General features: G+C 42.2%; 1 protein-coding gene across 1 annotated transcript; it reads right to left on the bottom strand.

The window, feature by feature from the left end:
- Window positions 1-16,808: 16,808 nt before the first annotated feature.
- Window positions 16,809-70,633, bottom strand: MGA (MGA, MAX dimerization protein). The gene is made up of 24 exons (XM_014950296.1): window positions 69,369-70,633; window positions 62,842-63,775; window positions 62,409-62,496; window positions 62,170-62,265; window positions 58,336-58,464; window positions 55,647-55,745; window positions 54,167-54,804; window positions 53,188-53,545; window positions 52,017-52,240; window positions 50,994-51,125; window positions 50,494-50,566; window positions 48,577-49,097; window positions 46,802-47,099; window positions 44,462-45,097; window positions 43,560-43,862; window positions 40,467-42,169; window positions 32,601-32,725; window positions 31,225-31,276; window positions 29,345-29,527; window positions 28,519-28,630; window positions 26,732-26,965; window positions 25,060-25,236; window positions 24,599-24,751; window positions 16,809-21,376 (listed from the first exon to the last, which is right to left on the bottom strand). Exons 1-24 carry the CDS (start codon window positions 70,430-70,432, stop codon window positions 20,076-20,078), a joined length of 9,633 nt encoding a protein of 3,210 aa, XP_014805782.1. The 5' UTR covers window positions 70,433-70,633; the 3' UTR covers window positions 16,809-20,075.
- Window positions 70,634-71,876: the final 1,243 nt, after the last annotated feature.

Raw genomic sequence — 71,876 nt, 5'->3', positions numbered from 1 at the left:
CTGCGCGGGTCAAACCGCAGCGCGGAGCTGGGCGGGGGGCGGAGGGAGACGGGGCGGCGAAGGGGGCAAGGGGCTGCGGAAGGATCGTGGGGCGGAGGAGGCGTTATGCGTATAGGCGGTCAGTGGCCGTTAACGGGCGGCCGTTACCGGGCGTTGGGGCAGGGGCTGTCGGTTGTGTCCCCCACGCCGCGGGGGAGGGGGGGGTTTGCTGTGGCCGGGAGTGTCGCGCTGGCCGGTCTGCCCCACACGGCCGTCCGCCCGGCCATTTCTGGCTCGGCGCCACAGCCTGCCTGTGGTGTCAGCAGCCCTGAGGGGAAGCGGCGGGTCCCGGGGGGGCTGTGGGACTGTCCTGCCGCCCTGGGGTGGGAGAGGGGGCGGAGATGTGCCCACAGGCTGTGGGATAGCCCCCTCGCCTCGCCACACAGTGCTGCTGTGGCACCCACCGGGGCTTCAGGCCTCCTTGAGGGCAGCAGTGCTCAGGGTGCTTCTGAAGGGACACGCTACGGAGGTGAAGGAGTTGTTGAGTGATCAACTTACCTCAGGGTGAACAGACTTGGATGATACACATCGTCCAACACTGTACATACAGTGTTTGGATCCTTTAATGGGGCTACAGTGGTCACAGAGACAGCTGGCAAAGCCAAACCATAGCAGCTGAGCTGGGCATGACTGGGTGACCACGGGACTCCACAGCCCCACGATGGTATGGTAGGACTCCACAGCAACTGGTTGGTTCCCAGCTATGAAGAGGTCCTGGAGCTCCTTCTCCCCCCAGCTCTCCAAAGATTTTTGCTGGGAGTCTGGCAGCCCACTGCCACATCGAGATGGCGCAGATGGAGCCCATGGAGTCAGAAATTTGGGTGCTTGTGTCCTGGCTTATAGCAGGTGAGCGCCCAGAAGCAAACATAGAATCATTTAGGTTGGAAAAGACCTTGAAGATCATTGAGTCCAATTGTAAACCTAACACTGCCGAGTCCACCTCATGGTTTAGCTTGGCACAGAGAAAACTGAACAGTCGCAGAGTGTAGATGAAATCATACACTTACACTTTTTTCCCCTTTTTGTGCTTCCCAGACGGGGACAGGCAGCAGCCCTGCTGTGCTGTGGCAGGTACTAACCACATGAGAGGAGGTTATTTTCACAGGCCACTGAGCCTGAATTGCTATCAAAGAGTGTACTTTTAGGATGTAGTGCTCTCTCTAAGTTCAAAGAGACTGAATGGGTCCACGCTGGCCCAACATCTCCACAACGAAGCCCTAGAGGGGAGAAGGGAAACTAGCATTTCTTAGGGTGGAAAAGTCCTGTTAGCACCCCCTTCCTTAGCACGCTCTGCCATTTATTGCAATCTGTCCTCTGTCCTTGGACCATCTTTCTGGCTCCCTGTTTCCTGTTGTGGGTGCTCCCCTTTCCCATCTTTGGCGATTGTCCCATCTTCAAGTGACTAATGCAAACCCAAAGTATTCGTAGCAAATGCAGATGATCATTCCAAAAGTACATACAGTCCATGAAAATTTGCTGAAATTCAGGTACAGATTTACCATGACAGACGATCCACGTGGGCTACAGTTTTCCCTTTAGTGGAGCTCATTGTGGCCAGCACACTGCCATCGTCACAGCCTGTGAGTCTGAACCTGCACCACCTGAATTTCCAGAACAGATTGTTTGCATTCAAAGTGGGATTCTGAACAGGTACAAGTGCTTGCAGGATCAGGATCTTAAGGCTTGACTGGTTAGAAACCTGCATGTATTGATGAAAACAGCCAGAGGCATAACAGGACACCTTTCTGCTGTCAGTTCCAGTCACGCCGTAATAACCTGCAGGAAGTGAGTTTAAAATGTCAGTTTCTAACCTTTGTTAGGCTTTAGTTTTGATACACAGGTGCCATAGGGAAATCCACACTTGTTGTTATGTCAAAAAGTCACAAGGTTCCATGCATTGGGGTTTTCAGAAAGATACAAAAATCTGTGAGATTTACAGTAAAGTTGCTAGACTTGGTAATGTTCCATTATTTTTAAAAGAAAAGTAGTTGAAGTCCATGGGAGCTAGGAATATAAGTATCATACCTCTCAGCCCCAGACATGGCCTGTAACCCAAGAGGTGGCACATAGTGAAAGGATCCTTCTAGAAAATGTGAATGTTGTTCATTCCTACTGACTCTAGTGTCCTACTGCTGAATAACATTGCCCTCTTGCTAAGGGTGAGAAGAAACCCATGAAGGAAGCCAGAGCTGCTGCTGCAAAAATAAAATCCCTACTCTATGAGATTTACACGTGTGCTTAGTTTTATCCAGGCTAGGATCAATTCTAGTGAGTGGAACGACTCACACTGGACGTGGAGTAAAACCATGTACCAGCCTGTACAGGACTGGGACCTGGCATTGCACAGGAAGAAAAAAAAAAAAGGAGTTGATAGTTCTTAAATTTCTGCTGTTCAACAGCAAAACATCAGAGTCATCACATTTGGGAGAAACATGCATACATTTGAGAGAGAACTGAGGGATGTCTTTGAAAACAAGGGACAGCTGAGATGTTTGCTTGGGAGACGCTGTTTAAATGCAACTAGCATTGTTCCTCTTTTGTGGAAAGCTGAGCACAGCATAATGTGATTTGTGATTACAATTCTTTGTGTCTGTGAAGCGGCTGAAGAGACAGGGTAACTCTGAAACATCACTGGACTTCTAAATTCAGTGAAAAGGAACTGGGACAGGGAACAGATGTTTCTGATTTTCTGACTAAAGCATACTACCTTTCTAGGTCTGCTTATTTTTTAAGCAGGATGAAAGAAAGGAAGAACAGAATTTCTTCAATTGGTCCTAAAGAGAAGGATCTTGCCAGTGATTTTATTATTAACACAAACATTTGCTCTTTTTTTCTTTGATCCTATTAATACAAAAGGAAAACAAGCAGGAATCACCAGCTTCCTCTAGGTATTGCAGTACAAGTCTTACCATAAACCTCTTTCATCATAAGCAGGGCCCGATTTTCCAATTGTAATAACAAACTTCTGAAAGCTTAGTGGAAAACCCTTGAACTGACTTTACAACTACTAGAGCTTTAGCTTGTGTGAAACTGGAGTAGATGAGGTTAACCTGCGTGGCTTCTGTTCTCCAAGTCCTATCCTCCAATAAATGCCAAATAACTTGAAATGAATAACTTGAAACTTTTACTTTTCATCCAGCAGCATGTCATGGGGCAACTGGTAAACCCCTTGCTTCTAGACATGCCTCCTGGTGTTGCTCTTGCTCACATATCCAAAAAAAAGCTCTGTCCCATGGCAGCAGTCAAGCTGGTAATCTGGCCGGTCATTTAATGAACTTCCTCTGTTGAAGTTCATTAAAGGTACACACGTGGCTTGTGATGGTGTGTTTGCTTCTCACTGTGCTCACCCACCCCACCAATTACTGCTGTTCCTTTTGTTGTGCCATTATTGTCTTTTTGCTATTGCTCACCTTTCTGTAGATTGCCTTGGCTGCGGAGCAAGGCTTCTCTTTTACGGCGTGTTCCTGTATCCCCCATCTCCATAGGGCAGCACCTTGTCTGAGATCAGTTAATGATAACTGAAGGCAACAAGATTTTCAGCTTCACTCTAGAGCTCACGAGTTCTTCCTTGCCAGAAAGGACAATGTAAATGAATAAATTATATCCTTTTGCTTCGGCATTTATGGCAGTTGCTCTTGACTGATGTGTTCTTAAAGTAGTTTTCTGAGGGATGCTATAAATAATGAGAGAGAACAGATGCCTCAATAAATTAAATGCTGTATTTTTAAGCATTAGGTAATGAAGCATCTGAAAATGTTTTTCTCTGTCACAGAAATCCTCTGTACTTTTCTAAGAAATAACATCTTGCAAATAATCCTGGAATCCTCCTATAGGGCTCCAAGCAAAGGAATGCTTTAGACATTATTTTAAACAAAATTATTTTCCTAGACAAAAATGTAATAAAAGAGAGCATGTAAAAGAAGACACAAAGCAACAGAGCAAAGTGCTACATGAGTGCTCTCGGTGTGATATTAAAACACACAAAGCTCTTCTCATCACATCAGGGTTTCAGATGTTTTGATACCACGCCATAGCCATGACCTAGGACAGTTGCTTGATCAGCTCTTTTTTTGCCATTTTTTAATTGATTTCTTATTCAGATAAACAGATCTGAGAAAGGATTTCATTTTTTTCAGACACGGATGTGCCAGAGCTGACCTGTGCTCCCGGTACTAGAAGGAGCTCCAAAGTGGAGTTGTGGCAGCCAGCATGAGCAATTGAGGCCAGCTCAGAGACCAGGTGAGTTCGTCAGGCAGCAGCATCACATTGATGCAGATCCATGGCTTCCAGACAGCTTAGAGCACAGGTTGAACCTGCTCACGTGTACCTGCAAAAATAGTGAGGACAGACATTTCAGTCCACACCCTCATTGCCACTTTCCTGAGCAGCTTTCAGGCCAAGTCAAGAGCAGAGAACGCATTTTTCCCACAAACTTTTATCACAGAATCACCACGGTTGGAAGGGACCTCTGAGATCATCGAGTCCAACCTTAAACAAAAAAAACCCAAACAAAAACCAACAAAACAAAACAAACAAAACAAAAACCACAACACCCCACCACATCACACCCACCCACACACCAATAATCTTGGGCACTAGAGCATGCCCTGAAGAGCCATGTCTATACGTTTCTTAAATACCTCCAGGGATGGTGACTCCACCACCTCCCTGGGTAGGCTGTTCCAGTGCCTGACCACCCTCTCAGTAAAGTAATTCTTCCTAAAACCCTTCTAAACCCTTCTAAAATTCTTCTTTTGAAACCCTACAAAAGGTGAGCATTCAGTCTTCTTCTGTAAGAGTTGTCTACTCTTCTACCGCCAAAGGACCCCGGTGCTACCTTCCAGTTAAGCTAATGACTATCATTTTAGCTTCACAGGATGTTGATTGACCAGGGTCATAATGCCTTTTTCCACCTGTTGGCTTGTTAGCTCAGTGAACAGCAGGCACTCAGACAGGGAGAGAGGGTGGAGGAGGAAAGATAAATAGCTTTGGTGTAGTCCAGAATAAAACTATGTTAGAAAATAGAAGGGTAGAGGGCAAGAGGAGAAAAGCAGTTAGCATGCAGTGTATAGAGGACATTTTACATTTAATTTTTCTCCAGCTGTGAAAATGACTGCAAGATTAATAATAATTTCATTATTAACCTCTTGTTGGATACGAGTTTGCTCTGGCAAAATGCAGCAAGGATCTCACAGGATACACAAAGGTCTCCAAGCACAACGTACAGCATGTCAGGTGATGAAACCCAAACAGATTTTGTTGTTTTAGTTGACGTGTTTTCCCCCAGTGAGCTTTGTCCCTTCCTCTCTCTCCTTTATTGCTGCAACTACAAGGGATAAGCAGAATCAGTGTCTGGAGATTGTTTCCAACTGCAGCCTGGGTCTGTTTATCAGGCTCCTGGTACCTGACTTGAAATGTTTCGATTCCAGCCAGTAGTTACACAGAATCTTTCCTTCACACGTTCCCATGGAAAAGTCATGTAGACATCTATGGTTCATAATGCATCCAGGGAGAATATACTTATATCACAGATCCCAACTGAGCTTTAAAAAAAGAAAAATATATATGCATGAATACCATTCAGCTGGCTGCCAGGAAACTGTGCTGATAAAGAGAAGCCATGGGGAATATGAACAAAATGTGCAGTATAGAAATCCCAACTGAGGATAGGAAGATGCTGCTTAGAAAAGGCTTTTATCCACCAAGGATGGATAATTTCTGTAATAAGACAAAAGGTGCACAGATGTACTTGGAAATTGCAAGCACAGCTTTTTTTTTTTTTTCTGAATTAGAAGAGTGTGCCCTAAACCGAAAGAAAAAATGCCTTTTTTTTTTTTTTTCCTGAATTAGAAGAGTGTGCCCTAAACTGAAGGAAAAAATTACAAATCCATTAAAATGTTGGCTTCGCTATTGTAAGAGGTGAAATAGTCCACTTATGTCTCACTCCCGTATTTCAAGGGATCAACAAAATCCATGCCCTCATTTAAAACTATTTTTAACGTAATTAGCGACGTGCGTACATGTGTCCATTCATCTGTCAAACCGAGGCCACATTCTGACTCACCTGGTGCCCGAGGCACGTGCGCATCCGGATTGCAGCCAGCTGTGCTTCCAAGCTTGCGGTGAGGCACTAGATGTGATTGATTAAAAAAAATCCTGGCCGGCTGATTTAAGCCTGGAGGAATGGCTGCAGGACTTCCCGCAGCCACCTCGGGCAGCACGTGCTTTGAGCCATCCTCACGAGAGCCTCGTCAGCTCTTGGATGCCACGGGGGTGGACCAGCCTGCCAGGGCACTGTGGGGGCCTGTGGCTCCCCAAGGGCAGTGCCACAGCCCCAGCTACTTCTGTTCCAGCTTCTCAGCTAGCACAGCAGTACGTGTGAGCAGTTATCCTCACTAGCTGTGGCCTGGAAGCCACTTGTGAAGGGTGGTAAATTGTGTTACGACTCTATTATTACGATTGTGCCAGAAGCAGGACCTGCCTGTGTTCATTTTTTGTTGGTAGGGGATCAGAATACCGTGCTGTAGCAGCTGAATATAAATGTATTGTGCTTCCTGCTGCCTACACGGAGGCTATTAGAGAGGACATACAGCAAGTAGGGAGGCAAAACTCAGCCCAGACACTGGCTGAGTGCTGCAAAGTCCCCACCATCACAGCTTTGGCTGGTCAGATAAGCCATGACGTTACCCAGGCTAATCCACAGGGGTTTCTTTAAGCTTAGATCCCAGTCTAGTCCGATTTACATGCAGGACTAAATGGTTTGACAGTCTCAAAAGCTCCCAGTGGAACTGCAGTCTTGCGTGAACTCTGTCTGTTTTAGAGAGTAGTTAGCTGGGACCTGAGACGTGTGTAGAACAAGAACAGCAGCGTGCAGATAGGAGAGGGCTGTCTCTCATGGACTGGCCATGCGCCAGGGCTGGCAGGCACACAGAGATTCGATGTTGGATACAGAGGTCCCTACTTGCAAGGGGAGTCCAGAGCTGAAAACCACATGATAGGAAAACATTTGACTGAGCTGGCACTTAAATAAGGGATGCCAAATCCTTGTTCCCTTTTGTAGGAGTTATTTGTGTTCCATTGTTCTCCTTAATTACTGCTCTCTGGAAATGCGAAGCACAGGATGAACTTACCATTGAACTCTGTGAGCAATGATAAAGGTTTCCCTTACAGCAATCGTTTTATACCTTTCCCAGTTTGGGGCCTAAAAACATTTTGCAGTGAGTGGAGGTGTGGACCTACACACGTCAGCCTGTTGGCAGTGGGTTTACGGGGGTTGTAAAAGGTAGTTGAGAACAGCCACATTCACAAACGCCTTAAAAGCGCTCGTAAGGGGTCACCGGGTGGAGGTTGAAAGCTGCTGCCTTATTGCTCTAAGATCACCCAAGGTCCTGTTTCCTGTAGAAAGGTTGGGTTAAGTTGGGTTAGGTTAAGTTGGGTTAGGTTAGAGAGAGCTCCTTACTATTACAGAAAGGGATCACGAGATATGTTCTGCAGTATGTGTCTCAGCAACTTGCTGTCCTTCAGTTGTCCTCCCTCTGGCAGCATAAGCAAGAGTGTACAAATTATACCATTTTCACTCCAGAGCTGTTCTACATGGAAAGCAGGGGGCTGTCCTGAGGTCTGCCCTGAGGCTCGGGGAGAAGGTGTTGCAGCTTCCTGGGGGACTACACGTCACATGGGAACGATGCCACATCGGCATCACTTGGCTGATGTCTCCCTAGATGTTCTTAGGCGTTCGGGCCAGCTCAGTGCAGGCTGCAGGATGGCACTCAGCACGCAGGCTGGCCCCGGCCCAGGGACCTGAAAGGAGAGAAGCATCAAACCCCTCTGGTGCTGAGCTGTGCTTTCCCCCAGCCTGCTGTCTAACCACCCCCTCCCTCCCCAGAGTATGTAGGTCACTGTTGGCATTGTTTTCCTCTGAGCCCCTTCTGCTCCTGTTTCACCACTTTGTTCGCAATTAGCCCGTACTTTTGTAATTGACCTAAATAAGCCTGTTTGTTTCATTCTCCTCCGTCCCATGCCTTATGTTTGCAGAGAGCAGTAATTAAGGAGAACAATGTAGCACGAATATCTTCTGCAAGCCCAAAGCAGACAGTGCTCTGGCTGGAGTTAGTCTTGCTCTTGGTGATCCTCAGCAAACCGACAAGTGCGAACCAGAACTCAGCCAGCTTTGGGTTTTGCTCTGAGAAGACAACAGCATGGCAGACCTTAAGCTCAAATGTGCTGTATGGCTGCCTGGCATCCACAGATGCCTTTTGTTATTACTACTGTTAGCAAAATTAGAGAAATACAGCAAAACTGTACGTGAGCAAGCAAAAATGAAAGTCCCTCTGCTGACAAGTGATGTCAAAGTGTTATGTTGCAAGCCATGAAATTCCCTGGTTATATCAGTTTTGGCAGCTGCTCACTATGTCTTCTGCAATCACACTGAGCACGTTGATGAAGTTCTAAATTTCCTCTCATGTCACAGCCCTGCCCTTTCCATCAGGGCTCAAGTATGAATGTTGGAAAATCAAATGCAATGGAGCATGCAAGTTATCTCTCTCTCTCTCTTTCTCTCATGTTGTTGAACAACATTCAGCTGGCCAAGTTTCAAGCACTGCTTTTTGCCTCAGTTTACCCATCTGTTCTCATGAAGTCCTGCTTGGAGGGTGACGTCTCATGAATGTGCCCTTTACATGCTCTGCTTTTTGCCTTTCATGTCCTTAAAAACAAAAAGCAAACATCAAAACAAAACCTTGCAAGAGGCTTTTTTCCTTCCGAAACTTCCTGCTGTGTCCCAGACCCTCCCACAGAGATGTTCTGCTGCTTCCCACTGGGGTGCCCACATCTGTGTCCCCCTCCTGCAGGCAGGGCTGTGTTGGGGTCCGTATGTCAGGTCAGTATGGAGGTCAGTATGAAGGCCTCCTGGGGTTGTTATGGAACCTGTAGGGAAGGACTTCACACAAAAAAAAGAGCTGTAGCACTTAGCTGTGGAGCCAGAGTTTTCCAATAAACCTAAATTTGGTACCCAACTCCTACTGCATTTCCTTGGGAAGTAGGGCAACAAATTACCATAAATGCATTTCAAAATCCCCATCAGTTCAACCCCTGGCTCCTTGACGCAGAATTTGAGAGCCAGGTTTCCCCCTTCCTCTGTAACATACCTTGGCTTGCAGAATTCACCATGCAAAATGAAATTTGACCTTTCCACTATCCACGGCAACCATAACTCAATTAAACAGGACAAACCTGGGACAGCCGTTGCCCTCAGGACATGGTATATTAAATATGATACAAGCAGAAGAGTGAAACACAAAACTCACGAAACAGTCCTGTCAAAAGAGAGTTGGCAAGTGGGTGCCCTTCAGGACAAGGACACACACAAACACACGCTTCTCTCTTTAGGACAGCACACTTTACACAGGTGACAACAAATAGGAAGGACTGGGATTAATGGCAACATTTCCATGCTCGGAAGTCTCTCCGAAGAGCAGTCAAGCGCCCATTTAACTTGTATGGGTGGATGCATTTGTTCCCCTTGCTAGTGTGCAAATATTGTTCAGACTAGGGATGCTTTCCTAAAGCAGTGCCAACGTGGGCAGACAATAAATGTCAAATACAAGAAAACACAGCCAGTTAGTCATCTGGCAAGATGACTGACTGAAAGAGAGGGAAATGTAAAAGTGTAGCCCGATCTTAAGCTCATGGGAGATGCTCTTCAGATGTCACGGTGATGAGTATGGCATCAAAAACCTCAGCAGATAGAAGAATGCGAGGCAGCGCTGTGGCCTGCACTTGTGTGTTCATGAGCAATGAAGCAAGGTGTAACAACCCTGCAGACAGAAAAAGAAAAGAGTGGAAGGGAAATTCCTCTTCTGGAGAGATTGATGAAAAAGAGAGAGCACAGTGAATAAATGTCAAATACAAAGCAAACCCAAAATATTATTCCCAGAATGACTGGAATTAGGAAGGCTAGAAGGCTGGTAGCAACAGCCTAGAAACGTTGCCCAGGGAAACAGTGCCATCCCCATCCCTTGAGGTTTTTCAATCCTGGCTGGAGAAAGCCCTGAGCAACCAGGTTTGATCTCACATCTGACCCTGCCCTGAGCAGGAGGCTGGACTACAGATCTCCAGAGGTCCCTTCCCCTCTAAATTTTCCTGATCCTACAAGTGCCTACAATTTAGCATATAGATAAGGCAACTACTGACATTGCCATGACAACAAACTGGCTTTATGCTGGTATTGTAGCTTCATGCAAAGAGGAGAGCACTCGCTTCCTTGAGAGAAATGTTCACAAAAAAACCAGCGAGATTTATAGCACTACACTCATTCGAGCTTAGCTTTCAATCTGATGAAAGAATTAATAGGTTATCAGCTTGTTACACAGTTCATTTCTGCTTCTGTTTCAGTTTTAAGATAAAGGGGAGACAATTACATGCAATCTTGCAAAAAGAAGATAATTACATCCTCCCCCTTGGGGAGACAACCAAAATGGCATCAGCTAATGCTCCCAGCGCCACGGGGAAGGCAGCCATCAGCAGCCCGGGCCGGCTGCTCGTGGCTCATGGCAGCCAACCCAGCTCTGTACAACACGCTCCTCCAATATTCGCCCTGTCGTCCTCCTAAATAAAAACATGTGAAGCAAAACACTGCCAGCGCTGAGCTCAAACACTGCGAATGAAATCACAACTGTGGTGACTGGGAGTTGGAAAACAGGCACATTCTAGGCAGCGGCACGATGTCACCCACCCGGAGAGTGGCATCAGGGAGCCCACCACCCGCACGGCTTCGCCATGGCCGGAGGAGCACTGAGGGTTCCTGGGCCAGCGGGCAGAGGATGGGGACACACCACCCACAGCTTCTGCCCTGGCAAATGCCCATCGGGGAGCTCGGAGACAGGAGGGTGTTGGGGTGCCAGCACGAAGCAGCAGTAGCAATGGCTCTGTCCCACCGCAGAGAGGGCTCTGGTCTCTGTCCTGCCCAACTCCCACCCTGGATCTAGCTGTGCAGCTCCAGAGGTGGAGGAGCGCTTGGTTTCCCACATGCCTGCCTCCCAGCCACAGCCAAGGATCCGGCCCCCAGGGACCCACCTTCAGCCAGGAATAACTTCTGGCTTGAGGGAATTTTAGTAGGTCACTGAAGCCACTGGCTTTTCCCTTTGGCAGTTAAGCCTCTCTTCCTCACCCTATGAAAATGAAGTTTTCTTTCAAACATGAATGTGCCCCTTGTAAGCCGATCTGCAATATAATTATTTTCTCCCTTGCTCAGCAAAGTTTGCGAAACTGGACATTTTCCCCGTCAAAGCCAGACAATGAGGCCTTGTCTGCGCCGGAGCACGGTAGTAAACAATTCCCACCGTGGCTGCCATCAGTTCAGCTCGCCTGATGGGAGCCCTTTAGTACAATTCCTTCCTGGAGACTAAGCCTCCCAGTTCAAGTTGATTGCCCCATGTGTCAGAGCCACAAAACATTTGTGGGGTGACATTCTGCAGGAAGACTTTTGTCTTTTTTTTTTTTTTTTGCCATGGACACCCAAAAGCTGAGAAAGCAAATTTAAACCTTCTCAAAGCTGGAATTCTGCTTGAGCCATTTTTTAAAACCAAAGAGTCATTGAGAGCACTGGTCGAGGAGCAGGAGTTAATCATTACTGTTGCAAAAGCTCTGCAGGCACCTCCTTTTTCTGTCACGCTTTTGCAGCCAGTCACCTTAACGCAAGTTATAACATGATCGCATCAGATCTATATCATTTTAAAAAAAAGTACCAAGATAAACAGAGCAGGAAGATCCTATCTGCTGTGTGACCCATCTCGTACGTGGAAACATTCACATATGTTGGAACTTCACTGAAGCTTGGCCCATCCAAATTTACCCAGCCCCATAAGCTGTCCCAGGCCCTCAGAGAGGGGCTTCCAGCCGTCAGGTGGGCACCACCACCATCTCCCACACGCCCCAAACCCAGTGAAGCCCAGCCAAGCCAGCAGCTGTCCCTCACCCTGCATCTGAGGGACACCTTCTGTGGTGGCTCCCCACCAGCCTCCCACCCGTCCCAGCATCTCGCTCCTGCACGGGGCTGCCCAGGTGGGAAGGACCTTGTCCAGGCCCTGCTGTCTTCACAAGGCTGAGCACACAAAATGTGGCTCTAGCCAGGCCCCAAAGGGACACTAATGGTTTATCGAATCATGTTTTAATCCAGCTGCACAATGTTGTTTTATAGTAAAGTCCAGGTCCAGCGTGTCTCAGAAATAAGGCATGATGTGAGCTAATGTATTTTCAAAGCTCAGTGCTACCAGTGCCTGAGGCTGAGGCAGGGACAGACAGAGCTGTGCCCCCCTGCGGGAAGGGCCGAGGGCTCGTGGCTGGGATGGCTCAGCTTCAGCCACGCTGAGAAACAAGCAACTCCTGCAGGAAGAGGCATTTTTAGCTGCTGTTTACCCAAACAGCTCTGGGCTTCATTCGATACCAAAAGAAACCAGACACCTGGTCACCATTGGGGTTTTTTTCCTTCAGGAGAAAAGCAACTCAGCAAGGAATTCCAAGATCCCTTCAATAATTTTATCATTGTTCTGGGACATTGAGTGCCTATAAATACTTAAAGGGTGGGCGTCAAGAGGATGGGGTCAGTCCTTTTTCAGTGGTGCCCAATGACAGGACAAGAGGTAACGAGCACAAACTTGAACACAGGAAGTTCCATCTAAAAATAAACTTCTTCACTTTGAGGATGGTGGAGCACTGGAACAGGCTGCCCAAGGAGGTGGTGGAGTCTCTGTCTCTGGAGACATTCAAAACTCACCTGGATATGTTCCTATCCACCTGCTCTGGGTAGACCTGCTTTGGCAGGGGGGTTGGACTAGATGATCTCCAGAGGTCCCTTCCAACCCCATATCATTCTGTGACACCTCAGGGTGGAAGATGTCGTGTGAAGATGTCGTGGAAGATGTCAAGTCCTCAGTCATGCGGAGGATTGGGGCTCGGAGGTCCAGGCCCAAGCAGGCAGAAGGACTGGTGGAGGAAGGGGAGGATGAGGAGCACCTGCCCCTCAGGCCAGGAGCAGATTGTGCAGCTCATAGGAAGGAGCCTGGCACACAGAGCACCACGGAGGCGGCGAGGGATGGCTGGTGCAAGAGCTGGCATCGACTTCCCCACTTTCTTCTGCCAAACTACCCCGTCACCTCCAGCACAGACCCACCCTTCTCCTCTTACCGTGGTAGGAAACCCCAGCCAGGTCTTCAGCAGGAGGCTACAGCTGCACGTGCTGCCCCAACAGCCGTTCTCGGTCCATCAGAGCACCAGCAGTGTGCTGTCCTACAAACACCTGTAAAGCTGTTACTGCCCCGCCAGTGGGCCTCTTGTTAATGAGAACAATCACGTAGCTACAAACCAAACAAATCTTGATCACATTTTCACGCTGCAGAAGGTCCAGGGGAAGGGCGGGGGTCACCAAAGTTGGCCAGTCCCTGTGGGCTGAAAGCACTGTGCTAATCCACAAACCAGCAAGCTTTTGTCATACATTCCCCCTCCCCTTTAGTTTTTCTATGTAGATTGGATCCAGCACAATTTAAAATACAAACTCTGGCACCTCTTTTTTAAGTTGATTGGTGATAACACTGAGGTTATTTTACTTTGTTGTTTTTTTTTTTCCCCCAAATAACAATCACAGATGACTGGATCCCAGAGTCCAGGGATCCAAAGTCTGTTTTCCAGGTCCTTTGGCACCTCAGCAGCCTGCAGTATTGTATCTCCTCGCAGGGCTGGGGAGCCTCAGCTGCAACCGGAGCCCGTCGCTAACGTGAGCCGTGTAGACCTTGTGCCAGAGCTTTGTGCCCATACAGTCCTGGGCACGGGAGAAACGGGGACAGAGCCACATGCCCCACGGGTGTCCCTGCACGGCCACAGACCCACCCCTGCCCCAGCAGGCCCTGGGTTTGGCCAGAGGAGCAGCTCGGGAAGCGCCGAGGGGCCAGGCAAGTTGTTTCATACAGCTGTTGTCCAAGGAGTTAATCAAAACATAAGCCACTAAAAATGGCATGCGGTTTATGGTTGTGTATCTTTTTTTAGCCGCTGTTTAATTGCATGGTTTGAGCCCAGGGGTGCGGCGCTGGCCAGGGGCACCCCTGCGTGTCAGATGGGGGAACTACAGGTCCCCAGCCCCACCGCCCACCAGGGAGAGGACAGGAAGTCAAAAACCACCCAGAAAAGCCCTTCTTCTGCTGGGAGCTGGTCCAGCAGGCTGGCACAGCGGAGAGAGAGCCCGGCTCTTGCAGCACTGCAACCCTCCCGCTTACACCCACGCCACCTGTAGCTAAACAGGCCTGGCTGCCCCCATGACCTCCCCTTCTCCAGGGGGTGTCACACCCCACCTTCACCTCCACGTGAAGGATGCTCAGGCTGCCACCCTCATGCTGAGAGCCAAGGAGCTTGTTAGAAACTCACCTTCGGGTTCGAGTTCCTCGGCTTTGGTTTGATCAGGAAGACAATCAGAGGGCTGGGACACCTTTCCTATGAGGACAGGCTGAGAGACTTGGGGTTGTCCAGCCTGCAGAAGAGAAGGGAGACCTTATAGCAGCCTTCCAGTGTCTGAGGGAGCCTACCAGAAAGCTGGAGAGGGAGTTTTGCAAGGGCATGTAGTGACAGTACGAGGGGTAACGGCTTCAAACTGGAAGAGGGGAGATTTAGATTAGATATTAGGAATCTGAGGGTGGTGAGACATTAGAACAGGTTGCCCAGAGAAGCTGTGGATGCCCCATCTCTGGAGGTGTTCAAGACCAGGCTGGATGGGGCTTTGAGCAATCTGGCCTAGTGGGAGGTGTCCCTGCCCATGTAAGGTCCCTTCCAACTCTAACCATTCAATGATTCTGTGATTTCCAGCATCTGCCTTTCACAGGAGAAGAGCCAGGGCCAACAGCTGTAACCTGGAGGAACCCCAGTCCCGTACACAAGCAGTCCTACAAGAACCAGGGAACCCTGATAAGAGCAAGACGAAGCAGGTCAGTGAAGGCTGTTAAAGTAGAGAGAGGTTTCTCCTTCACTTGTGCTTGGTACCACAGGAACCCAGCTGCCAGCAAGGGGCTGTCAGAGACCAGGGGAAGGGTAGGGGCGTCACGTACCCACCGATGCAGGTCGGATGCTCCAGGCTGGTGATGTGGATCCATAAGTAGATCACTGACAGAAGTAACCACGGGTCCTGGCGGCCTCGCTGGAGCAGGGATGTGCTTGCTCTGATGACCACGATGGAGGTTGTGCCACTGCAGACCTCACACAAAGGGCTTTCCACTTGATGAAATGCTGCACAGGCTGTTTGTGCTGGCAGCCTGCAAGGCCCAGGTGGGTGGCTGATGAGAAGGACAGGCTATGGCTTTCCTCTTTGTCAGGAAAGACTCTCAGACAAGCCAAGACTCCAAATCTTTCTAGGGGTAGAATTGTGTTAAGAGAAGGGACCTCCAAAAGAGCTGTCACCTGTCATGAGCCTCCAACTCCCAAGAGACCCAAGACAGGCAACAGAAGTGCCAGCTGAGGCAACACCAAACGCACAGGAACAACCAAGTACACGGTGGTGTAACAACACCTTCTGGGTCTGCAGCAGCAGTTAAAAGGGCAAACAGATGATGCAGAGAGCTTCAGTGCTCACAGGACAATGCCACAGCTCCCCCACTACCATGATCCTACGTGACAGCAATTAATTTAATTCCCTTCTTTGCTAATTATGGACAAACTACTCCTCTGCACGTTTTTAGGTTGCCTTTATGGACTCAAATCTGGCCTTAAATCAGTTACTGCAAAAGCTTTCTATAGCCAGCTGGTCACCTGAGCTTATTGGTACCATCATCCGTGTTTCCAAGATCACAATGAATATGCTGGAAAACACAGGTCCCCAGCACAGGTCACCACGGGACTGTTGGCAAGTTCTTTCCGTTGCAATCCTGACTGGATACACCTTACGCTTATGTTTCCATTCTATTCCAAGAAGTAACCTTACCCCTTAACATAAGGAGCCATGGGATGAGGCCTTGCAGAAGGGTTTCATCAGAAGTTTTCAAAAATACATTACCTGACTGTAATGCCCATTTTTATTCATTCTCTCCTGTGAGAGCTGATCTTCCTCTTTAAAAAAAAGAAAAAATAAATCTGCAACATCTCTTCACCAGTCCATCACTTACCCTCATGCATAACTGTTCTCTTAATTTTCCTTTCTCAGCTCTGCTCATTTGTCAAACTCACTCATTTGTAGACATTTACTACTTTTTAAAAACCAAAAAACCCCACCATTTAGTAAGTGTGTTACCTTCCATTTAATGCATATGGAAGCGACAGACGGTGACTTGTTACAGGCTTTTTATCTACTTCTTCTAAAAAAAGCATCTCCTCTGACACTTGGAGACAGATCTTCCAGGTTGCTCCCATGAAGACAGTTGTGTTGTACAACTTCTCTAAAGGAAGCAGATATAAAGGATTAACCTGTTTGGGGCTGGGGGAGGGAGCCTGGAGAGTGATTTTATGTGGACTTAATCTTCAACTGTTGGGTTTTCCAGCACCTTTTCTGCATTTACAAAGTCAAAATCCCTTTTTACAACCACTAACATTTCCTGCAAACTGCTCAAGACTGAAGAGAGAAACCTCAGCACATTGTCTGATTACTTGAACCAAAAACCAGATGTTTTCGTTGCCAAAACTTCTGCCTCAGAGCATTTGTGTGTGTCATTTGCTCAGGCCCAGTGCCACGTGTCACCACCAGCACACCACCACGCCATTTCTGCTCCCGCTCCCTCCCCGTAATAAACTTCCAAAGCCAGTTTCTAGTCGACCTCGATTGGTTTATTTTAGTTTTACACTTTGTCCCTCACATACAGTTATTTAAGAGTCCTGTACTGTTAGATTTCTACAAAAATATCAATTTTTCAAAAGCAGAAAAGAGGGAAAGATATATTTTAATATATAAAAGGAAAAAAGCTAAATCTGACATTTCATTATATTCTTAAAAACATTCCAGTCTATTTACAGATGTGTAAAAAAACAAAGAAAATTTCCAGGTCTCTTGGTCTAGTGAGAACGTGCGCCTTGCAGGGGTTTCCTTTGTTCTCCTGATTCTAAAATCTTTTCATTATGTGTCAGATTCTTGCATTATTGCCTCAAAAGACAGCATATACAATTTTTAAAAGGTTTGTTCCAAACCAGTGGGAGCTTGAGGGAAGGAGCGAAAAAAAAAGAGAGTCAGCATTTAAATTCACAGCAAAATATGAAGCTGCAGCCATGAGATGGTGGAACAAGGAGAGCAAAACCGTAGAGCATTTCCAACGTGCTTTGTTGCCCGGTAGAACCCATCATAGATCCTTCCTGGAACTGCACCAATGACCACTTTCTGCAGACAGATTTGGGGGTCTGTTATTAGTTAATTTAGTAATCGTGTCCAGGAGCCAAAAATTTTTTGCTGTCATCTTTACACAGTATATTTTTATTGCAATAAAATTCCTTCCTGCCCAGTGCCAACCAGTAAATACATCCAGGCATTTTCCATTACCTAGATAATGGACAAAACATCTTCAAAAGTACAGCCTTTATTTTGGATAATATTTGAATGGTTTTCATGTTACAGCTTTCTCTGTCTCACAGAAGTGTGCAAAGCACACATACTTTTAAAAAGCATTGAGAGATGATTAGCACACAGTTCTCTCATTAAAATTAGCCACTCGGAACCACAAGAGGATGGGGTGCAGAAAGGTAGGTCAGATTAGGAATCTGAAAGGAATCACAGCACCGCTCCGGTTGCTGTTTCGCACACAGGAAGAATGAAATCTACTGGCAAAACAAACTGCCACAGGTAAAAAAATAAGCAACTTCAGCCTATTAGAAATGCTCAGAACCAGATTCCCAGGTAAATAAATTTTAAACTGATGTAGTGCTACTAATTTAGTTACTCCGGATTTTCACTGGTTTAAAATAAGATTAAAATCATTTAATAATTAGCAATGGATGTCTAAATACTCATTCATACTGTAAATTCCCTTTTCTAAGGCATTCAGTGACAACTGTACGACCTTGCATGAATCTCATGCTGACCTTTATTCTCTTTTCCAAATCACTAACACAGGACTTGTATCAAATATTAAAATAGCAAATATGCAAAAGGCAATAGTTACATCTAACTGCTTTAAAACCCACCATTCAGAATGGCCAGGTGAAGAACCATTTTTACGTAGGCTCTGGAGTAACTTTACACATACCGAGCTTGAAGGGCTTCTCTCCTCTGCAGCAGAATAGAAAATCATTAAAAAAAGAGAAGGGACCACCCGAGGTACGTGTATCCCCTGGTGGATCTAACCTGGACACAGACCCGGGAGATGCAGGGAGGGAACAGGGCTGTGGTTCACTGTCCAAACTGCGGAGAACATCGCTCTCAGCACCTGCACGGCCTCAGCGCTGCAAAGATGGAACTCCTGCATTCCTGCATCACCAAAGATGGGGAGTTTCAGGGGGAGAAATCCCAGCTGCTGTTGCTGGAACAGTAAGACGGGGGATTACATTCCTAAACAGAAAGCAAAATGCACCACCAAGTTCTCGATCATTTTTTTTCACCTTTTCGGAGCAGTTAAGAAGCCCCTCAAGCGCACCGTAACTCTCATTTACAAACTTGATAGGAAAAGATTGTGTATACACTCATTAACAAATCATCTCTCCTAGGCTGAAAATTTAATTTGTCAAGAAAACTATGAAAACAAAAGTTGTGTACAAAAATATAAATATCTTTACAGTCTGTAGACCCTTCACATCCAACAGCTGAACAGCGAAGAGTATCTACAGGTTATTGAGTAAGCAGTGGCAGAGAAGAATAAAAAATACATCTTGTGATTCAATACTGCCCTATTTCCCTGGTAATGAGCATTTTTGTTGACTTTTTTTTTTTTTTTTGCTATACACAGCTTGTGCAAATGCAGTGAGAAACCTCTGAGTACCTTTCCTGAATTTATAAAGAAATGGAAGGTTTGGAAAGATATACACATATTTTCATATATACATTCACATATACAGCTTGCTCGCTTCCGCTAGGCTACAACAGTCCTGAAAGCATTCTGTGGTTTTATGAAGCCACACTTCTATCCACGTTCCTACCCACCAAATACATCCTGAAGGACGACAGGAGGAAAGAAAATAAGAGCTGGGAAAACACTCAAGCTACTTCAGCAATGAATTTAAAGACACGGAAATAGGGTGCCCAAATTTCTTTGTACTCTCTATTTTTTCCTTCCAGATGCCCTAAGCATCGAAGGAGGGAGTATTTGTATAGGGGCAGGAAGTGAAAGTGAGGAGTATTTTTAGTAGTTTTATTAAAGTTAACATACTGTCCTACTTTTAATTACACTGGGAAATAGAATTTTCTTCCCCATGTAGTGAGAATTATAGATGTTCATTAAAATCTTCTGTGTATAAGCTCCTAAAAATGAATCTCTGCCAGAGAACTATCTAGCACCAAAGAACAAAACCTTTTTACTTCAGCCCTCTGCACAGTCTCACATTTCCCTTCCACTGCTCTAGGGAACCAGTTTGACAGTAACTGCCATCTAATTTCTGCACATTCATCATATCCTGCAAACATTAAAAACAGCGAATGTGAACGATTCCATTTCTGCATAGATAATTTGCCTGGTACAAAAAACAAGTAATGAGATTTTTCCCCAACAAGACAGCTGCCTTCCTACTGGGGGGGTGGGGGAGGTGGGGAATTCTCTCTCAATAGCCGAGGTTTCTCAGTCCTTTGACGAACTATTTCTGTGAAGGACCCGATTTTGGAAGGATACCATGTGCCCAGCAATGGTTAGAGATCATCTTCCTTGTTTTTTGAAGGGGAAGGAGAACACCCAGAATACAACAGTGAGGTAAAAATATGTCAACATGCTTAAAGTTTCATAGCACTTATTTCTTAATTTAGGGCCTGCCCTCAGATGAAGCGAGTGCTGATGCCTCACAGACAATGAGTGTTGCAGACAAGGGAGGTCACCAAACTCCGACACCGGTTCACGCTGCTCCACATCTCCATTCCAGTCTCTGATAAAAAATATACGCATTTATTTGCCTGCTGAACTTGAAGGCAAGGTCCCAGTAGTATTCAGTTTCGTAACCACAGGTGCCAACGTGGGCATCACTTTGTTATCCTGTCCTTCTTGAGCAGTTGCAGGTAATGAAGTTTTGACCCCACTGGGTGCCAGTTTTGCAACTATAGGTGCCAATAAGGGCATCACTTTGTTACTCTGCCCTTCCGAGTCCACTGGCAGACTGGCCACTTTTAAGCCAAGTGGTGCCAGCTTGGGCATGGGCCTCCACAAAGTGTCAGCATTACTGGCTTCTGGATTAGTTTTCATCTGCAAAACCGGTGGAGTCACATTAGTGGTCTCTGCCAAGGTTGTTACGGTTTTGCCATTCCCACCACTGGTTACCGACAGACCGGGAAGGGGATCCTTCATTTCAGCACCTATTACTATCTTTAAAACATCTGCTTCAGACGAAGGCTCCCCAGAATTCTTGTCCCCGTCAGTAAGGTCATCATCTTCCAGGTGCAGCAGAAGAGGGCTTATAGACCCACCACCCTCTGGAACTTCAGAAAGGTCTTTAAAACTGCTTCCCAGATGGCCAAACTGGAAGGAAGCCCCATCGGCAGCGGTGAGATCACCGGCTGTTCCCCGACGGGCTTCTGCATGCTCACGAGAGAAATCCGGGGTGAGCGTGGCGGGCAGCTCCGACATGGTGGAGGCGTCGTCGTTGAGCTGCTGGTTGAGGAAGGCGATCTCGTTGAGCAGCGACGTGAGGGTTTCATCGGTGTCGTCGCTCTCCTCGATGCTGCTCAGCAACTCGCTCGCATCCAGCTCCGCTTCCTCCATCGCAGAAGCTACTTTCCTCAATTCCATTTCTATCCTGGAATCTTTGATCTGCAGCTTGCGGAAGGACAATTCCTTTGATTTTAATCTTTCCCCTCCAGGATCACCATCTTTCCTCCTGGCTTGGCTTCCTACAAACTCACCAACGCAAAGCTTTTTGCTAAAGGACTCTGGAGGTTCCTTTGCACTCGAGACATTCCGGAGCTGTGGAAATCCATCTTTATTTTCAAAGAAAACTTTTGCGGGACCTGTGGTATTTCTTCCTTCTCCGCCACTGTCTCCAGGACACGGTTTGGCTTTTTCTTCTGAAGGGACACTATCACTCTTCCTGCTTTCAATGGGTGCTACAGCTGAGGATTTCTCAGAAGCTGGAGCACCTGCAGCTGCTGTTGTATTAGAACTTTTGTTTCTATTTACATTTAGACTCATGCTTCCCTCAGCAGCCAGTGATGTTACATTAACAATCTTTGGCATCATGAATGAATCTTCGCTTTCTGCAAAACCAAACAAAGCAGCACCCGTCAGGATCCATCTAACTGCAAGGTAATTCCCAATTAAATATAATTTGCTCGCTTTCAGGTATTCCTCAAGTAAGCTACATTCGCAATTTAAACCGCTCACAGAGTTTTGGTCAAGTTGAAGCCTAAAATCATTCATAGCTTAACCTTCCACTTGCAGAAAAAGAGCAGGCTCCACACCTACTATCCCAGAACCACTTGCCCAGTCCCCCCCTTCAGCAGGCTGCCACAAACACGAGTAACTGTAATTCTTACAATTCTAATGGTGGTGCACAAGGGAAAAACAATAACCATCTTCCCTCTTAGTGTTTTTTCATACTTTATTTTTACACTCATATTTTGCCGTACTGGTTTTGTGTGCAACACTACAGAGGTATTTCAGGGACTATGTCGTTACTTATTTTTTGCCTCCAAGCAGTTTCCTATTTATAGCTCTCAGACTTTTCCCAGCCCTTTTTCATGATGACCAACTGACTACAACGCAGCAGAACCGCATGTCTTGCTTTAAAAACAACAGACAGACAGCAGTACGCTACCAGGAACCACCCCACACCTAAACTCAAGGCATGTACCCAGTCTTGAAAAGCATCTCTCCAAGGGGCAGCAGAGCTGGCAGGGCCTGGGAAGGGGCTGGATGTCACAGACAGATTTTCCACAGCCCCCACCACCACTTGGCACTGCAGCTTCCCCAGCAGGATGCATTACACCACAGGGACATGCCAATCCCCACTGATCCTGATTCTGCCGAGGGCAGGGAGGCTGGGTGAGGTGAAGGCAAGTTAAAAAGCTCTTATCTATAATCCCCTAGAGGCCCCTCTAAACTGTTCAAAACATCTAATAGTAGTTTTCTCCACGCTGCTCCACATCTCCATTCCAGTCTCTGATAAAAAATATACGCATTTATTTGCCTGCTGAACTTGAAGGCAAGGTCCCAGTAGTATTCAGTTTCGTAACCACAGGTGCCAACGTGGGCATCACTTTGTTATCCTGTCCTTCTTGAGCAGTTGCAGGTAATGAAGTTTTGACCCCACTGGGTGCCAGTTTTGCAACTATAGGTGCCAATAAGGGCATCACTTTGTTACTCTGCCCTTCCGAGTCCACTGGCAGACTGGCCACTTTTAAGCCAAGTGGTGCCAGCTTGGGCATGGGCCTCCACAAAGTGTCAGCATTACTGGCTTCTGGATTAGTTTTCATCTGCAAAACCGGTGGAGTCACATTAGTGGTCTCTGCCAAGGTTGTTACGGTTTTGCCATTCCCACCACTGGTTACCGACAGACCGGGAAGGGGATCCTTCATTTCAGCACCTATTACTATCTTTAAAACATCTGCTTCAGACGAAGGCTCCCCAGAATTCTTGTCCCCGTCAGTAAGGTCATCATCTTCCAGGTGCAGCAGAAGAGGGCTTATAGACCCACCACCCTCTGGAACTTCAGAAAGGTCTTTAAAACTGCTTCCCAGATGGCCAAACTGGAAGGAAGCCCCATCGGCAGCGGTGAGATCACCGGCTGTTCCCCGACGGGCTTCTGCATGCTCACGAGAGAAATCCGGGGTGAGCGTGGTGGGCAGCTCCGACATGGTGGAGGCGTCGTCGTTGAGCTGCTGGTTGAGGAAGGCGATCTCGTTGAGCAGCGACGTGAGGGTTTCATCGGTGTCGTCGCTCTCCTCGATGCTGCTCAGCAACTCGCTCGCATCCAGCTCCGCTTCCTCCATCGCAGAAGCTACTTTCCTCAATTCCATTTCTATCCTGGAATCTTTGATCTGCAGCTTGCGGAAGGACAATTCCTTTGATTTTAATCTTTCCCCTCCAGGATCACCATCTTTCCTCCTGGCTTGGCTTCCTACAAACTCACCAACGCAAAGCTTTTTGCTAAAGGACTCTGGAGGTTCCTTTGCACTCGAGACATTCCGGAGCTGTGGAAATCCATCTTTATTTTCAAAGAAAACTTTTGCGGGACCTGTGGTATTTCTTCCTTCTCCGCCACTGTCTCCAGGACACGGTTTGGCTTTTTCTTCTGAAGGGACACTATCACTCTTCCTGCTTTCAATGGGTGCTACAGCTGAGGATTTCTCAGAAGCCGGAGCACCTGCAGCTGCTGTTGTATTAGAACTTTTGTTTCTATTTACATTTAGACTCATGCTTCCCTCAGCAGCCAGTGATGTTACATTAACAATCTTTGGCATCATGAATGAATCTTCGCTTTCTGCAAAACCAAACAAAGCAGCACCCGTCAGGATCCATCTAACTGCAAGGTAATTCCCAATTAAATATAATTTGCTCGCTTTCAGGTATTCCTCAAGTAAGCTGCATTCGCAATTTAAACCGCTCACAGAGTTTTGGTCAAGTTGAAGCCTAAAATCATTCATAGCTTAACCTTCCACTTGCAGAAAAAGAGCAGGCTCCACACCTACTATCCCAGAACCACTTGCCCAGTCCCCCCCTTCAGCAGGCTGCCACAAACACGAGTAACTGTAATTCTTACAATTCTAATGGTGGTGCACAAGGGAAAAACAATAACCATCTTCCCTCTTAGTGTTTTTTCATACTTTATTTTTACACTCATATTTTGCCGTACTGGTTTTGTGTGCAACACTACAGAGGTATTTCAGGGACTATGTCGTTACTTATTTTTTGCCTCCAAGCAGTTTCCTATTTATAGCTCTCAGACTTTTCCCAGCCCTTTTTCATGATGACCAACTGACTACAACGCAGCAGAACCGCATGTCTTGCTTTAAAAACAACAGACAGACAGCAGTACGCTACCAGGAACCACCCCACACCTAAACTCAAGGCATGTACCCAGTCTTGAAAAGCATCTCTCCAAGGGGCAGCAGAGCTGGCAGGGCCTGGGAAGGGGCTGGATGTCACAGACAGATTTTCCACAGCCCCCACCACCGCTTGGCACTGCAGCTTCCCCAGCAGGATGCATTACACCACAGGGACATGCCAATCCCCACTGATCCTGATTCTGCTGAGGGCAGGGAGGCTGGGCGAGGTGAAGGCAAGTTAAAAAGCTCTTATCTATAATCCCCTACAGGCCCCTCTAAACTGTTCAAAACGTCTAATAGTATTTTTCTTTGAATACTCAGACAGTAATACCCATCATTACTCCCTAGTGAGAAAATAATATACCTTTATTTTTTCAAGGATAACATTCCCTGCATAAAAGCAAAAAGATCCATAAAAACCATAGATCCTACCTGAACGGGGCTCTGTAGCTGATACTACTGTTGAGGGCACTGGGTTTCCAGCAACAGTTGACAGGGTAATGGGAATGGTGGAGTTCGTAAGGATTCCTTTTACTTGGACAGGAACTGTTGATCCTGGCAGCTGAATCATCACAGAAGCAATACCTTATCCAAGAAAAGGGGAAGGGGGGGATGAGAAGGAAACAAGAGCCTTTCAGATACTCAGTGAAGCCTGGAAAAGTAAGAGCCTTGCACTTCTAGGCAAGACTTTACACTGTAATACTGTATCAAGTGGTAAAAAATACAAATATCGATTGGTTAGATGATTAAGAAATCTTCCCTTTATTTCCCTAATTTGGTAATTGCAAAAATTTAAAGCAAAAATTCAATAACATGTTACTTTGTAAACAGCTGTGCACATCTGCGAACAGCATTACGCCGCCTGTCATTACCCCGCTGTCGCAGCGCGGTACCTGGCTGTGCTGACACGGCAGTGCTGACAGCACGAGGCTTTAGTTCAGCCTGCAGGAGCGTGGAGGGAACAGCTGCCACCTGCCCGGGCACCAGCGGGCTCTTCAGTGTCAGCACCTGCCCCTGGGGAGTCATCACCAGGCTGGCAGCGGTCAGCGTCACAGGGGACGAGGTGTCCTCTGTAGAAAAGAAATACATCAATCAGTGATTTATTCTGGATAGCACCTTTGATGGCAAACAACATCCTGCGATCCAGCCGTAAGGAGAGCAGTGGGAGGAAGCCCAGCTAGAAGGTTGATGAGCACTGGATCAGAAAGCTGTTAGAAAAGCAATGCAAGCTGCAGGAACCTCACCTACACGGCTACAGCCAGTCTGCGCTACCTCTTCATGCAGCGTAACATAACCCTCAGTCTCTGGAGGGGCATCCCCAGGCACCAGCGGGCTCTTCAGTGTCAGCACCTGCCCCTGGGGAGTCATCACCAGGCTGGCAGCGGTCAGCGTCACAGGGGACGAGGTGTCCTCTGTAGAAAAGAAATACATCAATCAGTGATTTATTCTGGATAGCACCTTTGATGGCAAACAACATCCTGCAATCCAGCGGTAAGGAGAGTCGTGGGAGGAAGCCCAGCTGGAAGGTTGATGAGCTCTAGATCAGAAAGCTGTTAGAAAAGCAATGCAAGCTGCAGGAACCTCACCTACATGGCTAGAGCCAGTCTGTGCTACCTCTTCATGCAGCGAAACATAACCCTCACTCTCTGGAGGGGCATCCCCACCAAATATCAGAGCAGTCTTGCTGCAATCTAAACCTACCCTGTTGGAGCTTGAAGCCATTCCCTCTCGTTCTGTCACTAATTACCTGCGAGAAGAGACCAGCACCAACCTCTCTACAGTGTCCTTTCACAAAGTTGTAGAGAGTGATGAGGTCTCCCCTAAGCCTCCTCTTCCTCATACTATCAGAGCAGTCTTGCTCAAGTTACAAAGGGGAGTCGTTCAGTCCAAAGAAAGAAATGAAGTAAGCTTTCTCACCACATCCAACTTCTGAGGTTAAACTTTCCCAGCACTGGACAAATGAGTCTTGAGAAACCAGAATGATTGGTTGTTTATAAAAGCCCAAGACCACTTCAAGTAAGGTCTATTATTACCAAAACAAGAGGCATCACCAGAACCTTACAGAGCACCACAGAGGTATTACTATGAAAGTGGGACTTCTGCCATTCTTTTGTTCCCTCCTATGTTTATGATGCAAAAGTCCCCATTAATGCCAAATACTTCTCCAAAAGTTCTCGGCTCCAAAAAAAACTTCTCAAGCGTCTGACAATTCTCTCATTTAATTCAAGAGCAAGTCTTCCACCACCTGGAGAGCGAGCTTGTTTGGGGAGCCATGTTTTAAAAACAATCTATTCTAACAACTCAGTATTCTGGGGCTTGAACTTCAGTTTTTGAAGCAGCAGAAACTCGAAAGTCACGTTCATTCGAAGACTTCAGCAGCGCTGGTCTCATCCTTACTGCAAACAAATGGTTTCCATGCCTCTTAGGTGGACACTGCCTGCTCCTGTACTCAATTCTGCTTCAAGAAAGAAGTTCCCCACAGAAGCAGGCTGGCATTTTGCCCTCCCACGGGGTCTGCTTCATCTGTCCCACCTTTATGGGACACGCGCGTCACTTTTAGCTCACCTGTGGGGCGGCTCCCTTTTCTGGCCAGTATCAATGGCTTCCCCCTTCTGTTTGTCATAGTAATCTGGGGCAGCTCTCTGGAGGGAGCAGAAGATGCTTCTTGCTGCGTGCTGGGAGTGGAGGTTACAACAGGTTCCTCTGGCTCAGGTTGTTTCTTCTTTTTTTGTGCTTCTACTGCTTTTTGTTTGGCGTATATATATTCCAGCTTCTTCAAGACAACCTCTTCTGTCTTCCCTACAGAAAAGTTATCAGAGAGTCAACCTGTCTTCAAACTCTCTTTCCAGAACTAAAGAGCTGAAGACAGAACTAAAAACCTATTAAGCTGACACCATTCAACTACTATACAATAAATAACCACCACCTCCACCAAGTAAATAGAAAAATTAATAACAGAGGGAGTAATTACGTATTTATTCCAAGATATTTTTTTTTCCTTCAGAAACATCCATACCTTTCAGAATTTATCACAACTTCAATGAGCAGAAAACAGCTTGGACAAGCACTAGCTCGTGGTAAACATACCATCTGAAAATACCCACGGGTATGAAAAACCTCAAGTCTCTCCTAATGATAAATATATGACTTCCAGACAAAACGTTACCTTGACGTGGAAGAAAATTTCTTGGACTAATGGACCCTGTTACTCAAATGACATTTAGAGGTAAACCCACATACACCTTACTATTGACGTGAAAACTGTAACCTTAAACAAACCCAAAGATTTGATAAAGAATTTGTTTTCTACAAATGCACACAACGTAATATGATGAAAGTTGAAATAACTATACTGGCTTGTTTCCTGCTTAGTATTTATGTTCTAACATCATGGTCTACCTTGGATCCTGCAGGAGGATTTTTCCTCATCAGTTTTGAGGTACTTCACTAGGGATGCAAAAGATCAGAAAACTATTTTGTTACTTGCCCAAAGTTATTTGCTCAAAAGACATATCATACGTTTCTGGATTAAGTATGAGAATTCACTAAAACACTTTTTGTATCCTTTTTTTTTTTTTTAAACCAAATACCTCAAATATACAAGAACTGATTCACATAAATATACAAGATAAGTATCTTTAATTTTTACTTTACAGGTAGCGTCCTGTTTTTATTCCCAGACAATAAGAGGATTACAAGAATAATGTAAATGTTTTGTTTGTTCACACACGTTTTGGCACGGGCTGAACTTGTGTCACAGCTTTCCTACACCTCCAAATGAGACAGAAAGACACAATAAATATGACATGGTCTTGTCCTGAAATGCCTTGACGAGTAGCAGCTCAGAATATACTGCTATTTTGTTACATGGACAGAGCTGCCTTCTTCTAGACACTACTGGCACTGGTTCTCAGAAAAGCAGTACAAGGCCAGTTATTTGCAAAGCTGCCCAAAGGAGCCAGAGGGTTTGGTACTCATCAAAGACAGCTGTGTGTTCTTGGGAAGCACTGAGCAGAAAAAACATTTCAGGAAGTGACCAGTAACAGAATGAAGTTACTCCCCCCCCCCAACTAAAGCATACCCAAGGCACAGGAACCCAAGCCTGTGGGTTGCAGCAGGTGATCATTCTATACTTCCTTTAGGCATAAAGAGAAGTAATAGCTGCTCTTATCAGCGCGATGAGTGTATCACTGAGTCAGAGCTTAGCAGGTCTTCGTTTGGCGTCAAGAGTCTACATTTTATGTGAACAAATGACTCACCCGGATCCACAGAGGATTACTCTGCTCACTACCACACTTAAAACCCTTTCTTTCATTATTCCAGCTAGTTTGTATCCAAAGAACCAGTCTCACCTGAAAGCGTGGATACTTTACGAATTAAAGAATCCTGTTTGCGTGTCAGTAAGTTCTTCTGTCCGATAAGTTTATCTGCCTGATCGGTCAATCCTTGGATTTCTTCAAAGGCCTAGAGAAGTATCAGGGAACTGATTTATAAACCAACGATACATAAAATAATAAAGTAATTTTCCTTCCCAGAAACCTTTACAAAATTTATTCAGACATTTTCATCATCTTGACAAACTAGGACTCGGAGAAAGCACGTGAAATTTCACATAATGCCAGCTCTCCCTAAACACAAGGTGAAAAGTAAAAAACATCTGGCTTGTCCTTCCTCCAAAGTTCAGCTATTTTAAAGAAAAAAAAAACAACAGCTTTTATCCCACAATTTCAAGGTAGAGCTGACAGGCATAATTATGTATCTACAGCTTATGTTTTGTTTTCTGTCATTTACATCTTTACCACTAAATTTTTAATGTCAGTATAATACTTAATGAAGTGCTATCTTCCCCTGCAATAAAAAATTCTTCAATGTATTTCAAAATTGCCTGATGTCCACAGTAAACCACTAAGGAATTAAGGCATAGCCTTCCATGTTTAAATTCACAAAGCATACAAGAAGGAGACGGCTAATCTGAAAACATGTATCTGCACCATCAAAATTAAGCTTCTAGGAACACAGATTCTTTCAGATATTGTTCTATTCTAGAGAGTTCTGTAAAGGCAACAGAAGCTCTCTGTTCACAGTATCACTGGGACTCGCTCAAGGAGTTCATACTGGCTTCATTACTCTGTCCAGGTGAAATGATTCTCCTCCTCGCTTAAGCTTCGAAATACTTACTTGTTTGAGAATGTAGCATTTGGAGACCTTGGGAAGGTTGTGCAACCCCAGAGCTCTCTTCAACTTTTCAAAGAGATCTCTCATTTCATTCCGTCGCCGGCGTTCGTTCGCTGTGTGTGTCTGGCGGTAATGAGCAAAGGCTTCTGCCTCAGTCTTCAGCCTTCTCTTCCAGAATTGAGGTTTCTGCTGGAGAAGTAACCGTATTGACCAGTTTAAATACAAAAGGTAATGTAGCAACAAACAACCTTCAAAGGCATGCCTGATTTACAGGGCTTCTACAGACACCTCAAGATTACATGTCATGTTACTTGGCTATTATGTCCTTCATGAAAGTTCAGTGTCAGAAGCACAGGCAATAAGCATGAAGTGCCGACCAACAAGAAATGACTAACAATCACATCAACCCTGAAGGAAAAGATCATGAGTGGTCCTTTCTGTTCATGAGCTTTCATATTTTTTGTAATACAAGGCCACTTAGATAAACCACAGGATTATAGCAAAATCACGCGTGTCTGAGCCAAATTTTTTGTTGGTATTTGCTTCTCAAAAAAGTCTACTAATGGATGAAACAATCACATCAAACATAGGACGCTGGAATTTTTCTCTGGAGTTAAACTAGTTTGATTTCTACTTTGTTTCATGATTACATATGGGTTGGGGCCAAGAGACACTGCAGGTAAGAATGTGAAAGACGGCATTGAAATGTATCCCCTCAAACATCTACCAAGAAACAGGAAGTGTCAAAGACAGGCTGATTTGGAATTTACTTTCCAAAAAGGTTGACAGGCAATAAGCATGATTGCTGATCTCTACAGATTTGAAGGTTTATTTCATTACTCTTACAGGTTTTGTACCATTATACTATTTATTTCATGATGAAGTAATACTTAAAAAGTAGTATTAACACAGTTTTATATCATTTTAGGTCTGCTCCAAACCCCAGGGAATCAGTGGAAAGGCTCCTTATTTCTGAGCCTGCTGGCCTGAGGAGGAACCTGACGACTGTCTCCTGAAACCTGGCTCTTGCATCCCCTTTGCTCTCACGTGCAGAGTGAGCACAGGAACCTAAAACTGTATCTGCTCTTGTGTTAGGCACGAGGTTCCTTTCAAGGACAGGCCTCGTGCCTAAACTTCAAGGGCAGGGAGAAGAACGTGTGGAGAAGGGGAGGCAGGCAGAGCACCCTGGAACTCATCTCCATCTCAGGCAAAAGCATACACACCAGTCTGACAGACACCAGGCTCCCACTCCCCCTCAAATCCCCACCCACCTGGTAGCCGTAGACCCGACATCAAGTACATCACAGGTAGTTATCATGGACAGGGAGTGAAACTGGCCTCAAAGTCACCCGAAAATACAGCATAAGCTTCAGAAGGATTGCAGTGAGGTTTGTTTTGAAAGGATTCTGTGTTATCTTTAACTTGCCGAAGTATATATTATTTAAACTATGGTTTTCAAAAATCCTTCGCCCAGTGCTGTGCCTATATAATCCCACATACACTTGAATAATGTATAATCTTTAATCTGTGTCATCTTCAACACATTAAAATATTTTTCGGTTGCTCATTATTTTACGTGTGCTGTAAAAATTATTTATGCCAAGAACATATAAAACCTAAGCAAACATACTAATAAATACAAGGCAGATATTCCTCCCATACATAAAGCTAAATCTGAAACCCAGTGATGCCAGTAACAGTCCTTTTTCCTTTAATGGGATTTGGACTGGGCCCCTTCCCCCCATACACACGTTTAGTTTCTCGCGTTTAATCATAAATGTATGGAAGGCAGATAAACCGCATTAAGAGCTGCACTTGAGATGAAAGTTTATCTTTAAAATGGAGTTGTGATACCAAAAGGAAAGAGGAGAGCAAACATATACCTTCGTAGGTTTTTCTGATAATTTTTCATCCGAAGAATTACGAGCATGGTATCTGGAAGAAAGGTAAAAAGTTTTTCCCAACACTACTCATCTCATGCACTCGATCCTTATTAACTACATTCCAACAGCCTAGATTAGTTCATTTTTATCCCTTGAAATTAACTCTTCTGTGTATAACTCCGTGAAAGCAGGTCACTGTTGAGCTTTCTCAAGAAAGTGAACTCTTATCTCCAATGCCATCATCCTGGAAAAAGCTCAGCTATTCTGAAAGCTGTAAAATTATCCCGTAGTGCAAAAGACAAACTATTTCACTATATGCCAACGAGAGTAAATTCAGCCTGTGACTGATAGCTGCAGAAAGTATTGTTTTTAGTTATGTTTTGGTTCTTTTTTAAAAAAACATAGATTCAATACAGCTGGCAGAACAATCCCTCCCCGAGAACAAGCATCCAAAATCCTCACACCTATTACTATCCTAATATACAATAACAGCTTCCTCGTATCTCAGGAGCTTCAAGAAAACAAAGAACAATAGACATTTGAAATAATTATTTTTTACAAAACATGACAGCTGTTTTTCTCTCTCACTGAAAGAGCTTCACAATTTATAGCAAAGTCACTATCTATGGGTAACAGTTGAGCTGTATCTTTGAAGAAAAAAAGGGAGGGATATTATATCACCAAATAGATTTTTCAAAGTTTCTACAAAAAAAAATCTTCAAATGAAAAGAACTAAGGATGCAACATTACCCATTTTCTTATTTGGTGCAACTGAGTAACAGCCATGACCATCTTTACATATCTCAACTAAGCCATGTTTCAACTTTGCATTTTGTCATTATAAATGCAAATAATAACAGCAACAATAACAAAAACAAACAAACAACCCCCCCCCAACAGAACAACAACAACAAAAAAGCCAAGCTACCCAACCATGGCAGATATGTAAATTAGAAAATACTTTCTTTGCTGGGGCAATGGTCCCAAAGCCAAAGCCTTCATTTACAGGCGCAGGGATTAAGTCAATGACTGCTCCTGCCTAAAAATAGCAAGTCTACCAGCAAGAATAAACAAAGCTTGCAAAAATCACATTTAAAACCAAGATGACCCTGCTCGTATTCAGTTTGCAGGAAGGGAGGCGATTCACTCATGATTTTACATTACAAGATACACATCGCCATGAACAAAAACAAAAGGCTGAGACAACTCAAATCTACTCTTAATTCTGACAGCCCCGTCCTCAACCAGTGCTGAGGAAGATCTCACCCAAGCCTTGCTTTATCTTACCATCACATTAAACCTGTTGTTTAAGGGGTTGGTTCAACGCCAGCTCATCAATAAAATACAAAACTGTAGCGCTCTCCAAGGATGCTTACTTCTGTTTGGAAGGTCGGATATTAGCAGCTGTGGCCTTCAGACGGGCAATGTTAATCTTCTCTGAAAGCTCCTCCACGGTCTCAATGTCCACCTGCTCGTCATCCTCACTGTATTCACCCGCATCCTGGAACAGTTTTTGTTTTGTTTTTTAAAATGAGTATCTACTCAGCAATAGAGCTCAGGCCAAAACAGTTTCACTTCAGTCTCAAAAGAGATTACACAGTAACATTAAGACCCATTACAGACCCAGCACCTCCAGCTACACTGGCCAATACACAGTGCTAAGCAGGTGGTTATTTTATCTGTCACCTCATGGAATTCCTCCCACTAGCAACTCCACAAAATGCCTTCTGGGAAGGGCAAAACCCATCTCTGTCATTTATGCTTTTACTATGGGTGAGATAAAAAGCTTTCACAGGGCACAACCTTCCTGCCTCTGTTTTCAAATAAGATTAAAATCCCTTTACAACCTTTACTGTAGGCTCTCGCTAACTAACGCTATTTTGGCACGAGTTGAGACAGTTATCACCTCCCTAATGGTCTCTCACACCTAAGATAGCAACAGTCACAACATCAAACAACCAGGCTTCTTTGGGTCATACAGTAAACTGCTTACATGATGAAGAGTAGGATTCTAGCTCTTTCCAAAACACTGCCCAATAATTATCTTAAATATTGAGGATATTCTGAAGAGTACTTTTTCTCCGTGCTTGCCTGACCAAGAAAACTTGCTACCATCTGAGAAGACAGCTGCAATGTTGCAGCACCTACAAGAGTTAAATATTAATCTTGTGGCATTTGTACTACCAGGTGATTACCCCCAACAAAAAAAAAAAGCCTTAATTAAGCCAATTTTTGTACTAGATTTTTATTGAAGCTTTTTATATTATATTTGGTCCGCTTACAGATCACAAAACTCTTTCTCCTCCTTAAGTAAGAAAAAGTAATTATACTTCCATTCTGTACTCTGACCCTGTTCCCTGAACTAACCCAATCTTTTCCTCCTCCTATTCTTCTGTCTTTCCTTCCTTCTCTTTGTCCTCCTTTTCTTTCTTTTTGAGGAGGTGCAATCTCCTCCTTCTCTGAACTGAACACTTACCTGAAATTGATGCAAACAGTTAATCACAAAAAAACACTAACTGCAGAACAGGGAAAAAAGAGCAATGTGCAATATTGCATCAGTAAGTGGCCTCTAATAAATGCTGTTCATGGTACTGATTATTTAAAGGTATCTGCAACTTATGCTGCTGTTTTAAGAAGCTCTGATTAGAAATGAGAAAGTATTGCACTTACTTAGCTGACCACAGATTAGGCTAGATACAACACTGTAACAAAAACAAAAAAAAAAGCAGCCTCAATTACCATGTGGGCATAACTAACCAGTGGTTAAGGATGCACATTTCCAATCACCAGTCATGAAATTTACACCTGTGAAATTTGCAGCTGTATCAGTTTAAAGGGACTCAATTTATAACCTGACTGTAAATCTTAGCTGATTACTTCATTTTGACAGAGAAGCAGGATCTCTAATAACCTGATGTTTGATACAGTATTTGGCTTCTTCATACGGAATAAACACAAACTTTTCTTAAGCCAAAAAAGAAGAAAAACACAACCCCAAACCCCACAGCTCACAGGAGGGCTATCTAAAATCCGAAGAACATCATAAAAATTGCCCCCTTAGTTACTGGCACCACAGAGTGACCACTTTCATCATGGTTCCAGAGAATCATCTCCCATGGCTGTATGATTGAGGCTGCAGAAAACTGAGAACAGAATCAGTATGAAAAATTAAGCAAGTCTGCCCTGCTTTATTAAAGGCTACACTGGGGATATAACCTTTGTAAAATACAGCAATGTGTACTTTGTAGCAATGTAGCCTTTAGTAAAGTATATAGTGAGCATATGTGCATATATATACACACAAAAGGGCATGTATTTAAAAGTGTGTGTATATAGAACATATATTTTAGTGCCCTCACACACAATACTGCCTGTACAATCTTCCAGTCTTTTAAGAAGAAAGAAACCATGCAGCATCCTGCCCTGTAAAACCACTCTCAAATATTCCCAAGTCTTCCATCACCTTCCATTCAGGAGGGGTCCTACAAAGCGTTGGCAGTACAGATTCTGTGTGGAAAGAGGTACAAACTTCTAAACTACTCACTTGCAGGGAGGCTGACACCTCTTCCTGTACTATGAAGTATCGAGATATTACTGCTGAAACAAAGAAAAGTGATGCTCAGGTTATCAGCTATCACTGCTAGATCCCAATAGAAAATTATCCTTCCTTCTGCAAGTTTTGCTACACACGCTCCCATCTGATCTACTGTGCACGCTCCCGTGTTACCTACTATGTCTATGCTTGGAAAAAGTCATGTCTCTTGAAAAAGAAAGAGAAGAGTAAGGAGAGTGACCTTAGAAGAGAAATTACTACCTTTAGAGAACAATCTCACTCTTTCTTTCAAAGATATTTTTAACACGTGCTGACTTTAAAGACACCACTCCTCTCTGCCCAGGAAAGCAGCTCTGATCTCTGGTGAGTTCTGTACTTGGAAAGGAGATAAATAAATTATTCTGCTACTACTAACTGCTGGGGTTTCTTGCAGCTTTCCTTCAGAGCGGGGATGAATCTGTATCATGCCATGACAGTTCTTGTTATGAGTATGAAGAGCAGCATGGAGGTAAAACAAATTCTCAGTCTTACTTTGAAAGTACGGTACTGGCACCGGCAGAAACTTCAGGAAGTACTGGTTCTCTGGGTGCATGAAAGCCCATAAAATCCTTATTTGTTCCATCTTGCTAATACACTCCCACAAAGCAAGACTGTTAGCACTGGGACCAGGTAGAGCAGAGAGAAATGAACTGTCTTTACCAAGGAAGCTCTCCACCATGTTGAACTTGAGAGGTTGCCAGCAGCTACATGTCACCACAGCTCCCCAAGAGAGCAGGAGAATCAAAGTCAGGAGACACCATGTCCCTGGGGCTTTGGTGAGGTCTAACCAAATGCTGCTTGCAGCCTACATCCAGAACACACGTGCAGGGGCTACTGAAACTGTGACTGAGTTAAGACTACGTTGCATTTCAGCACAGGTATTTCAACAACTTTCAAACACTGCTTGTGAACGGTACATAGGTTAATTTCACGTCTCTCGAGTGGCTCTATATGCTTACAGAAACTTAAGAGATCTTTAAGTTCTACTATATAAAATCTCTCTTGAAGAGTATCACTTAAACAGATAGACAGCATGTTTTCAGCAACTCCTCCTCACCATTACAGACTTTGTCAAGATGAACGGGAACAACTTTTTGGATCTGCTTTTTTTACCAAGTCATTTTGTTTTTAAGACAACAGATTAATCCAAGTTGCTTTTAAGTCAATTCTGTAGCTTGCCCATTGAAAAGCTGAGACTGACTCATTTGCACAGTACTGTCACAGAAAGGCAGGAAAATCAAAAACACAACTGAAGATTTCCAAATTCTCTAGAAGTCCTTAATTGCCATGCCAGGTTCACAGAGTGAGCTAGAGGATATAATACAGGACCCAGAGAGCTGAAATTCCAAGAATTTCTCAGCCAAGAAGAACATAAGCTTCTGGTAAGAGTAGAGGGATGGGAAAGCAAAAGAAAAGAAGCCAGAAGATATCAAAATTACACCATCTCCCCAGACACAGACCTTCTGTTGAGCTACAACAGGTGATGTGAACATGTAGCGTAGCTGCCTCCAGGAAAAGCATCACAAAGCCAGAGGAAAAATACACCAGCTGGACAAAAACTATTCAAACAGCAGTATTATTTATATTACAGAATTACCGACTAGATACATGCCATTATGTTGAAAATATTACATATGCGAGAGGTACAGGTCAAATTTTGATAACTATGATAACATAGTTATATTCCATTATACAAAGAGCAGTTCTCATTCTTGCCTGCTCTCCTGGGTCATCCTTGAAACCTTGATGCTGGAAGCCTCCTGGTATTTTCTCTAGCTTTTCCATTTTATACAGTACCACTGCTGTGATTCTACATGCAAGAGATGCATAACTGGTTTCCTTCAGTGGGCAGGACTACCCTGTCTGAGCTGCATTTGGACACCATTACACCACTGCAGGGAAGGGGGACATGCAGGGTAGTTCAAAAGATGCTACAATCGACAGAGAGAGGGGGGAAAAAACAACCAGGACACTAGTTTACTGTAGAAACACTATCATGGCAAAGCTTTCGAGTGCTGACAAGTTACACTAGGCTAACCAAAGGGTTGATAGCATGATCCAGCTAGAGCTGTTCTCATGGTGGAACTTTCTACATGCTATCATACTAGAAAATCGATATTCAAAGCCCAAGATGTGGCATGTTTTTAAAAAAAAAACACCAGGGAAAAAATTAGAAGTATGAACTCTCCACTGCCCACTACGAACTTCATATCTTCAAGTTTAAAAATCCTGAATGTGGACATATATAAAACAAAAAATACTACTTCTTTCATTCTTGTATCTAACAAAGGGAAAAATGCCTCAGGATGGTAAATCTTCCTTTCTACCTCTGATTTTCTAACAACAGGAAAAAAAAAATCACAAAATATCACAATTGTGAAAATGGTCAGACATCAGTCCACTGAAGCACTGCCATAAGAACAGCTACTCCTATGGGAGTGGTGCCAACTTGTGATAGGCTGAACCCTATCCATAGCCCATCATGACTTCTTGGTCAAAGTGTAAAAATTTTCAAATGCTTGTGGGAGTCCTACCTTTCTAGCATCCATCTTTCCACAGGTCCTGTAGCTACAAAACTTCTAAATGCCTTTGAGCTTATAAAATACCTTAAGGAATGGAAACACAAGAAGAGCCATCCCACACTACAAGTGAAGTTCCAAAGTTGCTACAGAGATGTCAGCACTTTTTCCCCTCTGCATGTCAATGCCTATTTCTGAGTTCTCTCTTCTTACTTTTATCTGTCTGTTCCTGGCAGCCTACACCCCTACGCCTGGTTCCTGAAGAGCAAACTGCCTGAAGGCAAAGGGTCCTCAGTGACAGTGCTGAGAAAGAAAGAGGGTAGATGGCATTTCCCAAGCAAATGCCTCATTTCTGGATCTGCCTTCTATGCTCCTACGTCTGCAGATTTACACATGGTCTGTACCAAAAGCTAGGAACATGTGAGAGACTGTTAGAACTTCATTCATCCACAAAATTATGGCACTTGCACTTTTTATTAAACTTACAATGTTATAATAATTCGTAATAGTTCCATATCATTTTAATGTCTGCTCAAAAAAGAATGATTGAGAAACACTTTTTAACAACATTTAAAATAAAATATCTCACCAGACACAGAAGCTACGTTTAGGCTAGTTAAGTTAAAAGGGACCACAGGACTCCATCTGTAGCATTAGAATACTAGAAACACCCTGGTATGCTTTTGGCTTAAGCCAACAAGCACTTCTGTGAACAATTCATTCACAGACACAGTCTGTGATTAGCCCAGGCCAAGCAGTGATTCTCAACAGGAATTTTGTGTGCAATCACCATGTCTTGGAGATCCAGAGTTTAACATCATGGCCCAGACCACCACACTTGAATTTATTCAGACAACAGGTCCTGATAATGGTTAGTTTGCTTATATAGATATTCTCAGAAGGTTTTAGTCATATCACCAAACCCAAGATGATCAACCCTCCTAAGCTTCTCTTGATGTAATTCAGGGTAGGAAATGCAAAAGGGCAAGGATACCATTCCAGGAATCTTCTCTCTTTATGTTGGGTCTGCAAGAACCTCTTAAGTCAAATACACAAAGTTTGCACAAGCTAAGAAGGCCATCTGAAGAGCATCAATATGCAAAATTAAGAACAATGAAGTCATTACTGCAACCAGAATCAGTGTGGGGAAATGTGCTAAAAAGAAACCGTAAGAGCCACTCCAGGCAAGCAGCAATCATCCTGACTCTCACGGGAGTTTTCTGGGGTTTTTAATGGCTATTTCCTGAATAACTAGACCCAGTCCATATTCCAAATTAGTAGTGAAAGAGCTGTCATTAGTACTTCCACTAAACAAAAGTATTAGTGGATATGAGAGTACACTTTGCTTCTGTTTCCACTAGCTTAATGAAACAGATAAATGTCCTCTAGTAGTTTGGTTCTATGATCTGACTTCATCCAATGTGACAGACCTGTGCAGTGCAGCCTCTCCTGTAAGCACTACTAAAGCTAAATTCTCTATTGTGCTAACTTAACTTGCAGGCAGAAGACTAACAAACCAAGAGCTCACCCAAATTCCAGAGATCTCAGTTCCTCAGCTTTACTCTCTAGAACTAAAGCTTGCTTATCCTCAGGTCTGTGTGACTTACGGTGAAGACATACACCCTTATAGAGCTTACCAAACCCCATTATTCAAAACCTGCATAGTAAGTTTTTTCCAAAACAAACATTTCTTGTAATCCCTGATAATTATTTTTTCATTTCATCATCCTTTTTGCAGGACAAAGAAAATACATCTTTAAAACATCAACCCAGATAACAGCCTGCTCTGCGACCTAGACACCTGTAGGCTTACCAACAGATTGCCTCACACTACCTTGTCTGGAAAGTTTAACCAGGCATCAGTCACTAATTAAGCCTAGTTCTCAGAATTTGATAACTCTGCTGAAGTTATTGCAGGATACAGGAGTTCAACTGTCACCGTCTGACAAGACAGCAACAGCTCAGTTCTCAGCTTGGAAGAACTTCTAAAAATTACATCTGCTTTCGGTTTCCTCACCATCATGCAAGCTGAGAAGCTATCACCTTGCCCAAGAATAGCAAGCTGGCATGCAAACTGATTAGTCAATTTTTCTGGAAGTTAAACTAATTCTAAAAATCTAAAGTTACTCTGGATACAGTCCAGAAAAAGAAGTCTAATTTGGTTTTCAAGTGTGAGGGGACCACATTTACACAGAAAGGCTAAAAGAACTATATACTTTCTAATTCCTGAAGACACTAACGTAATCTCTCTTGTTGTTCATTTGTTTGTTCTTCAGTTCTTCTCCCAGTTTAACCTCTCTTTTTCCACTTTTATCTCACCCCAAGAAATGGCTACCTTATTTCTTACGTCCATTTGAATGACTCACAAAACCACAACTTCATAAATTTTAAGTAACAATGCACTGTTTCTTAAGTCATACATGATATAAAAAGTACATGAAGAAGTTACATGTGGGATCATTTTCGGGAAAAAGTTGATGGAAATTTTATGTGCATTAAAATCTAAATATATTTTAACTACACTAACCACAAAGTTTAACTACACTAACCATGACTTCTGGAGCAATTAGTTTTTTTATCAAATATGGGATGACAATTTTCACACACTACTTAGATATATTACTATATTTGAAGAGGAATTTAAGGAGAGACCGAAACATTCCTTCCAGAAATAAATCTTAACTAAAGGCTACAAAAATTAAGTAAAAGGAAACAGCTTAAAATAACAGAAATTCTAGATTGGCTACTATATTTTAGGATCATAAGTCATATTACAAGGAACCAATTGCTTGAGTTCCAATAATAAGGAATTTTACTTGAGAACTAATACTGGAGGAAGACAGCATGCAATGGTTCTACTCCAGCTCACTCAATATAAGTCTTGTTATGTGGAAAATGGACAATTTCTAAAAGGCCACTACAATGCTACCTATAAAAAAGCATGCAACTAAGAAGAAATGAAAAATGTTTTCACTTGGAACCCCGATCTAGACTTTCTAAAGAAGCTGAAGTCCAGAACACAAATATCATACTGTGTCTCTCAAATCCATGGGTTGTGACATGTTAGTTGGTCAATTTTAAAACACGTAATAAATTAAAAAAAATCCCCTCATAAATAGCTAAATGCTTACCACTTTTTCAACATCTACTTCCTCTTCACTTGGGAAGTCAGAAGCACCATCCAGCATCTCATCGGCAGAATCATCAGTTTTTTCATCATCTTCATCTTCATCATCATCTTCCTCTTCTTCATCTTCCATATCATCAGCAGTTATATCAATAGTGGGCACGTAGTCTTTTTTGGGATGCGTGGCTTCCTGTGCCTTCTGTTCTGGTGTCAGGAAGTCACTTTTCTCAGATGCATCAGCTTTGCTATCCGCATCGGTTTTGCTTTCTAAAGCGGGTACAATGCTAGATATTTTGCTCCAAGAACTGTTGACGTGCGTTACGATATCGTGACCTGTTTTCATTTCTTCCTGAGAATCAAAAGGATCCTGTTCTTTGCTGGTGCTGCCATCCTGCCTGGCTATGTTTGCTTTGCCTTCCTCGGTACTGACTGTGTGCTCTTCTCCTGAAGCATTATCCTGCTCTTTTGCAGAACTGATTTCAGATTTACTTCCTTTTTCCTCTCTTACACTTTCTGCTTCTGTAGAGCCCTTGCACTCATTCCTTTCCATATCTGGCTGCACAGCATCCCCCTGGCATTCTTGTTTGTTCTGAGACAGTTCAGTCCCTCTCTGTTCCTTTGTGTTCTCCAGCTGCACATCTTGCTCTTGTTGACTCTGCGACTGCCCAGAACTTGCCTTATTGTCCTCCTTCATCTGTGTCTGTACCTCTCCTTCCTGCTCTTTTACTGCTTTCTCTTCCTCTTCAGCAGGTGTTTGTCCCTTCTCATGATTCTTCAACTGTGCAGTCTCCTGATTCTCGAGACTCTGTGGATGTGCATTATCCAGAGGAGCAACTACAGACTGGTCTGATGACCCACAAACAGTTTCAGAGTTAGCTGAAACAGCCTCCACTGCAGTTTCAGAACTGAGAGAATCCTGCTTCTCCTCAGAAGCCCCTTTTTCCTCCTCATCGTTTGGCTTCTCACTGATGTACGAATGGTCAGATGATACGACATCTACAGAAACATCATGCTGGGAAGAGCTATCATCACAAGAACTCTCTAGCACCTGTGAGTCCTTCTCCACCACCTCCAATGTAGTGGAATTTCCATCAGGTGTGATTGTGCCAGATGCTGACTCTTCCACATTACTTGACTGGTTAACTGACAACTCATTTTCTTCTTGTTTCCTATCTGACACTGTGACCTCGGACTCCGTAACTTCAACGTCATCTGACTGTGAAGCCTTCCCATTCTCCTTCTGCTGAGCAGCATCTGAGTCCTCTTTCTTGCATATTTTCCTGTAATCCTTCTTCATCTGAAGAGATGCAAAATGATGAAGAATGGAGTTTGGCACAGTCTTTTGTCCCGGGAGCTGAAGTAAAGCAAAACTACCAGATTGTAAAGGTATGAGATTAGCAGTGGTAGCTGGCAAACCACCTGAGCTGCAGGTTATTTTAGACTCGGAGGCTGTTTGATTTGTCCCACTGCTGGCAGCAGGAGGAGAGATCCTCAGAGTCAAAGTGCCCGCCTGTGACACAAAACTTGTTACTGAAGGAAGAAGAGAAGATGCCTGAGTGCCCAGGTTAGATGTAGGGGATAACTTGGGTGCTGCTGTCTGTACAGCTGAATTTGTGGCAGGAGAAGTGGAAGACACGGAGGACGTGGGAGACACGGGTGACTCAGCAGGCTTGGAAGGTGCAGGCAACCGGATTCCTACAACAGAACCTGTGAGGAAAATAAAACATCAACCAATACTTCCTCAAAGTAGATCTTTCTTCCTTTTAGTTTTACTATTTGATGCTGTACCAGAAATAGCCAGCATTCTCAAGGATGACACTGTAATCAGGTATTTGAACACAAGTTCTCAGTGAAAGAGTTGCTACTGCATAAAGACATATAAACTGGATGGAACGCCTCAAGAAAATACATGAGGTGGCTACTCTAAAACTAACATTTAATTTAAGTTCTAGCATTAATCAAAAACCACATTGCCTTTAGTTGAAGTCCTTTGCATTTTATTCTCCCATTTATTGGAAAACAGGAAAGCAGACATTTTCTCCAAAAAGAAAGTAAGGAACAAATACTTAATTTAAAAATCCCTCCCCGATCAGAAAAAGACTTCTACAAAAAAAAATTATGACAAGATTAAATTATTATATGACTATACCATAATCTTTTTCAACTTAATTAATTCCTCTGTGGTGTTTCAGAACTCTGTGAAACAAGGAGTAAAACCACAACCACTGGCAAGTAGTTTCTCTTGTAGAGCTAAAGTCCCAAACCAGAAAAGAATTCAATGAACTTTTTGACTGACTCTTTCCTACACTTTATGCTATCTTCTCCCCACAGTTTTGTCATCTACTGTGCTTGCTCTCGTCTCTCTCTTTTCAACGCCACTCTGCTTCCCTCTCCTCAAGATGCTTCTTTATAAAGGGAGAACAGAAGAAAAATCCTTCTGGAAAATAAAAATGCATTTAAAACATATTTTGTTTACAAATATGTAGAATAGTATGCTCAACAAGCACCTTATTTTCTGTCAGATATCTGCAATACCTCGCTCTTCCAACCCTGTACTCAACTAGGCTGAAACAGCTGAAAATAGCATTTTTTTCTTTTCACACTCTAAAGAGGAAAAAAGCCATCAATTTGGTACTGTAACATAATGTTTGATATGAGTATGTACTCTAAAAGCATTAACAAACCTGCAAATCAAACAAAACCAGAGCAGCACATCCAATGAGATGCAGGTAATGGCTCATTCTTTTTAAGAGAATCTCCAACAAGAATTATTTTGAATCACCAGATCAACACAATTTAAGTTGTGACAGTAAAATGGACGTGGCTCCATTGCCATGCACACAGAGGTCCTTTTACTTGCTGCACAAAAGTCTCAAATTTGGGTGACTTAGCTATTAACTGCACTTTCTGCATTTTAGACACACGGTAAGTAAGTTGCATTACATCTGAAGAATTACACTGTGTTCTCCAACTACTCACGCAGGACCAAATTAGACTATTCAATTACTTGCAGCAGGGAAAAGGAGCATCACTTATTCCATTGTCCATTTCTGGGTAACCCATCGGTCGGTCAAGAAAGAAAGACTGGACTCTGTACCTGGATTGCGGAACATCACTGGCTGCACACTGGGCTGGGCACCTGCAGCTCGAAACTGATGCAGAGGGACAAGCTGAATGATCTGCCCGTTGGGATGTCTGAACAGGTTCACAGCACCAGGGCTCCTGAGAGGCTGAAGGACCATCCTCTGCCTCTGCGCAAGCTGCGTGTTGTTGTTTAGCGGTCTCAAAGCAGGAGATGTCTGATGCACCGGGATCAGCAACAACCGAGGTCCTACACGTTTCTCTGTTCCAGGAGACATCTTCTGGGGAGTCGTACTTGTAGCTTGTGGAGCAGCATCTTCTGAAACATTTTAAAAGTTAAATAAAAATCACTTTGAGAACAGCTTACAAATCAGGCACTATTCTCAATGAAAACAAGCACAAATATTTTGGAAAAACTGGATCTCTTTAAATTTGTTAGAAAGCTTTTTTTTTCTTTTTATTCACAGAACACATCTAGAACCAACCAGGCCAGAACAGTCTTTTTCATGCAGTGCCATCGATGTTTCTTAACCATGACTCAGAAGACTTCCATGTTAACAAGAAGAGAGTAATTTCATACCTACTTCTTGGACTCTATGCCAACCGTGAAATTCTAGCAGTCCTAATTGAGCTAAACATTTCTATGGGCCAAGAAATGATGTGAGACTTCCAGCTCAATTCACACCACTCACTGACCACATAGCTACATTTTTTTCCTCTTCTACCAGCTCAGGCTGGAATAAAGCAACTTAAGAGATTACATTTCTTACCCTATTTTGGAAAGAAGGGCGAGAGAAGTGAATCTGTATTAAATTGGGTTCTACAGATGCAGACTGCATTCCAGCTATGAAGGAGGCAGAATGAAAAAAAAAAAAAAAGAAGCATTTGCAATAATCTCCCAAAGCACCTAAGCCTTACCTCTTTTTGGAGTCAGTGAAGGACTTGAATTAACTCCTGATATTATAATCGGAACAGTGGCAGCAGAGGAAGTTGGTGTGGTCACCACAGATGTAGCTGTTGTCGTTGTTGTTAGCACAACTGTAGAAGTGGATGTTGTGACAACAGGACAAGTAACAGTTGGTGGTGTTATTACAGTTTTAGGGAATGATGCGGTTGCTACTGGTGCAACAATCCCTGTTGGTTTTGTTACGCTCACAGTGGCAGTAGGAGTGGTGGCTGAGGGAGTAGTACAGGTGTTGGTTCCAGGTGTTGCAGGAGCAGCTGTGACTGTAACTGCAGGAGAAGAGCAGACAGATTCACTAGCTCTTGTTTGGCTAGCAGTGGTCACGGTAGATGCTGCCACACTGGTACTTTCCACAGTAACCGGAGAAGTCGTGGTGGCTGTAGTGACCCCAGGAGACACCGTGCATTGAGCTGGAGATGGCCTTGAGGGAACCACAGGAGCAACAACCATTATCGGCATAGGCTTGAGACTGAACTTCTGTGGCCCTGACACAGGCTGGCGTGCGCTCACTCCAGGAATCTTCTGCTGTAGAGCTCCATCTTTGCTCATCACAAACTGTGTGAACACACCACCAGGTGAGGGTCGGGCAGCTGCAAATAAAAACTTGCAGGTCAAAATTTTAATAGATTTCCTCTTTGCCTTTCATGATGTGCTACAATTGTAATTTCAGCATGAATTTAAGCCTCCATTTTCTTTAAACCTTGTAATTAAACTGACACCTTTATGGCAGTCCTGAACACGCCTTACATATTAGAAACGTCTGCTTTATTCCACTTCTATGGGTTTTTGGTTGCATTTCTTCCTGGCCACACAAAAGAATCAGGTCTTGAGGGATTGTTCTTTATCGTGAAACTATGAACTGACAATTCTAATTACAGTACAGGAAAACAAACACCTAAATGAAATAATGGGCTCAAACTATTTTCTAAACCTCAAATTCTTCCTGTAGCAACTTGTGTGATCTTCCTCTCTTCACTGCTTCTTGGTTTTCATCCCCCTCCTACTGTATCCACATCTTACACAGCCATGGGGGAATGAGGGAGAGTTTGCCATGTCCCCTTCCCATTGCAGTGACGCTCGTGCAACTGAGGACTGGATGGGACAAATTTAACCAACGGGGAGTAGTGAATATTGGGAAGATCCTTTCCTTCATCCCTTGCTCTCCAAGGGATCAGAATACTAAAGATCTACATCACTCCAGATGACTACAGATAAGAACAGCAGCAGCATAGAGATCATGAAGCAAGCCCAACGTAAATATTGTAGTTACTTATGCCTATAGCAATTTCTACCTAGAATAGGACAGAACACTTAAATCATATATGCAACAATCACTTCACCCATCAATGAAATGCAGCCAGCCCTTTAATATTGCATAAACACACAAAACAAGTTTTATTACAGGACAAGAAAAACAACACACCCATTTACACGGCAATGAAAATTTAGGCAGAAAGAAACAAGATAATCAGTCAGAAATTAAAGTTTTGCCAGGACACAGGTAACATCCTTTTCTCTTGCAAAGCTTCTTCAGATCTTTAATTAATGTGTGGGAATATGTGGATGGGCACTAGGTATTTTATCTTATTTTCTTAAAACTCATGCAAAATATAGTTAAAGACAACTTCTTCTCTTGCCGTGCTGGAGTAGCCATTTCAGTACCAACTCAGACCAAGCACCACATGCTTCTTCCAATGCTCTCTCTTTTTCACTCAAAGTGCTGACTGCGCCCAGCCCTGTTTAGCTTGTGAAATCCAATGAGATTAGAGGCCGGTGTGGTTATTGGCTTCACACCTGTTGGTTTGCTAATCCACATCTGGACCATCTTGTCTTTCACTGCTGCTTCATGCATCTTTGGTGGTCACAGGAATTCCAATTATAAGTGCAAAATCATCAGAAAAACTAACCGTGAAGAATCACAGATCTGAGTGATCCTTTACTCATTTTAAGTTAAATCCGAGCTTGATGAAAAGCAATTAAAGATCATAGTAAGGAAACTCTGGGAACAAAAATCCAAGCTTAACATTCAGTACATCTCCATCCACTCTTCCTTGTCTCTTGAAAAGGTGCCCTAGCAGCATTAATAAAATAATAGTCAACATCTGTAACCTTATTCTGAAGTCAAAATAAAACTTTCTGCTTTAAAGAGGTTATTTATTGCAGAGGCAGTTTAGGGAGGCAATGCAGCCCAAGGCAGCATGCACTGTTGCACAGGAATCAACAGCAATGCTGTACACTCACTTTGTACTTCAGCTTCACGCAATTTAAAACACAGTAATTAAGTTCCAACCTACCTATCTGTCTCTGTGCTGGGACATGGGTTTTCAGAGTCGTCACAGTGGGGGTTGAAGTAGTGCTGGTGGAAGATGTAGTTTTGGGAGATGATGTTGTGGGCACCTGGACTGATGGTGTCCCAGAAGCAGGTGCTTTAGCATTGGACGCTACCTTGGAGATGACAGTACTGAGGGCTGAGACACTGAGTACTGTGGGTCGCAGCCTGCCTGTGATATAAGCTGCTAGCCGATTGGTGGGATGTAATGCCCCCATCTGTCCCAAAAGCAGTTTGGCCTGAGGAAACCTTTTATCATTAACCTGAAAAAAGTGGAAAAGGGAAATTTTGTGAAAAGAATGCTAATTCACCACCTCTGGAGAGGCGTTTCATTCCATGGGACTTCTACGTGCCCTTTTCAAAAAAAACCATTGCAATTCAGGATGGGAATTCCTAATTTCCTTACTGCCCAGGAGAACTTCAAACAACTCTGTTATATCTTCATAATACAGATTTTTAGATACTACTCAAGACTCTTACATAGAATCACAGAGTCCAAAGGAGCATGTGAAATCACCGTAATCAGACAGAGTGAAGCTAGCACTTATTTTTCTGGTCCCTTACTAATGCTTCTGTCCTGAATAAAAATGGGTTCCCAAATCCAAGGACAATTTTGGATAAAATTCTCAAACCTAATCAACACCTAGCATCACAGAAGAAAGAATACTTATGTCATATACATTGGGACAAAACTCTAAAGAGCTTGTAAAAGCCTTGTCAGTTTTCTTCTTCTCAGTACTGCCATTTGATTCTGTAATTAAGGCACGGTGAGTTGACTAACTTCAAATTCAGAGTTGCAGCGGTAACTGACCGCGTGGGAGAGAAGAAATAGAACATCTTTCTGAGTGTCAGACTATGCCTACTGGCCAATGGGAAGTTTTGGTAGTGTTGCATTTTACTTTCAGGTTGCAGTACCTTCTAAAAGCCAAATACATGCAACGAAATACTAAATAAGGTCTTCACTCTTTTTATTGATCAACTTTTATTAAAAATAAGAAATCTCCCCCTACATTTTTTCTCTCCGCTAGCTTCTCTTTCTGAGGGTGCCATGTCTGCAAAGCATCATGAAAATAAATTTTACTCTTATTTTCAAATTCATATGCCTTCTCTGAAAGCGGTGTTACTATAACCACAAGTATCTTTGATTGAAAAAGACCTTCATCCTACCCCTACAGTTCCTACCACCAATCCACAATACCAAGTTGGCAGCATGAATCTGCAGGGAAAGGACTCTGAACTTAGGTTTATGGAGTCTCTTGATGGACAACATATATTATACTCACAGGCTATTAGTGAAGATTAACAGTAAGCTGGAGCAAAAAGCAATTTAATGTTTACAATTCCATTTTGAAGTTTTGTCCCAGCGTACACTTCCTCAGAAAATAATTCTTTTTGTGGCCTCTAACAGTTATTCATTTAGAAGGATTATCTGTCCAATGTATCTGCAGTGATTTTTCCAAAGGACCAAAAAGATCTTGAAGGAGATTCTGTGCTTGGGTCACCAAGTCCCAAATGGCCAAAAGGACAAGATAAACCATCAGATTTCAGACTTCCAATCAGATCTCCTGTTCCTGAGTCAATCTTGAAAGGGACAAGCTTATGCCACCAGATACTAAGAATCCTTGTCTGGACAAGCAAAAGACTAGGTAGACAAATTAAAGAGTGTTCTGCCCTTCAAGGAGTTCTGGGACACTGGATGAAACTGAATCTAATCTTCACAGTAAAGGCAGAGGGACCCACCTGAATCAAGCCTGAGGGACTCATATTAGCTTTGCGTTTGTAGACGACCAGCTTTCCTGCAGGAGAAATCCCTGCATAAAAAGGCAAACCTTTGGCCCCATGCAACTTCTCCTGCAGTTTGTCCAATGTGTCTGCCCGCAAGCACTTTAGATTGTCTGGGGTTTTGTGTGACGGCACTCCGCTATCAGGAGTCTCCGAGACAGGTATCTCAGGCTTCTCGTCCTTGTCCTGGTAGGACGGCACCGAAATTTTCAGTCTGGAGGAGTAGACAGGAGGGCGGTTCTCATCCCAGGCCTTGAGTTCCGAAGCCAATTCAATAATGAAGCTACCGACTTTGCGGAAGTGTGGCACTTTACTGTTGATATGCTGTGATAAGATGGTCAAGATCTTATTGCGATCTTCCTCCCAGTTGCAGTCAGAGATAATCTCGATAAGTTTGGTTGGTCCACCTGGAGTGGTCTGATGAACATAGGAGGTGGAGGAAGAGTCCCCCTCACTACGGGAAGACCACCAGCTTTTCTCTGAGAAAGAATTGAAATAGGTTTCTGCAATACTGTGGCATTTTAATCACCTGGATATTAAAACAGTTTTACTCTGCCCACACCTCCACCCTTGTCTCAGCTGCAGGGCAACAATAAGTAAAAGAACTGTTCAAAGCATCACTTCCCCTTGCAGGCCTTCATAAGCAAAAACTCACTGCAAAACTGAAGTGACTTTCTCACAGTTCATGCCCTGCAGCCACACCATCTCAGGTTGTATCCCATGGCATCACAAGCTAAACAAAGCTGGGTTGTTTCAGTACACGGGTGAGAGATCTCCAAGCAACACCAACATGCAGTAGAAAGCATCGCTGGTTATTCAAGAGATGGCACTTTTCTCTTGGAACCAGAAAAGGACCAGCGTCCTCTAACGCTGTGCCACTAGCAGAACTGCCTTTTGCAGAAGATGTATAAACAGAAGCATGACCTTTTGTTGTCATTAGAGATCCAATGTCACTTTTTGCAAAACCGTAAGGATGTTGAACCCTGTGTCCTGGCCATTTTAATTTCACCTATCAATTCATTAGTATTTTCAACTACTTATATTATTTTTCCATTCCCATCCTTAAATGTAGAGTGTGCTGCTGTATATATTAAACCACGACAAAATTCAGCTCAGAAAGACAGCTACATTTCATTAGTGGGTGACACAATGCCTTTAGTATACGTCTCATTTTAAAGTTCATGACATGATTTGGGCCACTTCAGGCTGGATGAAACCACAGATGTCTAGCCTACTTGTTTATGAACTAGAAACCCAAACCCAGGATATGTTATATAGCAAAACCTCAATTCAACCTTTCAACTTGAACTAAAAGAGTTCAACGTCAAACAACTCCAAAGAAAGTACTGGTACTTCCTTGTCCCATACAGTTCTAAGTGGAGAACATGAAGATTCCACCCTCACAGGATCTCATCCTCCTACTTGGACATTTACTAATTCTTCAGTTACTACAAAGTAATAGTAAGGAAAAAAACAAACCAAACCAAAACAAAAAACCAGACAAACCACGAACAGTGATCTCCATTCCTTCCCAAGTATCTAAATTATCGCTCTTGAAGACAAGTCTGTACAGTATAATCTTTTCTTGCTAAACAAACTACTGTAATACCAGTCATTTTAACCTTAGAGCAACAGCAAGTAATAGATATTTAGCTGCTGTATCTCCCATGTGACACACACATAAATGCTTAAGAAAATAGGAAAGTGTAAGCACATTGTAAGATTTTTATTGACAACTGTAATAACTTCCCCAGCAAATGGACTTTTATTTCATCATTAGCTGCAACTTTTTTAAAAAATAAAGGCAACGCAAAAAAACCCACAAAATCATGGAACTACCAAGAGATCAAATTATACTCAAGACTTGGCTCTTACCTCCTGATTTATCACGGTCTTTGTCTACCTCACAGGCTGCTTTCGCAGGAAACTGAAGCTGTAGTTCACGTTCCTGCAGGAGGAAAGAAATGCAGGAAAAATATTCATCCTGTGTACCTCTCTTCCACACTAGAGATCACATCACAAAATAAATTAGTTCATCATACTGTCGCTCTGAATCATGACATATACGCTAACTTTGACAACGTTACAGTTTTCATGTTAGAACAGCTCTTTTAAAAATGAACATTTAAGCCTTACATGACAATGCACTTGGCAGCCAGGAATTTCCACAGACAAGACAACCTCTCTCATAGTAAAAAGCTTCATCTACCAGCAGCACCAGGTGATTTAGGCTCCAGGCTCCACAGCCCTATCACCATCAAATATAACTCAAGCCCTCATGTCACATAGGAATTTCTGGTGAAAAGATTACTTCAACATTTTCAAAATTTCTGCCTATTCTATGATACGTGATAGTTAACAGTGGGACTTCTTACCTTTACACTAAAACTTTGTGAATCACTTTTTTCTTTCTGTTGCTTTCTCCTGTGTTCATATGCTCGGACCCTCGCACAAGTCATCATACTTTCAAAGTACAAGTAGACAGGATCCTTGTCCTCCTCTCGAATCTATCAAAAAAAAAAGAAGAAAAAAAAGAAAAAAAAAACCCTCTCCATTTTAGATGCACATTAGGTTCATGAAACAGTTTTGTTTTCTAACAATACTTCAACACTAATGCTTCAATAGTAGATGTCAAAAGAAAGGCCTAGCATTTAAAGCTGAATCTGCCCTCTTAGTATCGTATCGCTCAGTCTATAGCTTGCTTCCAAACTACATATTCAGTGTGGGGGTGGAAACAGATCACCACCATCCCCCAAAATCCCAAACCCGCTCAGATACTCTTCTAAATGCCACGCATTGTTTAGCATTCTCTGGTATATATTAAATACCAACTCTGGTATGTTTGTTCAGATATAACTAGACTCAACTCTACTACTCTGGTTAGATTAAGGTGAGGGAAGAGGCAAATGTTCTTCCAACATTAGCAGTGAAACCTCAAATATGAACAAAAAAAGAAACTCCAGTACTACACCGAACACTGTGTGTCTGTATCCCAAATATTTTTTTTTGGCAAGTAGTTCATTAATCAGAGAGGCTTCATTACACTGCTAACAACTTACACAAACATTACAGAACTGGCAAATCATTTTGCCAGAAATAGCATATATTACTGCATTTTTAAAATGAAGCTATTAGTGAATCATAATCACCTGTTACCATCTACATATTGTTACAGTAAATTCTCAACAGAAGATGGACACAGTTAAAGAATTATACACACTCAACTGCTTTTAACTTGCCAACATACTTATGGGTTGTCATCCTCAGGCTTTCGTCTCAAATTTCATCTAGAATGGCCTAGCACAGAAGCTTTTGGCAGTGTTTGTTTAATTTTCAATATAAAGAGAAACAAATTTTCAAAACAAAGAAATACAAAGGTATCTCTTTTCATTTCTTACCACTGGATTGGGTCTAGGAGTATACACTCTGCCTGGTTTCGTTCCACTGGAAGATCTATTCCTAGTAGTAAGCGAGACTTCAGGGCTGGGCGGTACTGCAGGTTTAACTGGTTCAATAACAGATGGCGTTGGGATGTAAATTGGCTCTGGATCTATTTCACCTTCTACTTTCACCCACAATGGGCAATTCCTAATAGGCTGCTCTGGCTCCGAGTCACAGATCGCTGAAAAAAAAAATAATGAAAAAACCACAAGTTACTTATAAACGAAACACCATTTAATACAGCAGTAACAGAAATTTTTGTTTGAAACTGAGGTCTAGCCATGCAGCAATCACTAGGTGACATTGCCAGAAAATGCTATTGATTCTTTGTCTTGTCTCAAATTCTAGCCAAAACTGACTGGGATTTGTCCACAAGAAAGAGGAAATTAAAATAAAAATGATTCTACACTAATTACTGTTTCTCAGTTGTACTGAAATAGCAGATACAGAAAAACGGTGAAGAATTAGTGATCTTCATTGATGCTGTACAGTTAAAAATTATAAACATCCCCAAAAACCCCAGACTTCATAACACAGCTGTATGGAAAAATTCATTTATTCCAGTGGAATGCCAGATAACATCATATTTGTTTTTAGCTACTGCTAAAAGTACTGCTAGCAAGAAAGTGAAAGTACAAATTAATGGTCAATTTCTACCAATTTGGCTTTCTAAGCACAGCTGAGGCCAGATCTGAAACTACTGTAAATCATTGTATTTCCACTGAAGTCAATGACTTATGCAGCTACTGATAATACAGCTCTAGAGATTCACTTGGTAAGAGGGAAAGAAAACAGCACTGTGTCAGTGAAGATTACCAGCAACGATAGCAGTAATTATATCATTAGTCTTTAAAGATATTTGGAGAGTTAAGCAAGAGTACAAAAAAGAAACTCCAGCTATTTGATCACAATAAACAACGAAGTAGTGCCCAAAATGCAGATCAGATAAGAGCTAAAAAGAAAGGGGAAAGGTGTTATTTCCTGCTGGTCAGCGATACATCTCTTGGAACTGACTCCCAATTTCTGGATTTGAGAATATCATCCCTACTATGTCCTAATAAAAATGCCCATGAAGATGGGTGGTTTCTCCAAAGCTGCAAGTAATCACTTTTGCCCAGCAATACTCACTGTATTCAACCCTTTTTCTCTTCTTCTTTTCTTTCTGCTTCAGCTCATCTTCCTCCCCATCACCCTCTTCTTCCACATCTTCATCCTCTTGCTGATCATCTTGTGTTCCATAGACCACAAGATTTCCACGTACAGCCTTTTTCATTATTTTCTTATGTTTTGATCCTCCCTTCACCAGCAACACTTTTCTCTTCAAGCAAGTACAACCAAACATACAGTCTGGCCTGCGGCAGTGGGTGGGCTGACGTTTCTCCAGTGCTAGACTGGCACATATGCAACCCAGTCGACAGAAATCGTTATTGCAAGGAGGTGCTCGCCGTCTTATTATTTTGTGGATAGGTTTGTTTTTGAGAGAAGCCTAAAAAAAAGTTTTAAAGAAGTAAACATTCAAATTTTAGTAAGAGAAAATTTTAGTAAGATTAAATCAAGCATATGCAAAACTGCTACTCAAACTTCATTTGGAATAACCCTTTCTGCTACATGATTTACATATAAAAATGTGTCATCTATATTGAAAAAAGGCAGAGGAGAGAAGAGTTTGCATTTGAAGTCTTTTGAGAAGCAATTTGAGCCAACTGAACCATCTTGGAAATAAGTAGGATGTGAAGAAAGTAGAAGAGGTTACCATGTCACAACCAAGTCACATGACCATGATTTTTTGCAGTTAGTTCAAGCAAAAAAAAAAAAAGTGACAAATAGTAAGGAAATGCAGTTATATTAACCAGAATTTTTAATGGTGAAAATTTGAGATAACTCATATTAATGATTCATATCAACACTATCATCACAATTAGTTTTTTCACATAATGCTAAATCAGCACCTCTCAACTTTCACTGCAAAGACCACACCACAAAGGAACATCATGCTTTGCCATGGTCCTTCGCAGCTTCACTCTTCTGCATCTACATGCAACATCAATAAGTGCACAGATTTGGCAAAGCAACAGCACAGAAAGAAATTAAACTATTAAGGACCTACCTGAGCTGTAAGCAGGGTCGCCAGAGAGATATCTGCTCGTTCTTCTGTAATATAGGTCCGTGGTTTGCCGTCCCAGAGAGCGCAGTCTTCCAAGTCCATCAACTTCACTTGAGATTTAGACAAACCTGGTGGACGAGCCGAATGGTGTTGATGTGGTGCTTGGCGCAAACTGATCTGTTTTGGAAGTACGTTTTCATCCAGAGCTGGCACCATGAAACTATCTGCTTGGTTAGTCAAACTGCTACTGGAGACAGACTTAGCAGCCTTTTCCCCTGATGAAGAGTTCTGTTTCTGCTTTGCAGGATAAGGTGAAGGCAGTATAGGTTTATAAGATGATTTTGCTCTAGAAGACTGTCTGGTTTGAGTCTTTGTCTTCCTAGAGGTAGATGACAGAGGAACAGGCTTCAATGTATAAGAAGTTGATGGGATGATGGTGGACTGCTTCTTTAAGACGCTGTCGAGCGTTCGCACATAGCTAGTGCTCTTAGTAGGAAGCTGATAGACCACAGGAGAAGTGGGAGTGCTAGAAGAGAATCCCATACTCGTTTCCATCAACTTCCCTTCATTTTCCAGGTACTCATCCAGCTTGTCACTACAGAAAGCTGAGCGGTTTTTCAAGGAACCTTCTGAACTGCCACCTAAACAAATAAAGAGCACTTTAACTACTTCCTGGGAAATCATACTGACAAATCTTATAATAATTAAACAATATAGAAGAGAGAAATACCTCTCTAAAAATATATACACAATTCTTTTAGAAAAGTACAACACAGGCACACCACATATAATCCACACCAAAACACAACCACCTGTCTGAACAACTGTTTTTGTAGAGATTTTACACGTGTATTCATTCAGAAAAAGAGTAAGCTCTCAACCAGCAGCGCTTCCAAGCATCTACTTTCTCTGTCCTGAACATCTAGCCTACCTGGTGCATCACAATATGCCCCAACACAACACTGTGTGAAAGGGGCAAAGGTACAATATAAACAGTCAATCTAAATATTAAGTAAAAACTGACAAATTGCCAAACATCCATTTCTCCCTTAGGCAAAGCAAAGTAATCAAGTACGTAAGGAATTTCTACTCTAACTGGAATTAAAAATACACCAATATAAATGAAAATTACTTGAGTTCATTAGGGTCCCTGGGGCAACAGAATTCTGAAGTTAGCAAACTTCCAAGTAAACTCAAAACTGACAAACAAAATCAAAACTATTACACCCCTGATCTTCGCTCAAGTCTTCTGAGTAAAAAAGATACATGTATTTTTATCTTCCTCAGATCAAGTTTCTCTCTTGCTTATAAATTTCCATTCTGACCATGGAATCAGTATTAAAAAATTCTTCATTCATGACCATTTCAATATGAAAAAGAAGTATCTCTTATTAGGACATTAGGACACACACAATTACCATACTGCAAGACCTATCAAAGATCTTTTTCTTTTCTCTTTTTGACCTTTTTTTTTTTTTTTTACCTTCATTTCTAGAAGCACCATGAAGCTTCCCTCGCCAGCCTTTGATTTTTGTGAAATCATTTGTCTTTCCTGTCCTGGAAACAAAAGGAAATCCGGTATCTGGAAAAGAAGAAAGCTAGCCTCAATTTATGAACCAAGCTTGATTTTATCAATGTCCTAGCAAACTCTGCTTATTTCTTTTCAGTGACAGATGAACAGCAGTAAATCAAAAGGCCAAATAGAGAAACTTGGATCTTTACTTTTTTTTTCTATTATTATTTTTTTTTTCCAAATTAACATAATACTTAACAACGCCATGCTTCCTGTAGAGTTCTGCTGTATGACTATGCATCTGCTATCCCATACAAAAGATGTCTTCTCCTCTATTTTCAGTTTTAGTCTCGTTGGCAATGGTACAAGCAATTGATTCCAAAATTCAATACGGGCAAATCAGCAATTTAGTAGGCTAAAACGGAATAGGCAGGTTTTGAGCACGTACTTCAACCTCTCTCAGCACAGAAAGTGATTTGAGTCTCTCCCCTCAATTGAGCCAATGACTTTTATAAGACCCAAAGAAACTTTTGATGTTTGCTGTTCTGTCAAATTCAGCAGAGTAGCAATTAGGGGTAAAGATGGGGAAGAATCACAAAAGGCAAAGAGCTAAATCTCTGTCAAGTTATCCAGCAGCTCTGGGAGCTAAGTTACAATGTAAAAATACTAACAGGGGTCTGTGTGGCTGTTTTACATAATGCTAGGCTAGAAAAATTTGCATTTGACACTGAGATGACTGAGGTCTTCTGAACTGAATCTGCCTCTTTTGTAGCGTAAACAAACCTGAGATACAATGTCTGCCTCTTTACCAACTCCCAAAAGCAGCAGATTAAGAAAGACACAGTAATCAGAATATTAAAGAAGGATGAAGTAAGTAGGAGAACGATAAGCACCCCTATACTTCATCCAACCAGTTTATTATTAAAAACAGTATCTACCAACAGTATTGGAATCAGTCACATCACAATGCGAAATGCACTTCTTTGGATACCAAATGGAAGTTTAAAAAAGCCCAACTGGTCAGCACTTTTGTAATAAATAATTATCATAAAGTTATAGGTTAGCCTTCAAGTGGCACCTCAAGTTCTTCTGGAAAGTTCTGATACTCAGCTCTGTGAAAGACAACTTTTTTTGTTTTGCATGTGAGCAACATAAGGGTAAAGACGGGGAAGAATCACAAATGGCAAAGAGCTAAATCTCTGGCAAGTTATCCAGCAGCTCTGGGAGCTAAGTTACAATGTAAAAATACTAACAGGGGTCTGTGTGGCTGTTTTACATAATGCTAGGCTAGAAAAATTTGCATTTGACACTGAGATGACTGAGCTCTTCTGAACCGAATCTGCCTCTTTTGCAGCGTAAATAAACCTGAGATACAATGTCTGCCTCTTTACCAACTCCCAAAAGCAGCAGATTAAGAAAGACACAGTAATCAGAATATTAAAGAAGGATAAAGTAAGTAGGAGAACAATAAGCACCCCTATACTTTGTCCAACCAGTTTATTATTAAAAACAGTATCTACCAACAGTATTAGAATCAGTCACATCACAATGAGAAATGCACTTCTTTGGATACCAAATGGAAGTTTAAAGAAGCCCAACTGGTCAGCACTTTTGTAATAAATAATTATCATAAAGTTACAGGTCAGCCTTCAAGTGGCACCTCAAGTTCTTCTGGAAAGTTCTGATACTCAGCTCTGTGAAAGACAACTTTTTTTGTTTTGCATGTGAGCAACAAAAGAGAAATGTAGATTGCTTAGACTTCTTCTGAGCCATTTGAGAGTAGTTAACAGACACAGTAATCAGAATATTAAAGAAGGATAAAGTAAGTAGGAGAACAATAAGCACCCCTATACTTTGTCCAACCAGTTTATTATTAAAAACAGTATCTACCAACAGTATTGGAATCAGTCACATCACAATGCGAAATGCACTTCTTTGGATACCAAATGGAAGTTTAAAAAAGCCCAACTGGTCAGCACTTTTGTAATAAATAATTATCATAAAGTTACAGGTCAGCCTTCAAGTGGCACCTCAAGTTCTTCTGGAAAGTTCTGATACTCAGCTCTGTGAAAGACAACTTTTTTTGTTTTGCATGTGAGCAACATAAGACGGTGAGGGTGACGGAACCCTGGAACAGGCTGCCCAGGGAGGTTGTGGAGTCCCCTTCCTTGGAGATTTTCATGACCCGCCTGGATGCCGTCCTGAGTAACATGCTCTAGCTCTAGGCAATCCTGCTTCAGCAGGGGAGTTGGACTAGATGATCTCTATGGTCCCTTCCAACTCTAAAATTCAGTGAAATTCAGTGAAATGTAGATTGCTTAGACTTCTGAGCCATTTGAGAGTAGTTAACGTGTATATTTGCATTTAGAAAATACAACTCAAACAAACAAAACATGCCCGTATAAAATAAGCTAGACAGATACTATTATGATATCACAATCACCACAAAATAAAAGGCTAAAGACAATCTGGCCAGAAACACTCAGGACTCCTCGGCCAGTAAGCACATCATAATTAAGGAAGTTCTTACATTTTGTCATTTTAATACTGCTTTAATCTCTTTAAGATATCAAGTTCAACTAAATGGCCATTCTCTGTTCTGTTCATTGATAATAAAAAGGTAATACTTGAGATTTCAGCAAATTTGTATTCTACCCACCTGGAGAATTGGGATTGGCTCCTGGGTAGCTCCACAAGGAGTAATTGGAGTAGGAAAGGGGAAGCTGCACACCCAGGTATTTCAAGTCAATGCTCATTGTTGGGTCCACAGAATTCAACTTCAGTCCCACTATAAGAAGCAAGTATCAGTAAATATTTTAATGCAGCAAGGTGTTAGGAAAAAGAAAGTCAAGATATTTACTAAATAATAAACCAATAAGCTACATACAGGCTTTTCTAGCATTCACCCACCATTTTAAGAGACCTGAAAATGAGCACTAGTGACTATAACTGTTATTTATACTGGATTTGCAACAGGTATGAATTAAAGAGTATTATAGGGAAAGTGAAACGAAGAAAAAAAAAATGGAATGACTTTTCAGGGTTTTCTTGATTACTACTGAAGTTTCCACAAAAATTTATTAACCAAAGTGTTGGTGTTCTAATAATTGTCACAATACAAGGTTTTGCTTGTTCATTTTTTTTTGAAGAAGTTAACACCGCTTACATCCTCGAAGGCAAGAGTTACTGGCTGAACCACCCCAGCTGACTATCTGACACTTCATGTGACTACATCAATTATCAATCCTGACAGTAGTAGTTGCACATCCCCTTCTCTAATGAAACCTATTCATGCGGAAGAACATACACCACACACACTTCAGTTTCAACCAGCAATAAGAGACAAGAGCAAACCACATTTTAGTTCTGAAGAAGTGTGTGTGCATGTTTGGAAGCTATGATACAAATGAAGTTGTATTCAAGCAGCGCTCTCGGGACTAGTTCATCAAATGATCTCAGTGGATTATTTTTTTCCAGGCTTCACAGTTTGCAAAAAGCCACTTTTTGGGGTTTTTTTGAAGCAGGAGGAAAAACCCGCTATAAACTAAACAATTCATGTTGCTGACACCACCACAAACGCCTAAAACATCTTCCTTCCTGAATCCTCCTCCAAAAATACTCAGATCAAAAGACTTTACTTGGTCACAAAAGGCATCTTTGTCCATGGCAAAACAAATAGAGATATGCTGATAAAAAATAAGCTAGCAAATTTGACGTAGTACCTATTTCAGAAAATACTGTTACACTGAATTCGAGAAGTGACTTGTCAATCAAATTCAGCTGACAGTCTGGAGTTGAGATCTGGTTTGGGTTCTAGCTATAGAAACCTACAAATGTTGCTCCTGTTGCCAACAAGTCTGAAATTCACATATTAAATATGTGAGTTTTGAAATTAAAAATGTACAACTTGACACATAAACAATATTTGCATATACAGTAGAAACCTTGCATTGGTGGTACACATTTATGTTTGTAAGGTGGAAAGACAGCGACCTGATCACTGGCAGCCCAAAAACAATCAACATGGAACAAATCTCAGACATGACATTTTAAACAGATACCGTTATCAAAGATGGTCTAGTGAGATTTAATTTCCAAAATATGCAAAGGAAAAATGAGCAGTAAGTCAATTGAGCATTTTGTATAAAAACATGTCAACTGCCAAATGTCAAGATGCCATCCATTTCTTTTTGAACTGAATTTAAAATTAAATACAAACAGTACACAATTTATTTTTCTTGACACTCCATTTGAATTATTTTGTCATCTTCAAAAACATGCCTAGCTTTGTTTAACACTCAAACAAAATTAAGAACATCACTCATACATAAAACTGACTATTTCAGTTTAAGATCATGAAGTAGAAAGCACCCAGAGAAAAAACAGGATGACTCTAACAAGCGCAACGTGAAATGAAAGCAGGCAGCCTAGAGAGAATAAATGGCAATTAAGTATATGCTTGTACAGACACCACCATTCAGGACACACATGAACTACCATTTTTATTAATTTTGATCATCCCCAGCACTGCTAAACTTCACTTGCTGTAATCAAATAGTAGAAAATGAAGAACCACCTCCTTCAGAACTTTCTGGTCTCTACCAGATGCAGCTGCCAAATCTGAAATACAGTGCTTGACAACAGTGCCTTTGATTTTCAGGAATACAATAAGGGATCCAAAGTAGCCCCCAACGAAGAAGCATCCTGTAGCATTCCAGTACTCCAGCAGGAGCTTTTTTTCTAACATGCTCAAGCTGAATTTCCTTCTTATACATCTTCTTCCTTCAGTCCTGGTGTCTCTAAGATCTAGATACCCTCAATCACCATTTACTTAACTTCAACAAATCAACAACAACTATGAGGTTAGGTACAGCTCCAACGCATCATCAGTGAATCTCAAAAAGAAACTTAAGCTTCTCAGCTTCACTGTCTAAAGCCAAAAGCAGAATTAAGCAAATTCCTATGCCGGTTTCCCATACTGCAGCGAGGACAAGAAAGCCAGTAGCCTTCTACAAAATAGCTGAAAGCACATTTAGAAACAGAAGGGAACCATGCCTCCTTCCCTATTCTGTAGTAGATGACAGTATCTATTAGTCATGATCTGTGGCCAAGAAACTTTGGAGAATAAGTATGGGAACAAAGAAGGCTAATGAGGCTGCATTAAACTCCAGGATGTTATTTAGAATCAGTATGTCTGAAAAAAGATACAGCCCTTAAGTCTGGTACCCTTCAGCCACCTTCTTATGTCTTATTGATGATATTGGAGGGTGGAGAGGGGAATAAAGATTGATTCCAGTTCGCATGGAGCAGCTGAAGTCCAACAACTGAAATATACGTACTGCAATTTTACAGCCTGATCAAATTACATCTGTATCTGTCTGTACTAAAGCTCTCACTGTGAATAGTCTTCACATAACTTCTTTTCCCTCTAAAAATTAGACAGGTGAGGATCATTCTCTTCATTACTGACTCATAATTTCATTTATCAAGCTCAGCAGATTACCATTTAACACTGGAAATGATGGTCACAAGCGTTCAAGAAAGTAAAAATTCTTCCATCTTTCTTAGCCTGATGTTTGACTTTTCCTGTCCATTTTGTAGGACCTGTGAACTGCTCAACACACTTCAGAAAGCACCACACACTTCTCCACCACTCATTTAGAAGCCGAAGGAAACGCATGCGTGTTTTACACATTCGCAATTTCAGAATCATCTCATGAGTAAAATACTGAAGATTCTCAACACCATCAGTAAAGAAAACATTAAGTTCTGCTGTGTTGATCCTTGACTTTCTTCCATCTGACCTCAGGATAACATTGTACGTAAATGGAAGATCACAAACTAGAAATACCTTGCTTGGCCCTCTCACGTGGCTAGTAAACCGCGACCTACAGTGACTCAAAGCAATATGGACTCAAACATCACAAATGTAGTCTTAGTTAAGCATTTCTGGATCTCCAGCTCCTCTACTACCAGGAACTGGCAATCTTCTATGGAGGAGTAAAAACAACTCCATCTGTACTCTACAATGATTAGCTCATTGTAAAACAGGCATGGTCTCAAGTCTGAAGGCTGAGCACCTTCTGCAAGAGGCATACAATGACATGCAGCCTCTTGCTCTGCTCTTGGAGGTTCAGGATTCATCTTTTGCCTCCTCTACCTCTTCTGGTTTGCAACGTGAATGTGTGAAAATGAAAACATCTTTATTGGCTGGGTGAAACTACTCTTAAAGCCTCTAAGGAAAAAACTGATTCTCTCTCATTGCCTCAAGAAGGAAATTGACAGTTTCACACAAATTTCCTTTCATACTCTCACATTTGTACATACACACCTGTATGCTTTCCTCCCCTTGAAAAAAAGAAAAAAAATAACCAAAATCAGATCCCAGCTGTGTTGGGCATGCACAGCACTACACCCAGTAGGAAATTATCAATTCAGTAAGATTAAGGATAATATACAACCAGGTACAACAACATGCACACTGCCAGCTTACCCTCCTGAAGGCTAGGATGTATTACTTGCTTATGCCTCAAGGTTTTCAGCTCTTCCATCAATTCCTTTTCCAGTACTTGTATTCTTGCTTGACAATCTACTCAAAAAATAAAAAACATAGAACATAAAAAAAAACATTCACCATGCAAGAAATTGACCTAGAAGATTAGTTTCCCAGTGTTTTTTCCCCAAACTCCCTTATTGCAAGGAATCGCTTATAAAAAAAATACGAAAACGTACCTGGATCATTCGTGGCCAATAACGGTGCTTGAAGATTTTGTGACTCTTCTCCTCCAGCTCTATCAACAGTGTGAATGTCAAGAGCTTCCTATGTACATAAAGAGCCTTGAATAAGACACCTTAAAACACTTAGGTGTAAACTAGGCCACATCAAAGTATCACTGAACTATTCAAAACATGCCTTTGTTTAGTAAGTAAGTATGTATCCTTTTAATCAGAACTCCAGATCCCACTACTTCTCCCCAAATTGCTAAGTAGTAAGAAAATGTTACAATTAACATAGGTACAATATAACAACAGATTTGGAAAGAGGCCGTATATCTCAAAACTCAGTTTAAATGAAAATACACCTTCAGCTTATAAATGCACTGGGCTTAAAAATGAGACAGGTTGGAAAAGGTTTTTAATTTTACTCAAAACAGTTATGTTTTACCTTTGATGCAAAGGACACAAAGAGGACTCCATCAACATCTTCAAGGTCCGGCTTAACATCTGGAAGGAGATTCCCAGGCCCCACAGAGGTGTTCTTGCCCGTTATTACACTTTTCCCTATTCCTTTAGGTGGTCGACCAGCCTTGGAAATTTTCAGTTTCCGTGGCCTTCCTCTTTTAGTTGTAACTGATGACAGGGTGTTTTGATTGGCACCAGAGCTTTTCAGGGACATAGGATTCTTCAGTATGCCGGACCTTTTTCTTCCACAGATCTCTTTAGCCGAAAAGTCACAACCTACTGAGCCCCTGAGACTAAAATTAGGTGATTTAGATAAAGCCCACTGGGCGTCTCCGACTGAAGAGTATTTCTGTGACATTTTACTCCCAGGAGATTGTTTTTTCATAATTAACTCCTCAGTTACAGTGGCTGTGCCTGAGCAAGAGCCTTTGTGATTTTCAAAACACACAGGCAATGAGTCCATTATTGCACTCAAAGGGGATTTTTCCTTCTTGCAAGAGGAGAGCATGGTCTGTGGCAGCTCAGATATCTTCACCGTGCTCTTTGTGACAGCACAAGGTTCCAAATAGACCACGGGCATCTTCCCACTATCCAGTTTTAACATTTTTGCTTTGGCAACACCTGAAGGACTGGTTAACGCGCGCTTCCTAGCCCTGAATTCTCCATCAATTCCATCTCTTTCACTGCGTCTCATCAGGTGTTTTTGTAGGATGGGATCATCATCATCATCAGTGTTGGAATACTCATCAGTTTCTTCATCTGTCTCTTCCTGTTTCACACTTATTCCTTGTGTGCAAACAGTTGACTCGTAGTCATAGTCATCGACTGGTTCCTCTTTAATGACTACATTAAAGTGTCCATTTGGGTCCAGTGGGGATGCCACACGGGAACTGCTTTCGTAACTGCTAGCAATGGGACTGGAGTGAGAGGGAGGGAACAAAAACAAAACACAACACAAGATCTTTATCAAATCTCTTCCTTTACTGAAATTCCATCATCTCCCATAATCCTTGGTTACATATTATTAAAAAGTTCCAAAATGCCCTGAGACATGAATCTCCTAGATTAGCTGTTATTTACAAGCTTACATTATTAGAAGTAAGCGTTAAAAAAAAAAAAAAAAAAAATTGCCATCATTAAAAACAATCCAACGTCTTATCTGAAGGCAGCAGCACAATTTCCTTCCCTAGTCTAACAGCAGGGTGACATTTGCACTTTTTCCTATTGGAGACTCAGCATGAACTCATGCCAAGCTATCGTGTTTTAGACACCCAGAAGTGGCCTCAGTTTGCTGCGTATCTCATCAAGTCACCTTACTAAAGCCATAGTGCTTGCAAATAAATAGCACTGTAAGTGCCTAATGCACTTCAATTTACATGATTTAACTAACTTTTCAGTTAATTCATCCTGATGCCACGTACAGACAATTCCTAACTTTAACTGTTGTTCTAACACTTACAGAATGTTAATATCCTATTGAATTATGCTCCATCTTCCATTAAGTCCGAGTATTAACCTAACCAGAATGTGACACATCATGCATTAGATACCGAAGACTTAACAGTGTAGCCAGTTACATGCCAATGATGGGCTTCTTTGAGGGACAGACACATCAGTCAAAAAATTGCAGTCAGCAGTTTTGTTAAGCGCATCAGAAGCTGACTCCTTCTCACAGGAGGAAACAACTAAGACATGAAACCAGAAACTCATATCCACAATGAACCTCAGAAAATAAGTCTGAACTTATTTACTAAATACATCAGATCGTGTTCCAATATTACCTTAATATGTATTTTGTAAGATACTATATACCATTTTAGTTATGTTAAATTATTACTCAAATTCTGTTAAACTCATGTTATTGAAATGTTCTTAAAAACCCAAATATTTGTTAATGTTAGTTAACACTAATATAATTTCAAATATAGCTTAATTTTAATAACAATCTATTATATATAGGGGGAATATCGCATTATATATTGTGCATATATGCACGTGCATTTTAGTGGTATTATCCATCCACCCATCCCCACAGCCTTTAAAGAATAACCATGTTCAGTTGAACCCTGTGCTGGGAGCGAGGGAGGGGAAGATGTGGAGAAAGAAGTTGCTTCTGCCTCATTTCGACAGCAGATGTGCTTGAGGGAGAAGAGTCTGGACACACAAGAGTCACAATGTGGAGCTGGGAATCTCCATCTCATGGAGAAAGACTGCAGTGTTAAAAGAGGGAGCACACAGTCTAAATAGAGATTTATATATTTACATATAAAATTCCTAAGAACAAGACACAACCTATCTAGAAAACCTGCTGCAATTCAGAAGGCCACTAAGTAACCAGAATTAAACCTCAAGCAAAAACCTGCCTTCTGAGTGAATAGCAGGCAGCAGGAGAGTAGGATACCAGTCCTGCTCTATCTACTGTCTTCTCTGGACAATGAGTCTCCTATTAGAAAGTTTCTCTAGCTTTCATTTAATTAAGAACATCAAATGTAAGATTTAAAAGACTTTCTTCTTCAGTGAGTTTACCATGAAAGAAGCTGTAAGACAATCCACTTACAGGTTACGGGCAATTCAAAATCCTGTCACAGCTACAGGCTGATTCAGTGCAGCAGATCCACAATTAAAGTGGATGCTATTAAGAAGATCTGAGTCATCTGCTCCTCTATCTTAAATTTCTCAAAAATAAAGAGACAAAAAACCCTAATAAATTTGCTGGCCAGGATTAATTTTCTCATCTGAGTTCTACCGTTTCCAGGTGGAAGCCCAATAAGATTACCTTTCTATTAGGGATCTGGACAGTATTCCAAAACAAAGAAGCCCTGCTGTAAAAATGAAATTTCTAGAAACGTTATTTTACTCTGCATATCACAACCATAAGCCAGATGGTGTCAAAAGCGAGGTATCACCCATCTATCCGTATGTATGAGAAGATCAAATATTTGCAGCAGTGAGCAGCATTTGTCTAGATTTTTAAATCCAGATGCAATTATCAACTTAACAAACAACAAAAAGTTGCTTTTTAGCACCAAAATAACTTCACAAACTAAGGGCCAAATGAAATTACGTGCAACATAGGCAGTCACAGAAACTTCTCTTCCTATATCCTATAGGAAGATGAGTCACACAAGTTTGTCCTCTCAAAATTCTCAGCTTAATGCAAGATTAGGTAAAACCAGTGAAATAATGTCTTAACTAGTGCTTTCTTTGCCTGATATGCAACAATGCTCATATTCAAGCAAACTTCTTTAAATCCCAAGTAATGTATTTGGTACCCACACAATAAAACAGCAAAAGCAGAGAAATCATTTTGTTGCATTTTGTGAAATTAAAAACCATTTAGCTGTTCATTTATTCAAAGTACTGAGATATATGGATCCGTTTTTTTTAATGTAGATAATTTTGAAATACACCAGGGGGCAGGGGAAGACACGGGATGGGAGAACACACAAAAACCCCACAACTGATTTCTTTTGGAATTAGACTAGCAATCAGTGGCTGAGGTGTGAAGGATGATCACTTGCCTTCCTCTTCCAAAAAGAATGCAAGAACAGAAGAAAAGTAAACTGTCAGACTAAACACAAGACAACAGAATTAGAAAAATATGGCTATTGGAGCATTAAAAATGTCACAACTGTATTTTTGAAGCGGGAAATTCAAAAGACCTTAGAAAGGAGAAAGGGTACATTAGCCTGTAAGACTTAAGAACCAGTAAAGTTTTCTCACTGTTCCCTCTATGCCCCCCAGTATCTGAGTGGTACCAGACATAAGTATTCCTGTAGTAGTGTCCACAATTCAAATTAAACATTTATTTTCTTTACAATATACCTGATGAAACTAAACATACTATGAGCCCATAGGGAAAGAAAAAAACACCACACCAAAACCAAACAAACAAAAGAAAACACAAAAAAGCCCCAAACATATCACCTTGTTTAACAGTCCTTTATTTCCGAAGTGCACTAATAACTCAAGATTAAAATTATTCTGATGCATATGCAACATCTGACACAGTTCCATTCTCAAAAATGTCAAATAAAATTGAGTGATTGTGGGAAATATCACACACTACAGCACTTGGAACTCCACTTCCTCTGGAGAGCATTACCTGAGAGAGCAATTGCCATCTTCTGACTCACTCAAATCTAAACTTAACAGAAATTACTACCCTGCATAAAAGTAAGATAGCGCCCATCAGCTGCTAGTAATAGCTGGCCTATGACAAAAGAAATGCCCAATCTTCATTAATATGTAAATATTTATGTATCGAGTTTGAAAAACGCCACTTGCTCAACACTGTCCCTGAAAGGCTGGTGCATTTATGAACAGATCTCAACTGCAAAGCATGAAAATATTTTCAACAGACCTAAGGGAAAAAGGAGAACTAGCATTTTGAAAAACTCCCAACACATAAAAAGACAGTTCAGCAGTTTCTTGGATCAGATCCATTTTTCTCTTTCCAAGTACAGAACCTGATTTTTTCACACAGGTTACAGAAACATAAAATAAAAAGCTGGAGAATTCGTGAGGGGGTTTTCTAGGACTGTGGTAACTTTTTTTCCTCAAATGATAGATGCTTCCTAGACCAGAACAGAGAAAAACCCTTCACTCTTTCCCTGTCTGTGCAGCTTTCAGCACATTTCAGAGATAAATTGTCTTGGAGGTAAAACCAGTGAAGGCATCTAACATGCTTTGGACCAAAAGAAATTAAGTCTGCCAATTTGCATCATCTGTTCTTAAGGAAGGTCCTTGACTCCTAAAAACAATGGGGATTGTTCCTTGGGAAAGAAGGGAACAAAACCACCCCAAGCTTTCCAATTCAAACAGTTTTCCAAATAACCTGCTTCAGTGACTCCCTTCAGCCAAATACAGTGATAAAAAATTAATTTTTTCAACTGCAGCTGATCCCAAGGAGAAAAAAATATCACTTTGAAGACAAAATAAACCTTTCAGTAATTATTTTCAGAGTTTTACTATTTTACTTCCAATATGCAAAGTTATCTAAACACTTCTCCATGCTGTATTCTTAGGAACTAAAGAAAGCCTGACATCAGTGCACTTTCAGTCTTCAAGACATGCTTCTCTAGAATTTACAACATTTTTGGAGAATATAAGATGTCTACAAGTCATGCTTCTTTCTATTACATTGACACTGAAAAATACTGCAAGAAAAAGGTCAGGACACTAGATCCAAGAAGCAATTCTAGTACTCTTAAGAATTACTACAACTAAACGTAATAAAGTATCAAAGAATGGAGAACTTCGTAATTTGAAGTTTTTCAGTTACTCAAAAGGCAAGGAGATGCTTTCTGCAAGGAAAAAAAAAACAAACCAAAAAACATTTGAGCAGAACTCTGTCCTCTCTAAAACACAATGAAGTAGGACAGTAATACAGCCTTTGAAACAAGCTGTATAATTATATCACAAACACAACTTTTTTTTTTCTTCTAAGAACTGGCCTCCAACTACACCATTAACATCATCCTGATATCCTGCAGTTAAATAATTTCTTGGTGTACTGATCTATATATGGCTGCTTTTGTCACTTAATTTTTTTTTTTTAAATCACTTCTTCAGGTTCGAAGTATTTCCTCAAACCAGGACACATCTTTTGACACAGATTCACTCTTCGCTAAAGCTGCTCTATTCTATTGCTTAGAATTTGGAAGCTAAGTGGAACTCCAGTAAAACAGTAGTTTTTGCCAGGCTTGGTTTACCAACACAAACGCTTCCTGGTTAGCATGTTCCGTATTACGGGCTGGCTCTCCGTATACACTATGCTGCTTTACTACTGTTTGTGTGATACGCATAGAACAGTTCAAAAAGTCAATACTGGATACCTAGGTAGACATAAAATTACCATGAAGCAATTAAGGTCTGAACAGGGTAAGAGTTACTCTGAAGTACTTCCCCAGGTGCAGATTCTCTTACCTCACAGCAAACGTGAGGCAACTGGCTACCAACAGGCAGGCTACCTCATACTACTTTGTGGAATAAAAGAATTCACGCAAGCAGTTATTGACAAAACAGTGGCACGCTGCCAGCTACAACTGCCCTGCAGCAATCCCTACACATACCCAACCTAAATACCCATACACACCACACACCCTCACCCCTCCGCTGATGAAAACTGAAGATACAGAGACAGCACGTCGCTTGTGGTAAAGCAACCCTAAAAAGAAAGGTGATGTTTTGATGACTGCAATGTGGTCCATTTAAAACTCTGACAAATTAAATTTAGCTAAGAGAAATCCTCCAACACTTCTTTAGAAAGGGACTTAAAGACACATAGGAAAAAATACTGAACTCTTACACTCCTTGGACGTGTTAGAAAGTCCAGACTCATACATGACTGGTTAAGTAAAGAAAAGCTTTAATAATACTAAGTGTTCTACCATTTCAGGTCAGGGAAGCTTTAGCTGTAAATCTGTATACTGACCACTCTATTATTTAATCTTTTACCAAATACCCCACTCAATCAGTATTTGCTCCAGAAATAGAGTGTCAACCCACCTTTCAGAGACTTCTTGTTTTAGCTTTGGCATATCACCCAAAGACAGGTCAGTGTCCAGGAAACGCAGGAAGTCCCTTTCTGCATTAAAGGACTCTTTTTCCAGATCAGTATCTGATGGATTTTGAGCAACGAATGAAGAATCTAAACTTCTCTGATGCAAATCCAATGCATCAACTTCAGCAGGACGACCACGAGTGCTAGCAGCGCTAAGAACATCCCCTCCTTCCAATTCTAAGTTACTGTTTTGTTTAACATCACGCTGAGGTCGACTATTCAACCCGTCATCTCTGAATCCTTTAGCAAAAGGATTGTAATCTATTTTCAACTGGGTAATCTGGATGTTCTGGTAGGCTGTAACTGCAAAGAACTCCGTCTGTGGGAAGGTAAACGTATGGACATCTGGGCCGTTGAGCTGAATGACTTCTGTGGCTTTGTCTGCAGGCACCAGGTGAAGTCGTGGCAGATAACGGTGCATAGAATGCAAGATTATATGACCCTCCTGGTCCAGGGTATTGTTGGTAAGTTTGAGTTTGTAGAAGGATACCGGCTGGTGCATCCAGTACTGGCCAGTTGAAGGGGATTCTGGATGAATAAACACTCGACCCAGAACATGTGGTTCTGCCTTCCCACTGGGCTCCCACCACCGGCCATTCCATTTGTATCGGTGATTGTCCACAGGGGATATGTCCATGACCAGGATGTACTTCTGACTGGCATCCAGCCCTGTAATCCAGTATCGGCAGTAGGGGAACATGCGCCTCCCCTGCTTCGTCAGAATCATCTCGGTGTTGCGATGGTAGAATTCATTCCACATACTGTTGTTATCCAGGGTGACGGTAATGCCCCCCGAGACACAGTCAGCTGGGAGGCAAGTCTTGACTTTGGATTTCACTGGAGTTGATACGCTGCTGGCGAGGGCACAGGCATCACGGTTTGCTACTAGGATTCCTTGGTCAGCTTTACCGTTTCCCTGCTGTTGTTTCAAGATGACAAAAAAAGCAGGCGCTGCACCAGACACAGTCCCACCATCCCGGCTACCCAAGACAATCTGCTGTTTCTCCATGATGAGCACTCTTACAGTTTCTCAAATCAAATGCAAATTCTACACAGTGCTGAAAATCTTCTATGTGCGTTCACCATTCTGGAAAAAAGGAAAACCCAGTTAAAATTATTCAAATACAGCCTAAGAAAGTAATTGAGTCTCAAGAGAAATCCCTTTTGTAACAGTTCTCCGCATCAAAAACTTAAAAGATAATCAGTACTATAAAATCAAGCACAATTAGGATATATCAAATCAAGGTTGCCTCTGTGTATATAATTTAGGCCTAGGAGACGTGGGGGCTATGACACCTTTAAACTGTATTTTCATTTAATGCTTTGCCACCACAGAACTCCTTGCTTCACTTGATACTTCAAAGTGCTCTTTGTTCCGATATTGCCTCAGCTCCTCAAATCATTTGCTTAACAAACAGCATTTGGCTAAACGTGCAGAAGTTTTCAGAAGAGCAAACGGCACATCTCTAACACAAAAGCAAAAGTCATTTGCTCTTGCCAGAAAGAAAAAGTTCTCAGAGCTCCAAAACTTCCCAAAATTGAAAAGAAGGAAAGAAAGGAAAAAGAAAAAAAGAACACTAAAAACATTTCCCCCAAGTTTCTTTACTGAAAAAGACTAGGTCTATGTGTGGTTGGAATTTCTTTGCGCCCACCCACCTCAACCCCAAGAACTTCTAAACATCCATCCCAGGCAGAGACAAAGAATAGAAGGGAAAAAAATTGTTCAAATGGATAACCTTTGGGGAGAAACAGACAAACTAACCTCTTAAAAGCCCATGCAGTTAAGATTAAATGGATAAAATGTGAAGCAGCAGTTAAGATTAAACAGACGAATGTGAAGCACTGGGCAACCTTAGCTACCTCTATCTTCTGAATTATGGATATAATTTACATCAACTTGTACTGTTACGATTAGCCTAATCACTGTTTAGGGAACTAAAAAAGTTGCCTTTTTCTGCATATACACAATTCCACTTTTGTGTGTCTACCTCACAGGCTAAATATTATGTCAACACTCTAACAAAAGATCATTAACAACTTCATTTTTCAAACAGCCTGTACATTTCTCAATGTGAAAATTTAAAGTAAGCACTTCCCAATTTCCAATGTTTGTATTTGGATCCTTATTACATACGGAATACAACACTGACAAAAACCAACTGATTCTTGTATCAATCGTCTAGTTGGTGGGAACCAGAATAAAGAGGGAAATACCATCACTAGCAGTTAACTGCTTGAAAACAATCACATTTCTTTCCGAAGAATTAACCCAAATTCACAAATTTTGAATGAACTAGGTATTCAATAAGACACATTTATTTTGTTAGGACTGGGATAGTGTAGGAGAAAAGTGTCCTCTGTGCAAACCAGCTGCCACATGCACGTGGGAAATGACCTCAAAACTCAGGAGGCAGGCAGTTTATACTCCATGATAAATGTTCTTGACACCTACA

Source organism: Calidris pugnax, unplaced genomic scaffold (assembly GCF_001431845.1).
Source record: "Calidris pugnax isolate Ruff unplaced genomic scaffold, ASM143184v1 scaffold68, whole genome shotgun sequence".
Taxonomy (NCBI): domain Eukaryota; kingdom Metazoa; phylum Chordata; class Aves; order Charadriiformes; family Scolopacidae; genus Calidris; species Calidris pugnax.
Note: the sequence above shows the minus strand (reverse complement) of the source record. Positions and strands in the feature narration are given on the sequence as shown.

Bases quoted from the DNA above. Each gene is read 5' to 3' on its own strand.
- MGA (XM_014950296.1), bottom strand. From the start codon at position 70,432: ATGGAGAAACAGCAGATTGTCTTGGGTAGCCGGGATGGTGGGACTGTG. The intron at 51,126-52,016 runs GTAAGAAATGAA...TTTTTTTGATAG, and splicing joins CTCCTAGACCCAATCCAGTG to ATTCGAGAGGAGGACAAGGA. The intron at 49,098-50,493 runs GTAAGAGCCAAG...ATTCTTTCTCAG, and splicing joins AGACCGTGATAAATCAGGAG to AGAAAAGCTGGTGGTCTTCC.